Consider the following 72,089-nt stretch of genomic DNA (forward strand, 5'->3'; position numbering starts at 1 on the left):
AAACCAGAGGTGGGGGCACAACGCGAGGGAGCACTTAAAAAAAAATCTGTTTGCAGCTGAGTGCAATTAAAAACACTATTGCTTGGGGGCGGGGGTAGGGGTAGGTTTTCATGGCCCTCTCGTGCCACAGCAAAATCTTTCTCTTCGTGGAAATCTTGGTTTACTCACACTGCAGTCTGAACACATGCTGCAGGCGATGAGTAATGATGAAATATCTTAATGGAGGCTTTGCACAGTAGCGTAATCATTCCCGCCTGATACACACAGGTTACAAAGCGCTGCCCTGAAGAGATGGCCCAGCTCATCTGGATGCTGTCTCCAAAGTTTGAATAATTAGTGGCTTCCAGCTGCTTTCCCCTCCCCCACACTCTTTGCAGCCCATAATTAAAAAAAAAGAGCCACAGGGGGAGATGTGAGCAGAGTCACTTCGCATGACAGAGTTGGGGCTAGACATTTCTCTCTCGGGGCGAGGCTTCCATCGCAAGTCAAGGTGGAGAGAATCCATCCCCTGTGGGGTGCTGGCGCGCTGCCCCACCGGGCACAGCCCCCCGAATACCCAGCGCTTCGCCGGGGCTTCTTCACCCGGGAAGCCGAGCCGTAACGCTCCAGCCGGGAGCCGCTTCTACGTGCCAGCAGCAAAAAGTGACACCTCCTGCCCCCGACAAAGGTGGAACCCGCGGGGGGCACGGCCCACCCGGGCGGGCTCGGCCCTCTGCCCTGCGGCGCGACGCGGGAAGGGCCGCGGCGTGGGACGTGTGCGTTGTTTGCCCACGGGGGACGCCAGCGGTGCCCTGGGCCCTGCCCGCTCCGCCCTGAGTGCGCGGCTCTGCTGGGAAATGCTGGGATGCTCCTTGCAGCCCCCGGGCCCTTTCCCTCTGCGCACGGCGAGGACACGCGTGCCCGCGGCGCGCCCGCCCCTCCGCGCAAAGCCCCTTCCCCGCCGGACCCCGGCCCCCTCCAGCAGCCGTGGCGTGCTCTGTGCGGTGTAGGCTGCCGCCCGCAAGTCTGACATACAGTTTGCACTTCGGGGAAAGCATCTCGATTTCAGTTGCCTGTTTCTGTGCTGGACCGAGTTAAGACACATCCAACCGCGGCGGCGGTCGGGGACTTATCAAGGAAAGATTAGAGGGTCCACCGGTTTTCAGCCGCTTGCCTGGTTTAACTATGCACAGCTAAAAGCTGAACGCACTGCTTGAGCTCACCACTTGAAAGGTTTTTGAGCACTGGCCAGTTGAGACCCAGCGATTACTTAGATCATGGAGAAATAGAAGAAACCCACATCCTCCCTGGCGACATTCACAAAAAATGAGCAAGCGGCTGCTGAGCAGCAGGAATCCTCCGCTTCCTCCCGCGCCGCCGGGCTTCGGCCTCGCCGGTGCCCACTAGTGTCCGCAGCCCGTGTGGTCCCCGGGAGCCCTCACCACCCCCTGCCCGAGGCAGCCGTCCTTCTCCGCACACACCGCGGCCTTTCAAAACGAAATAAAAATGCTGATAGCATCAGATTCTCTCGGTGCCTCGTGAATATCACACTGTATCGTAAAATAACGCGGCAAACTTCAAGGGAGTCTCCAAAGCAAAGTAAGGCACTGACGAGAAAAAACCCCACTATTTCCCGATAATGTGCATTGCCCTTCTCTGATCTCTAACATATCCTCTGATTCTGCAAAGAGAGATGGCCGAGCGGCTCATCTGCCTCCTCCAAAGGGCCCGGCGAGGGGGCACATTTTAAGGCTAGGTGAGCGTATGCAAAAGCAAGGACTCGGCTGGCTTCTACCACGGTCAGTGCTGGGCAGAAACACCCTGGGGAATGTGGGGCTGCGTCTTTCCAGCGCCCCTTCCCTGCTCCTCCAGCCTCTGCGGCGGGGGCCGGGCGCGGCGGGGACTTGCGGGCCGCCTCTGCAGAGTCGCCTCCCGGGGCCGCAGCCTCCTGTTTTAAACCAAACAGGTTTTCCCGATCGGCCTGAGCCGCTCTTGTGGCTGTCACACACCGGGCAGGCCTGTCAGGTCCCAAGCTGGAGAGAGGTTTGTGTGGGGTCAGCGCTTCTGCCCACAGGAGGGCAGCGGGCAGGCAGCGCGGGCCGGGCCGGTGACCCGGGCGCCCGGGCTCGTTTGATCGGGTTTTGCTCGAAGGAAAATCAGAGCAAACACCAGCGGAGCTGACCTAAAGGTGCGGATCTTAGCCTCCCTGGAGCACAAGTTACCTCAGCGCACTGTCTCACAGTGGTTGAAGCTCCGTAAGGCAGGCGACCACGTCTTACACCGTCTGTTGCTATTTGTCCCTTCTTACACCGTCTGTTGCTATTTGCATAAAGACTGCAAAAAACATAAACTCTTGAATGAAGAGTTTATGAAGTGCAGTGGGAATTGTCCAGCCCAGTTTCCTGACACCTGCATCCCAAATCGGCAAGTATTTCCCAAGTAGTATTAGGAGATGCCATCGGCACACCCGTTCCTGGGCGGGCGGTGGGATGCAGAGCTTCCAGGGCGGCTGGGCAGCTACCAAACCCCCGCCTCCCTCAACAATGTTGTTCGTTCGGCCCGAGCTGAATTTTAAAAGAGAACAGAAACTCTTGAGTTCATCCTCTGTAATCCCTGTATCACAGAACACAGCGAGAATGGTTCGCTCTCATTATTGGTATAAGATTACTCTTTAATTGCAGCGAAAATCCATCCTTTCAAAAGTATTAAAGGCTTGACGTTTCTTTTCCTGATACAAGCCCTTATTCAGATTACATGGACACTAATCAAATAACCCGGGTTATTTCATTTGTCAACATGTTCATAAAAATTTTCTACCAGGCGTTAAAGGCATTTATATGGAGCGACATCTTTCAAAAGCAATGTCGCTAGTCCAGATTTAGGGTATATTTGATTATGACAAGACGTTTGATGGTTTTATTTTACATACCAGCTGTGCCACAAATTGTTTCATACCTCAAAGTCCTAATTTTTATCCTGCGACTATTTTCTATGAAGCAGTACTTTTCATTTTAAGCGGCTCTTGTCAATACCTGCAGCTCCTAGAGGAGCCTTCTATTCAAAAGTGTTGTCAGATGATCTAAAGGACAAGTGGGAAGGCGACTTTGGAGACTGTTTTGTTTTGTTTATTTCGGAATGCGCGTGTGTGTTTTTTCCCCCCCCGAACTTTAAAAGAAACTCCTCGGTTTATGGTACGGTTACAAGGGGGAATCCCGTCCACCTTCTGACTCCCCCGCGCTGCGGTCCGCAGCCGCTGCGGAACGGCTTCTGCCCGGCGAGGGCTCCGGGCCCCCGCGGGCGGGGTGGCGGCGGGTCCCGGGGGAGGGGGACGCCTGGCTGGCGGCGGGGGTCGGGGGCCGGAGCTGCGGTAGGCGTTTCCCGGGGTCTGCTCTGGGCGGGGAGCCGCGGCGGGGGAGGAGGGTGCCGGCGTGCTGGGGCGGTGCGGCGGCGGGGGCTGCGGCGCAGCTCTTGGGGGGCCGGGCGGCCCCGGCGGTGGGGTGAGGTGAGGTAAGGTAAGGTGAGGGCTCCGTGGGCACTTGTCCGTAGCGGGATCCTGGGAGAGGGAAGGGGCGCGGCGGCAGATCCCCCGTCCGCGGGGAGCGCAGCGGGAGCCCAGGTGAGCGGGGCCGGGACAGAGCGGCCGGGCGGGGGTCTCGGGGCGGCCCCTGCCCCTGCAGAGCGCGGCGAGGCGGCAGCAGCGCCGTCCGTCCCGGCCGCCCGGGCTGCGCTCCCGGAGCCGCGGAGCGCTGCGCTGCCGGGCCAGCGCGGGCCGGGCCGGGCCGGGGCCTGCGCCGAGGTCCCCGAGCCGCCCGGGCGCTGCCGCACGGCCGGGAGCTGCCGGGACCGGGGCCGGGCTGTCCCGGGGCCGGGCAGGGCCGGGGAGCAGGTGAGGGCACTGAAGTGTCCCTTGCTGACTCGTGCCTAACCCTGGCCTTGCCACCGCCCGCTTCAGTGCGGCAGCGAGGGGCCCCGAGCAGAGTGCCCCGAGCGGCGGGTGCCGAGCCAGGGCTGCCGGGGGCGATGCCGAGGCGGAGGGGGAGGCGGGTCCCTCTCGGCAGCCCCCCGGCAGTAGCCCTTCTCCTCCCTCCCGGCTCCTCTTCTCTCGCCGAGAACTCTCGAGCATCAGTTGTTCTTTTTATTGGTTACAGCTCTCCTCATCCTTCCAACTTCGACAGGTGATCAGAGCATCGTGGCTGTTTTAGGTACCTACTTAGGATCTAACTGCTTTTAAGAAATTGATGAACTTTGTTTGGAATAGCTCACATTGTTATTCTCTGTTTGTGTGTATTCCTTATATCATGGATATCCATGTATTAGAAATTTCTTACATAAGTTAGGAGCTGTTATTGCCATCAGTTTAAAATGTCACATTGATCTTTGAATGTGCAAATCTTTACATGAAAAGATTTCTATTGGAATTCAGTCCACTGAAAATGTTTGAAGCATTTTAATGACTTTGTTCTCAGATCTGACAGCTGCTAGTTGAAAGAAATGTCAGTAGAAACTTGATGGAAGATAAGATATTTAAATAGTTTTGTATTTTTAGTATAGTTGCTTTTAAATGAGAAGCAGTTGCACTCATGCATGAAATTCAGAATTTAATAATAAATTATGTCTCAGGAGTTTTCCCTTATTTTGGCTTTTAAAAATGCAAAATGTAGCACTTGACAGCTTTTGTTACCATTTCTTAAGTATAACTGGTACTAGAGAGAGGAATAGAGGAATTTCTTTGGGCAATAGGGTGATTAAATTTATGTCTTTTAATGTATAAAACTACACCAAAACATAAGCTGTTCTTTGAGAATGCAATTCTTTTTTTTTTGTTTGTTTGTTTTTTGTATTTAAGCTATACTGTTTTTCCAGTATTTCAAAGCAAAGTAGAGCTGCATTATGGAACTCTATAGAGATATAATTTTATAAAAACCCCCAGTTTTGTAGCCATAGAAATACTAATGTAAAGTCAAAGTATTTAGATGCTGTTAGCTGAACATAATATAACTAGATGAGAAAGTACAAAAATAAATTATGTGCAAGAATTACAGATTGTACCCAAGATCTTACAAAAGAAATTACTTGGCTAAATCCTAGTATTTACAGATGGATATTTCTGTAATGTTGTGATTCTGTTAATATAATTTTCACCTAGTGCAGTCTTATCTTACCTGCAGTTGCTATTGACAAACACCAGGTCAAAGAACAAAATATTTTCTTGGAAAGCAAATTACTTTAGGTAAGACCTCTTTTAATTTACAAAATCGCTTTCAATTAAAAGGTTTCTTGGCTTCATTGTAATGTAAAATAACTTATTTATGTTGCTTTCCACAATTTCACCTTGCATAGTGTCCTTCAGCTCTGTCACTTGCTCTTATTGGAGTTGACATCATGTAGTAAGTTTAGCACTAATGTAAATAAGATTAGTGTAAGTTAATGCCACTTAGTACTGTTGAAGAAATCTCCAGCATCAGCCATGTGAAAGTAACTGATCCTTGTTTAAAAATGTTTCATTTTAAATACAAATGATGAACATGCTAAATCACAAAAAAATAAACAGGTGTATGTGTGGCTGTATGTATAGTTGTGAATGCATGTATGTGGATATATGCTTTTCTGTCTTTATGTATATGCTTTTCTGTCGGAAAGAAACATTAGAGCAGATATTACTGTTTTTTTAAAGTTGCCAAAATCTATAGCAGGACTCTTAAATAGGAGCATACCTTAATATATCTTTAATTTTAACCAGATAATGTAATTTTTTAAAATTTCTGAAAAAGAGTAATCAATGTGAATTGTATGAAGAGAGAAGACAAATATTTGTGACTGTTTTCACAAGTTACACATTTTGTTTCTGTCTGTTTGTGTTTGGTTCAGTCTGTTTGTGCTTGATTCACACTGTGCTTGGGTCGTGTTTTTGGTTTGCTGTTGTTTCTCCATTTTCTGTGGTTGCATACAGGCAATGGTGGTTTTGTATGCATGGATGCCTTGGTGAAGGAGCAAATGCACAGATCTATGTGAGAACAAATGTGCTAGCACAAATTGCTGTGGTCAGGGCTGCTGTTTATGTGAATCAAGGATTTTGCTGAAAGTAGGTACACACATCTGTGTGACAAGTAACTTTCTTACACTCTGTGACAGATGAATAGTTGCCTTCTTTATTCCCTCTGTCATGGAATAACATTTGCTTTCTGTTCTGCATGTCCCCTGTAAAATTCAAACTTCCTGTGATGTTTTGGGGCATTATGTCAATTGCTGAATGGTGAACAATGCCAGAGCAGCAGGTGCAGAAACCAGACCAAGTCTCTGAGGTGACCACCAGCACAATGCAGGCCTGGAATATGAAATACTTTGAGCTCTGAACTGAAATGTATCCATACAGTGTATGGCATGTACAGCTGTATAAGCAGCTGAAATTACTTATTTGTAACATTTACAGTCTGATAATCCTCAACCCTGGCTAAAGAATTAAAACATGCTCCCTTTATCCTACAGAAGCCCAGTTTTTTCCTTTATCCCACAGAAACCCTGTTTTTTAGGTCTTAGGCCTTGAAACCACAAGAGTGGTGGATAACCATACTGCTTCGTAAAATAGAACATCTGTAAGCCAGTGAAGAGTCAGCCCTTCACACAAAAATAAAGTCTTTGAAAGGCAGTAGACTACGGAGCTGTAGTCATCCCCTCTTCATCCACAGGTGGATTGTCTGATTTATGAAAGACTTGTACAACCCAGTACCATCCAACAGGGTCCATTAGATTAGATGCAGTGCCAGACAGAAGCATTCATTCTGTCCTTGGGACCAGCCCAGCTGGAAAGGAATATTGACATTTTATGCATCATGAAGCCAAATTCCTAGACACAGTCTATTTGAACAGCTGGGATTGCAGAAAATAAATGTATTTCGTGCTTTCCAATGGATGCAGCATGGTATTACTGTTGCTCATTGTCCAGTTTGAGATATCAAGAGTTCTCCCAGTGCCTGTGCTGATTTCTTGTATTGGAGCACTGGAAGGGATGGAACAGAGACCTCAGTGGCCCTGTTGTTTGTGTCCTGCCAGACTGAAAACCTCCAGCTAAATCAAGGAAGGCTTCTTGTGCAACTGTGCAGATACTGTTGCATCATGCATGCCAACAAGAGAATATTAACCAGGCTTTCCAGCTGTGTGGGATAGCCCATTCCTTTCCTACCTACCACATTTTTTGCCATGGAAGAGAGTGGAGGTAGAAAGAGGGGTTCAATGTGGAAATTCTGAAAACCATAGGGAAGTTTGGTGCTGAGCTGCCATTTGAGAACCAGTGGGGTGAGAGTACGTGGCTCTGCTGGGACTTCTTCAAATCTCAGTTTTTTTCTCATCAAACTAGATGTGATGCTCAGTCTCAGGCATTTTGTTCCTGGACATCAGGTGAAGACTGGAAATTGCATCCTTGTGGTGGTCTTGGAGATGTGATTTAATCTTCACCTGCTTTGGAGAGGGAGGTCTGCGTGTCTGTGTGGCAGCTACCATGCGTCAGGAGAGAGGCCACTTCAACTTTCCCTAGTCTCAGAGAAAATAAGAAGAAACCTGAAAGCTTTCCTTTTAATTTCCACTTCCAAATGGTTCCTGTATGTCACAAGACTTGTTTAAAGCAAATGTGGAGCATGAGGTACTTGTTCATTTCCAAGCAGGGATTTTAGCTCTGTCTTCTTCATTATTCCCACTGAAGTTTGAGAGATTGTTCATAATAAAAAGATTTGGCAGTTTCATGATTCACTAGGCTGGGTATCCAGCCAAGATATAATGATGGTTCATCAAAAGCTGTCAGCTTACATTGCATGTACTGGGGATTTCAGATGATGGAAGACAATCTGAAGACCACAGAGCCTTAAAATAGTAAGAATTGGAGAACTGCTCCCTGAAGATGTCATGATGATACAATAAAAAAGTGGTAAGCACCCCATCAGCTTGGAGGTCTCTAATTCACAATAAAACCTCTATAAGGGCCCAGTTTCTGAAAGCTCAGAACAGACACTATGCTCCTCACCCCGAGTTGCCTCCTGATCATTCCAGAGGATGCTAGACAGTGAGTATCCTTACTTCTAGTCATTATTTTTAGGGACTTGTCAGGTCAGAGTTGTGCAGCTGCTTTACAGAAAAGTATGATGAAAGCTGGGGAAGCCTGGAATGCCGAGGGAAGACCATTTGCATGCATCAGGCTAGTTCAGTCCCAGTTTTACTTCACTCTTTAGATTCAGTTCATCTCTGCAGCCAGCAAAATCCTCCTTGATGCATAGTTGTATTTTCTTCTGCTTCTTCCCAGATGCCTAGCTCAGGTAAGCAAGTCAGGCAAGCATGAATCATGCCAGGAGAACCAGGGGATATGTCAGATGAGCAGTACATCAACTGAGAAGAACTGAGAAGAGAGGTACTCAAAATATGCCCCAGCTGTAGCACTGCAAAGTAGCTGTAGCAAAAAAAAAAAAGTAAAATATTCCAGTCTCCCCAGGTTTTATTGTCATTCTCTCATTTATTTTATCAGTGCTGATTGGGCTGTTCTTAATGCATGGATGGGATGTGGCTCTCTGGCAGGAAAGAGACCTCTTTGGATCAGCTGCCTTCTTGCTTCTCTGCAGAATCACTTCTGGGATCCAAATTTGTGACCAGTAAAAATGGGAAGATGAAAGAGCATAGTCAAAGCTCAGAAAATCAGGGTGTATTGTCTTATGCCCATCTCAAAGATGGACAGGTTGCTAAATGTGAGACTCAGAAATGAGTGACATATGAGTAGTTTCTCTTAAAACCCAAAGAAATTCTTTCCTTTCCAAGGTAACCCAAGACCTTTGCATACTCTGCTAGGGGTATAATGTCTGTCTGAGGGGTAGCAAACCCCCAGATGGCTTTGTTCATCCCAGACACGCTGTGAATGGCAGCACATAGCTTTATCTCCAAATGGTTTTGTACAGTTTTCTTCACGTGTGCGGGATTTTCAGCAGTGAAGGTGCAAAGAAACCACTTCATGCTCAAAAACACCTGACCTGCACCCAAGCTAAGCACATAAGCTGTCTTGCAGTAGCAGTAAGCTAAAAGAAATTACTTGTTTAGACTTTTCATGCTGTTAAAGGACTTCTCAGCTTGTAATTGAATTTAGGAAATGGGTTCTAGTTTTGGGATTTATTTCGTGGGTTCTGGATTTACTTATTTTTTAAAACAAGAATTCTCCTTTTTTTTCATTTTCTACCAGTTTCCTTCTGTTTTAGTTTTGAGTTTTCTCCTTTGCAGTTTGCAACTTAAATAAAGGGAGAAGAAAAACTGGCACAGAAGCAAACCAATTGTATAAAACCCAAGAGTAGATTTTCTCACTTTTCTATCTTGTATTCCCTTGAAATTTCTTTCATGTGTTAAGAATCCTCAGTTCCTTATAACAACAGAAAATAATAAATGCTGCAGACAGAACCACTCTGTCTGCATCAGCTCAATTCCTTTATTATCTGTAGTTTATTGTGCATGACACTGCACGTCTGATCGTGGATTCCTCAGACCGAAAGACCTGCTATTGAAATCAAAGGCAGTTTTGGCAGCGGCCACAGGACTGCACTGGCACAAAGTCACAGGTTATATGCTTCAGGGAAAATGCCATCACACTTTGGAGCAGAAAGGAGTAAGTTAAAAGGTGAAGGAAATGATGGCTCCAGTATTTAATATTTCTGGGTTGCTTTTTTTTTTTCTTTCAGTTTGGTTGACATGGGAAATGCAGAGCTATAGTGTTTACTGCTCTGAAGAAAGAGCAGTAACTCTTAACTCCTGCTCTGAAGAAAATCTGGAGCAGACATAAAAATGGTTGGAAAGACTGTGGGATGATGCTTTCCAGGATCAAATACTTTCAATTATTTTTATGAGTAACTTCTGTGTCATTTTTTTCCAACTAAGGTAATTGCTTTGAAAGTGATATAACTATATGCAAATTAATCTACAGTTAAAATGGAAGTAAAGGTGAAATAGAAGAAGCTATTGACATTTAAAAAAATAAAATTAATTTTAGAGAAACAGTTTTTATTATCTGCTTCTGGTTTTGATTATGAAGAGCTGAACTAGTTAAATAAGTTCTGGCTGAAAACGTTCCCCTCTTGCAAATGTGATTAATTTGTTTCCTTCACACTTGCATGGTTGTTCATAATATTAAGCAGGGCTACCAGTGCCTTTATGGCCACTAAGAAGCTCCAAATGGTGCCACAGTTCAGTGTGGTTACCGTGGCAAGGAGAATTGGGTCAAGTCCTCTGAAAACAGGATGCAGGGGAGTCCTTCCTCAAATTGGTCTTTCTGCATTTGGGAATTTCCAGACATTTCTTAGAAGAGCTTGCAGTGACATCTGAAGGCCATGCAGTAGGAAATCAGGGATCTGAAACTTCCTTTCTTTTCCCCTCTGGAAACATGTTTTTCTCATGAGATGCAGGAGCTATGTAAACATTTTTCAGGAAGGCAGAAGTTGTAAGCCTCATTAGTTAATGGGGTGCTATACAAATGCTAGGAAATGGGGAGAGACTGGGAGAAGGCCATCTGCAGAGTTCCAGCTTGGAAGAACACTCAGGAAACCAAAAGTTAACTAGCAATTTGTGTGCTGCTCTGGAGGCAAGCAGGCTGGGAGCATTTGCTGTGAGCACAATCTATTTCATGCGCTTTTTAATGGAACATCCACAATTGCATAATCCATAGGGAGTTGCCTGCCCATAGGTCCTTGTTCTTTGACAGATCTGTCACACTTCCCAGAGATCAAGATGCAAAATCCATCACTCAGGGACATGGTATATGTGTATCAGATACTCTCTGGGGGATGAAGAGTCCATTAAATAGCAAGTCCCTAAACTCATCCATATGACGAATTCACATCTGTGACAGATAGAATATGGAGACTACCCATCATCTAACAGGTGATCTGAGTCTAATGTGCTACTAAAGCACTATAAATATTCATTTTATTTCGGCCTCTCGGAGACGTCTGTGGGTCATCCCAGAGGGATAGGAACTGCTTATGCAGAACCTGAGTGAGAATAGAAAGATCATGTTGTATGAGGGGGATCATGTCTCTGAGAAGCAAGGGCACTTCCAGCATTGGCAGTTTGAGGCAAGCATATCATTGCCTGCACGATACAGAGCTGAAGACATGACCTTCACAATGAAGCTTATGGTAGACTTCTGAGAGTGAATGGAGTCTTATGTGCAACAGCTAGGGAACCTGTGAGAAATGGAGGCACAGCAGATTTATTGCTCCTTAAAGGAGGTAGCAAAAATGTGGAAATCAATGGTATTAAGACAAGAGTAATCAGTTAGGGGAAGTAATGGGGAATTCTCTGTTATGAGAATTTTCTCTCTTCACTCACAGGGAAGAATGTGAGCAATTCACCTACTTCAGCCTGTCAAATTAAAATGCCAGGCATTCTAGTATACCTTCTCCATTTCTCATTATGACTCCATTTGTAGGTTCTTAGTGCATTTCTTTTGACTTTGAAGACTGTTGGCAAAGATGTGAGATTTGCATTGAAACCAGATTTTATAATTAGATGAGAGCTCAGGTACTGGATGCATGGTTTGGTGTAGAATTCTCATTCAGGCTCAAGTGTGAAGTTCCTGAAAACTTAAAAGGAAGTTTTATCAAAAAAACTCTTAAGCATCATGTCTATGGCTGAAGTTTTGGCTTTAGATTATAACCAGATGAAAAACATGTAGAGGTGCAAGCTTACATCCAAATTGAGGGATATTTCAGATTTATATTCTGGCCTACATGTCCACGTTTTTTTTTTTTTTTTTTCTAGCTCATTTTCACTGTCTGTTTTGAGTGCTGTGGGTGGTGCTGCTGTATTTCAGCATTTCTGAGATCTCTGGTGGTGGTTTCAAGGTATGAGTTTGCGTGAACTGTTACACAGCCACCTTCTGCACTGGCAGGTGCCACAGTGTGGTCACACTCCTGCTGACCCTGTCTGAGAATCCAGCAGATGCCCTCTGGCAGCAGTTGGACCTGACCTTGCACACAGCCATTCCTCAGCTGTCTCTGGGTTTGCCATGAGTGGAGGCAGGACTGACAAAAGCAGAGCTGGCTAGGGCACTGGGCAACATCATGCCCAAACTTTGTTGAGATTTACTTCTGTAAAGTGTCAGTGAGTATTTGACTGGACTTACTGGGGGAAGAGCACTATGTGGATTTAGTCTTGGGATGATGCTAAACTTCCCTGAGCTTTGCTGAAAAGGCACCTCTGTGTGTGTTTTCCAGACACCACTATCCTCAAAGTAAAATCTGTGTTAGTAAACTTTCTTTAGCAGCACCACACAGCCTGATAAATTTCTTCAACAGCAACAGCCATTGAAAAGTCACTTTGAAAAGTAATTTTAAAAAGTCTGCAATGTAAAAATGAATTACCTAGGTTGTCTGTGGGTACCCTCTTTCATGCTACAGCTGCTGGGTTGCACAATCCAGCCATAATATTACAGTGATGCCTTTGTAGATACCTCCTCTTCACCTCTTACTCCTGTTGTCCATGGTACTTTTACCTCCCTTCAGCTCATCTGTTTCATTTCCTTTGCTCCACCAGAGAGCTGAGAAAGTAAATCAGTTTAATTTTTTTCTCTCAAGTCATGTCTCAAGCTTCAATCTTTACTTTTGAGGAAGTCAATATTTCAGTTCTCCGTGGTAAAGGTGGCAGGTACCAGAGAACCCCCTATCACTCCTCACCTGTGCAGGAGGCAGGACTTGTTCCAGTACTGCCCTGAATGAATCTGCACTTTGGAATGGAGACCCCTGAGCATGGACATGTTGGAAAACCCACAGGATGCAGCACATCCCTTTGCAGAGGTAGCAGCTCGTTTTGAAAACAGTACAGTCATGTTTGCTTGTTGTTATCCCTCAGCTGATGAACTTGGCTCAGTAACAGAAGCTGAAATCTTGTGGATGCAGAGGGAAGAGCTTTCTCATGCTATTTGGAGACTGTAGAAAAAGATTCACACTTTTTCTTCTAATGGTGTTGCAGAGTATCCCCACTCTCCACTCTAAGTACCAGCAGCACAGCTTCAGCCAACACTGTAGATTTAAATTACTCTCCCTACCTGACATAACCCTGACCAGACCCTGTCAAACCCAGTATCTGTGGAGGCACCTAACCTCCTGTTTGAGCAGAGGGTGGCAGGGAGAATGATCCTCTCCTGAGAGAAAGGATTCCTGCCTGACAGGGTGCTCAGAGGCTGCAGCGATTCAACACACCGACAGCACCAGGGGCTGGGGCATGTCCTGCTTCACTTTGTCGTGGGACACTGTGTTATGCTGAGATGTGACACTAGATGGTGCATTCGCCAAATGATTGGAAAAGAGGGCTCTTCCCTGTGTCGAAACCTTTTGGCGCAAGGCTGATGGTAACTGTCCCATCTGCTGTGTAATCACAGTGCATCCTTTTCACAACTTTTCACAAAAGTGACCCTTCTGTGCAAGAGTTGAGTTCTGTGCTTCCACAGCTGCCAGGGTGGCATTTTGAGACTTTGGCACTTATGCATGTAGGTTTGGGGGATTTTTTGTCTGATCACAGATTAAGTTAACAAGTCACTTAGAAACAAGCAAACTTTTTTGTCATACTGAGTTTTAGGGATGCTTGAGGTTGGATAGAGGAGGTATATTATCCCATTCTTTGCCTTGGTTGTGTGGTTTAGGCCTTCATCCTTCCGATGATTACTACATACTGAATGTATGACCATGTATTTTAATATTTTTAGGGTAGGGTCTTAGACCTTGCCTACAAGGAATAAATTATACTGAATTAACTACACTGGTTTAGAAATTGATTTAGTTAAATCAGTACAACTCTCCTGAGCACTTTATACCACTTCAATTTAAGTCATAAGTCAGTGAGCAACAAATCAATTCTGTTGGCAGAGAGTGAGAAAGATTAGACTAGATCTTCAGCCCTTCTATCTCAGTATTTATTAGGCTAAGGCCTCTTCAGGGCTTGTTGCTGTTCTCTTTAATTTTTTCTGCCTAATGGACCTGATCCAGCTCTTGATGGCGTAAATGAGGGGTTTTCCATGACCTCCAGCTGGGAGCTGGAAATGGCTATATCTTTATTAGAAACCTAGAGAGGCTTAGAATGACAAATAACTCAAGCCTGTCTCCTCACTGCATACTGAGTTCTCAGATTGTGGCTCATATTGCAGAAGTTGCCTCTGCAATGACAAATATATTATTCTACATTCAGGGCAGAAAAATTCATCCTCTAAAGACAGCAATCTCTACTAACATTGTGCTAGGAGTATCACTATGCAAAGAGTCATAATCTGATTTGATTTTCTCAACAACAGCTGATAACATATATTTAAGGCAGGCTGAAAATAATTCTTTTCAGGAATTGCCTCAAATGTTGTGCATTCTGGTTGGATAGACTCAGGACTCAGATTATTCCTGGTTTTGTAGCAGCTTAACCAGAATCTAGACTGATGTTGCACTTAAGTGAAAAAAACACAGCTTTTTCAAAATGCGCTTCAAAAAGTCTTGCTTTTTTTTTGTTGCTGTTCTCTTTCTCTACCTTTGTTCACACTTCTACAAACTACTACTAGTAAGAAGGATATCTGAGAATATGTTTAACAAGAATATGCTGAGTTCTACTCACTGCAAATTTTGCTTGTTGTTCCCCAAGCTTCTTACTCCTGTCTGTAGAGAGCAGCAGTTGAACTCTTGGACTGTCTGCCTTTTCCTGGAAGAGTAATTCACTTGTTTACAAACCTAAGATTTTGATTTAGTGCAAAGTAATCTTTCTCTTTCTGAACTGGATGTTAATAAAGCTGTAAACTCTGTAACAAGCAATGTTCTGGCATACTCTTACAATTCACCTACAGCTCCTGGAAGTCTTTGTATTTCAAGTAGTGATGCCACCTTCCACTTCTATCTCTATGCCAAATGTGATTTCTTGTGTTTTTTACAGGTTTATAATGGAACTTACATATTTGCCTAAATTCCTTTGGACAAGTGACAACAAGCTTCTGCATCACCATTTTCCAGACATACTGGCTACTGTTCATACCACACAAGACATCCCTGAAGAAGTTGTTTTTGGACCATGCATGCTCCAGAACACCCTGCTGGACACTGTGGCTTTCATTGCTCTCAAGTGTTCCGATAGACGGACCATCCACTATGTATTTAAGGTATGAGATAACAATGTTTAATGTTGCACCTATCAAAAAGAGTTACACCACCCCTGAGAAGGTAACTTTGCAACAGGTAGGTTCTTGTTTTGTTCAGCACAAGTAACAGCTCCTTCAAAGAGAAGTAGCCAGTGCCTTTCTAATTTATGAGCTGCAGACTGGAAGGACCTAAGGAAAATTGTTTCCTTTGCAGGAAAAATACAAAGTCCTATGCTGACGATTGATGGCCTGCTTCAGATCTGACGTGGAATACAAGGGAAGAGGGACAAATAGTTTAGTAACAGCTAGCTCAGGTTTTGTCAGGACAAAGGAGGTTTACCTGGAGGTATGACAGCCCTGTGAGAGCAGAGGGGGAACACTGTGGCATTGCACTGATTCATGCAGGTGGTACATTCATAGCATGCATTTACAGATCTGGGCAACTGCTAATCCGGTGTGCTCAGTTATCCTTTAAAGTGAAACCACAATGGCAGTCAGGCAACTAGTCCACACAATCTTTGGGCAGCCACAACTTAACTGCTATTAGGACATGGACCTCCTCAAGTTACCTTAGATAGGTATGTCTGTGTTACAGCTACACTTTTCAATCACTGTTCAACTCCAGGGTTGTGATGGAGTGTTAACTCTCTGGCTCTAATTCCCCAAATTTTTTTGTTCCATAGCCACTGTTTATCATGCTGTCCTCTTACCCTGGATTTCTGGGTCTTAGAGTGCTTTTCAGTCACCACTGGTCTAGATGAAGACAGAGAGGTGTTTTACAGTGTGAAGAAAGCAAATTTCCCACATTCTATGGCTTGGATGGATCTGGGAGAGATCCAGGTTTGCCTAAGATTTCTGTGCTTCAGAGGAGAGAAATCCCAGGGCATATGTGTAATATGGAAGTGTAGTGGTTTGGTTCTAAATATCCATTACCTACTTATTTTGCTTCTGTGAGATAAGAATTAGGAGAAAACAAAGCAGGCACAAAACTTAAAAGAATATAAAGAAGTTTATTAACAGAACTAAAAGAAAAAAAGTAAGAGTCAGACTAAACCTTCAGAACACTTCTCTTCCCCCCACCTTTCTCCCTTCTCCAACTGACAGTGTAAAAAGACAACCCTTGAGATTTTCAGTCAGTTTACCACCTCTATAATAATCTCAGTTCACTTAGGGAGAGGAGTCTCTCTTGCTCATGCTGTGGAGACATCTCCACAACAAACAGTTCTCTCATGGCTTCAGTGTCACAACGAGACAGCCGCCCGGCTTGGTTCTCTGCTCCCTCATCTTACAGCTTTCCCACAACTGTTTTCGAGGGTTCAATCTTGAGTTAATGGGCTACCATTTTAAGGTTGAGCTGTTCAGAAACAAACATTCTCTTCACCCATCTCTGGGAGCATCTTCATCTCTAGGAACAGAGGTCTTCTTCTTCCCTGGGAACAAGGGTCTTCATCACTTTCATCTCTCTCTGTTCAAGCTTCTCACCAGATCACAGCTACTTCAACATTTGCTTATTTCAGCACAGGTGCCTTTGCTCATGGTTGCGGTTTGAACGCTCCACCCCCCACGCTTTCATGAAATTACAGTGGGTACTCTGATGTATCACAGTCCATCACCACCATAGCTTTACAACAGAATTTCAGCTTCTAAGCTTGGAGCATCTCCTCCTCCTCCTCTCTTGGGGTTTCAGCTCTTCCTTCTTCACTGACTTTGGTGTCTTTATGGTGTTTTCTTCACGTGCCTTTCATTTTCCTTTAACTTGGGAGAGGATTGATGTCTGCAGGCTTCATCTGTTCTGGATCATCTCTTACAGCACTAAGAGAGTTGATGTCACCTGGGCCTTGCAGCTGGAATTCGCCTTTTGCTCTTGGTCACCTAATTTCTGCCGGGTGGCGGCTGGAGCTCGTTTCAGTGTAGTGTTTGATTTCAGCAGCCGCACTGGGTGAGGGCTGGCCTGGCCTGGCCGTGCCGCGGGGCCGCCTGCACGGAGCAGGGCCGTGGATGGAACAGGGCTCCGAGGCTCCAGGGTGGCTGTGTCCCGGCCGGCCCGGCCCGCACTGAGGGGCTGTGCCGGGTGTCCAGCGAGCAGAAGCGGCTGAGATCTCAGCCAAGCCGCACCGTGGCTGACCTGGCCGGACCACCCCGAGCAGGGCCCGGCCCGGCCCCACTGGGCCGCACAGGCCCCGGTTACCTGTTCAAAAGCCAGAAACAAGAGCTTTCCCAGGGTTTGTTCGTTCTTAAATGTGGATCACAGAGGCGTGTCAAGCTTCTTAAGTGGCTTTAAAAAGTTGCCAATATTCAAACTAGCCAGTTGTGGTTCTATTGGGTCTGGAGGAAGCTGTAAGCACCTGTTAGCAAGAGAATCACTTCCGTGACTGATGGAGCTCTCTTTAACTAAAAACCCAAACTATGCTAAACCATGACAGTTGTTGGGAGATAACCTGTTCTACACTTGTTTTAAACAAATTAAGAAAGAGAAGAAGAGGCTTTAAGGTTTATATGACTGATTTGAGTCTCTGGCACAAGTTTGCTTTCTTGGACAGTGTTGTTAGTACTCCAGGAGACTGACATACTCTTTGGAGAGAGACCTGTACTGAAATGAGGCTTTATTTTTGGAATATTTCTGTATTTCTCCTGAGAGTTTTGAATTACTGTAGAGATAGCCTCAAAGGTTTTCTACATTGGAAGAGCCCTCTAGAGGGATGGCTTTAGTGTTTTTCTACACTTGAGCTAAGTAATTGCTATGCAGCAATGAAATTGGATGCCTCAGTTGGCTCAGATCTCTGTCTTTTGGCAGTAAATACATGAAATTCTGTGCAAGTAGCTGTTCCAGATGCAATCGGTAGTCCCATATCCTGTTAACTACTCATAATTAAAAGTAAACCTTCCAGAAATCAGGAACTACCATTAAGCTTCTAACTCTGTGTAATAATTAAAAATGCAATAATTATATTATTTTGTAATCATGGCACTGAAGTGCAAAACAAGAAATGGGTTTTGCTATGCTGGCTATAGTACAAACAGAATACACACAGGAGTAGTTTAGCAAGGTGGATTCATTGCAACTGAGGTTTCTGTTCATCACAGCTCATCAGCACTCCTGCAAGACTTTGGGGAATATTATTTCTAACAAGGGTTTCATCATCTTGGGCTTTTTTGTTTAGACCAAAGGGGGACTCTGTCATTTTTTTTTTTCTTCTCATTTTCTTGGAGACCTTAAATTGAGCTCCTGGGGCCAATTTGTACCCTTGGGCAAAGAAGAACCCTTGGCAGCCATTGGCACAGGTTTTTTCCAGCTGAGCTCCTCTGCCCCTTACAGCTTCTTGGGAGTTTCAAGAAAGAGCCTTATTTTCTCTCTTCTCCTCCAGTATCCCCCAAGTGAGCCACGTGGCCTCCATAGCCCAGCTGTGACAGAGGGTGGGCTGTGAAGCCCTTACCTCATATATGGATGCAAAGGATCCATCTGAGGGATTGACATCTCCAGGAGAGGGTGGATTTTCTGGGTTTATAGTGTCTCTAAACACATGAAAAAACTAGAGCTGGTTCATGGTGCTAGTTGGCGCGCCTAGATCTTATCTTATGTCTGGTACTCCTGCTCACCTGCTTTAAGCTCACTGAGCTCTTTCCCTGGAGTCCTGGCTCCTGGAAGAGCTGTGCTCCCTTTGACTTTGCTTAGAGCACTGAGTGGCTGCTCTGTATTTCTGAAACACAGCAAGTAAAATATGACAGCCTCTGTCATAGCTGTTAGTTACAGCCACTGTGTGTGGGTGGCTGTTCTTGTGTCGCTGTCAGACACTTGTATTTCTCAATCATTGTTAATTACCATGGCATTTAGAGAGAACCAGTTACAGGGCATGCTAATTTATTTTCTCTCTTGCACTAATTAACTTCTAGGCTAATGGTCTCTTAAAGCTTCATTCTTGTATCCAAGCTACTAATGTGATCAAACTTTTCATGGTAGGTAATAGTCAGTTAAAACCAGAGAAATAATTAGCCAAAATATTGTTTCTGGTACCAAACACCAATGAATGGCTGCCCTGCAATTAGTGGAAAACAAAGAGCTATACATTGCTTGGGGTGAAATTTAGATCATACTTGTCATTAGACATTTCTCATTTTCAAACTTCTTCCTTTCTAAACAGTGACTTAGTGCTTCAAAAATTAGTTGAGGCTTTTTATGAGTATAAATGTTGCCCTTGATGGCCCTGTGTTTCAGCCTTCAAGCTATGAAAATCTTCCCCATCTTTCAAATATTGCAGAGGACACAGATCTGCTGTGGTAAACACCAAGGAAAAACCTATGAAGAAATAAATCATTCCCTATTCAGTGTAAGAAAGTAACTAAGATTGGAGTCACACACTGAACAAGAAAGACAAAAGCAAATGTTTTGTACTTATATTATTTCATGGTCAACCTGACTAAATGACTCAGAAGTCCTGTGGAGTAAAAATTATATGTGATTTAGGACAATGCTGTAATGTACACACAGAACAGAAATTTAATTTGAGCAATAGATTTAATATTATTTTTTAACTTCTTAGTGCCTGACCTTACAACCTGAGAAATGTCTTTTAACTCAATTTTTTTTTGGTATTTCTGAACGCACACAAATCAACCCCTTGCAACTCTCAGAAATTATTTAACAAAAAATATACCTTAAAATGAATTTAATTAATCTAGTGAAGGTAAAAAAAGGAATACATAATTTTATTTCTGAAAAAGGAAAGAAATCATATAAGTGCTTCTTAGTTGCATATATTAAAATCTGTATTTTATGTAATCTAGCCAAACAGATATGCAAATACCTACTTGGGGTATGGAATCAAATATCCATGATTTTTCTTAAACCTCCTGATCCATATCCTCTTACATCAGTGAAAAACTCCACATGCAGCTGTCCTGAGTGTATGTTCATTTTCACACTGCACTGGTCCAGGGGTCTGCACATCTCTCACCCCCCAAGTGACAGCACTCACACATCTCCTGACTCATATCCCATTTTCCCACGGGATTGAGACCCCTTCTTAGAGAGGATGACACCTCCTGTACCTCTGTGATCCACACCCGACACAGTCCCATGGGATGGTCTGCAAAGGACAGGGCTAGAGACTGACCAACATACCAGGCCTGGCGTTGCCATGGGAGGTTAGCCATGAGCATTGGTGTTTCCTCCTCCCTCCCATGCAGCTGTATTCCCAGAGCTCTCAGCCCTCACACCAGGGCAGCCTTCTCCTTATGATGCCTTTGGATTTGGTGACACTGGCAGATGTGTTGGGCTCACAGCTTTGTCATATGTGCTCAGTGTGAGGCAGAAAACAGGCTTTGTTCTTGGATTGGATGAAAATCTTGCTTTGGGCCTCAAGACCTGTAACTTGCCTTCTTTGTGTCCTGTCTCACAGGTAGATGTTACATCTGTGCACAGTCCCACAGGACTGCCTTGGATGAGACTTGTACAGGCAGCTGCCAATAGCAAGGAGCAGAACTTGGAAGCTTACTTAGAAAACAGTCAGTTGTACTATCGCTCCACCAGGAAAATCAATAAAAATGAGGAACTGCTTGTCTGGTATGATGAGGAGCTTTCCAGCCTCTTGGGTTTCAATGAGATAAAAGCTCAGAGTCCCCAGAATGGTAAGTACCAAATTGCTGGCTGCAGGGGTCACTGAGGACAGAAGTGAGTCCTCATCTTCCTTAGTATGTGCTTGTCTTGTAATACAAACCCTGTCTAAATCCTTAGCTGGTCAGCTAAGAGAAAAGACCTTTTGCTTTGGGGTTTGAGCTGGAGGCACAGAGTAAGAAGCAATTTGCAGTTCTTAATGCCATTCTCATTGCTACTTCCTAGCAGAGGATGGTGCACTAGGGATTCATGCTGAATTTTTGAGCTATGCAATGGAAATCTATGCATTTGGATAACTCAGAATCCTAAAAGTCTAAAGTATCAGTTGGAAATAGGCCTTTTTTAGCTCATTGAGAAATGAGGTATAGGCTAGTGTTCAGCTTTAATCTTGTAAATGAGCAGGATTTTAAAAATACATAAGCCTAACAGCACTGCATACAGTATAGTCTGCCTATTTAGTGTGGGACACAGTGGAAATGAGGAAAAGGGCAAGCTTTCATTTCTGAAATGTTGCTGGAAATTCATTGCTCCAAAAGAAATTGACCTGGAAGTTGTTACAAAACTTAAAATCCAGGTTACAGAGACACCAAGCAAGTCAGTCAGGTCCATGCCAAGTCTGACTCCAGCTGTCATTTGCTCCAAACCTCATCTAGTTAGACTGGAACAGAACCATTTCTACATTCCCTTTAGCTGATTCAAACAAAGCTTGTATAGATTGGTTGGTAAAGGTGTAGGTTGGTAAAGATATGAGTTAGCAAATTTATGTGGTAATGTGCTTGTCTGTAAGTTAGTATTAAATTAATACAGACACATTCATAGCAGGAACCAACTAAATAATTCCAGCTGGTTTCAGTGCATTCTGTTAGTTTCTGTGTAGACACACACTGCCAGGCCTTTGGATTTACCAGGAAAGGGTGTTGCTTGCACAAGAGACACTAATATCTACACTCAAGACTTTAATCTCACAGGTATAATGTTCCACCCATTTCAGCAGCCTTATTTTCTCATGAGAAGTTCAGCTTCTGTAGTTTGTAAAGTGATCTAAGCTGTGCTGAGTCCCAACTTAGGAATTTTTAGTTCTACCCAACCAGTTTATGAACTTTCCTATATATCCCAGGCCTCAGGTGCTGTCTGGCATCACTTGGCATTTTAAAACTGCTGTGTTGTGAAATAATATAGCATGGATATAGTTTACAAAGGTTAAGATGTACCATATCTGTGTTGATTGCTGAATTTGGTATCATCTGTTCATGGGCAATCAATCATCCCAATGAACCAGAGGTGCAGTAGGTCTGAAGGCCAAAAGGAAAGAGTATTCCTTATTCCTCCTGCCCATCACTGGCATTGTTTCACTTTGAACATCATTTTCTGTGCTGCAGACATCTGTGCCTTAAGGCATATAACAGCTTGCCAAATGAGCATGAGTAAGGGCTTCAGGCATTAAGGTCAGATGATTTTTGAATGGTATTAAACTTCCAGAGTATCCTAAAAATAGAAGCTCGTGTCAAAATCTTTGAATCCTGGTCTAAAACTCATTTTTGCTTGGATATATAGCATTTAACATTCATCCTGAATTAAAGCCAGTGACTTAGTTAAGAAATGTAGACCCAAATCTGGGTTTAGACTTCAAATCATTATAAAGTCTAAATGGTTTTACCTAGATCATGGTGTCCTGGCCGTTTTATGTACTTTTATGTAATATAATTACATTTTATGTAATAAAATCTAGAGTTGAGAGTCTAAATGAAATAATTTCTGGCAGTAGCACGGAAGCATGGAAGCAAATAAGAGTGAACCATTTTGCATAGCAGGTAGGGACCTGATTCTGCACTTGCATTAGTTTTACCATGTGTAACCTTGTGTGACACAAGAGGTGTTTCTGGTTTTTTGTGTCAATGACAGGATCAGGATCTGCATCCATCCATGATTCCACCTTTGCAAAACTCATCACTTGTCTGTTTCTGCAGAGTTGAGATGCCAAGAATGCGACCGAGTCTTTAAATGTGAACATTCCTATCTGTCCCATGTCCGCTTCCTCTGTGTCCCAGAGAAGAACGCTCTGCTGTGGAGAAACTTCCAGAATCCTAAAACTGAAAAGAGCAACCTAGCTGAGCAGACCACGAATTTCCACAGTCTGGCAAGGGACCTGGAAGTCAAAATGGCAGCTTGTAAAGATGATGCACATGGTCTTATTGGAGAAAGGAGAGCAAAATCTGAAGAGGCTGAGAACAACAGGAGCAGGAAAACAGTGTTGTTGGAGAAAACCAATAATTTGACTGAGGAACGTAACTGTGGGGGCAAGGAGGAGGTTGTGGGAGAGCATGCATTGGCTGGTTCTTTCTGGAAGCTTAGTTCAGGGAGGCAGTCAGCTAGGAAGGATGCTTTGGAGCAGAAGCAGAGTGCTTTCACTGAGGTCAGGAGGATGAAAGAGAAGCTGAGGAATGAGAGACTGCAGGAGCCAGAACAGGAGGATGGCACAGTCCCACTTGGTAAAGAGCAGGTATCAAAGGAGGTGTTGCTAAACTGCTCTGGCAGTGCATTCTCCTTTGTTTGGCCCACCAGAGCTCGAGGAGAACAGAAGAGTGCTTTCAGCAAACCCAATAAGTGTGTAATAGAAAGAGCTGCAGTAAATTCTTCTCATCCCATGAGTGAGTCAGCAAAGAGCCTGGGGGAGCTGTCTGGCTTCATTGCCACCACAGACATCATGTGCTGCAGCACTCTTCTCAATTCCAAGTTCTTTGTCAGTGATTTGTGTAATGCTCAGATGCTGCAGACAAGCATCACTCAGAGCAATGTTTTCCCATATACCTCAGAACCGTGGCCCAAGCAAGCAGGAGGACAGCTACAAAACACAACCACCACTTCCTCTTCCTCCTCCTCTTCCTCCTCCTCTTCCTCTTCCTTGACTCTTCTTCCCCCCACCTTCACATCTTTTGGAGTGGCTGCCCAGAACTGGTGTGCCAAATGCAACCTGTCCTTTCGCATGACATCTGATTTAGTCTTCCACATGCGGTCACATCACAAAAAAGAATACTCCTCAACTGAATCTCAGTGCAAGAGGAGACGAGAGGAGAAGCTGACGTGTCCCATTTGCCATGAGTACTTCCGAGAACGCCATCATTTATCCCGGCACATGACTTCTCATAATTAGAGTGCACACAGATGTCACCAAGGGACTGGGCAGGTTGGATCAAGAAGGGAATGATAGTTCACTTATATCCATTTCTTTTTGAGTTTACATTAATTTCTTTCAGGAAATCACTGTTTACAATAATTTATAATAGATGCTTTGCGAAAAAAATATAAAATGTTTACAAGAGTCTGAGTGAGTTTTAACTTTTGAAAACTCAACCTAGCCCTTGTCAACCTATTTTTGAGGAAATAAAATAGTGAAATGAATCCACATGCAGTGTTAATTTGCAGAGTAGGGAACAAAATTATAGTTATGCAAACAGAGTTTTCTTTGCTTATATTTGATTTGCTGGTGTCTGTGCAGTACAATGTAAATACAGAAATAACAACCACCTCATTGAATGAGGAACATTTAAGCACTAAAAAAAATCAGAGCTTTTATGCTAAAAGAAAATAAGTTACTATTTTTAGCAGCATTGGTGGACTCTTACTCCTTTATGCTAGCTGAATCAGCTCTTTTACCAAATTTTTGAGTTAAAAACTGACATCTTACCATCTCCTTGGCTTTGAAAGGGACCTGAATTTAAGAGTGTTTGAATATGATTGTCAACAACTGACCAGCAGACTGCCAAAGAGGATGGGACATGTAAAGCAGAATATCCAAATTCTGTTCTAGGCTCTGCTGCTTTTGAAATATCTTTTACACAGTGAAATCAACCTGGGTCTGTATCAAAATGTGACCTGTTGTCAACCTTATTGTGTAGACAGGAAGCAAATATTCTAACATCTGTGTGACTTCAGTAGGCATACAGATCTGATGGGAGTAGAGTTTAGCCTGCGGTTTTCAGGTTTTGGATATACCAAAGGAAGCAGTTAGGGTATCTGAATTACAATTAGCTACTGATAGATAGAATCTGCACTCTAATTCTGGATGATAGGCTCTGTTCTGGTAACTGCTAGAAGAGGAATGGCCTTCACAAAATTATACATGAATTGCACTGCATTACACCAGCCTGTCTATCCTCTGGTTTCTACATGGGCCAATTACAACTTTTTAAAAAAGAAAGTGGCATATTCTTTCTCTTGTCTGTCCATGAGACATTTTTCTCATCTACTTCATTTTGAGTTTTGCTGAGTCTCAGCAGCAGATAAATTTATACTGCTCTGGATGGTAGGAAACACTGTCTATTGGTACTGGAGCCCAACTAATTAGCCTTTCACTACTTTTAAAATCTATTTAGGGGCTAGATTTTGATGCTTTATGACAATGTGTTCTTCAAGCAATCATTTCTCCTGCTCTTGTGTAGGATTTTTTCAGGTTGTCTGATGTTTTTGTGGCACATCTGTGAACCTCACCTGCCTCATCAAAGGCTATTACTCCCTTTCAGACAGAGAATGATCAGAAACCATTCATTTCCCAGCTGAGACTAAAGGACATTTCAGTATATTCTCTGTGTTCCACCATACTGATGATACACTCCACTGGTTTTTGTATACTGGACAGAGTTTTGAGTTACTTTGATGATGCCTAGCTTGATAATGAAAATATCAGCAAGTAAACACATCTGAACAATAAAAGAGAGACTGACAGTCTTAGGCTGTCAGTTGAAACCAACATATTACACTAATTTTTCTCTCTTGGGAGATTTCTATAAGTGAGGAGATTGTATTCTTCCCAGTATATTGCTGTTGAACATTAACACATGGCTGTTCCCTATTAATATAAATCACTGGCTATGAACCCCAGCTTTATTTTTGAAACACAAAGTGATAAAACTGTTACATTATGTCTTTGAGTTTAGAAGACAGTTCTGGTTGGATTCTAACACAGCTTTCCAAGGTCAGTGGTGGAAGCTCTTTCACTCGAGCCATTAAAAACAAAAATGAACAAAGACTTCGAAACATGGAGCACAGGGAACAACCTTGCATTGAGTAGGGGATGATGTGGTTTCCTTGTAATCTTTCCATCTCTATTTTGTGTCCAATAACATTTACTATGTAAGGAATATATTTATGGCAAAGTGTAATGGGCCAAATTTCACTCCACCTGGGTGCCAGCCAGTTTACTGTGAAGTCAGTGTCCATAAAGTGTAATGAAGGACTCTGTGGTGTAACTGCATTCATATGTGGTCAGGGTTATATTTCCTATTAGCAGTTTAGGCCAGATTGTGATCTCATTTATTCCAGTGCAAATCCAAAATAATTCCATGTTGCTACTCCTGATTTACATTAATGACTTTAAGATCAGCCTGGCCAAGTATAAATAAGACTAAAGATTTTTTGGTACCATTACTGCAAAATGTTCTCTTCTGTACTTACTGAAAGATGCCATGTTTTCTTAACAGTTTTATGATTAGAAACCTAGCTTCAGATTTCTTCTGGAAAAAGACAGGACCAGCTGTATAATGCTCCCTAGTATTATTTTGGCACATCCTTTCAGCACTACCCTGCTCCAAATGCCTATTTTTCCAGCGTACTACACCTGGTATATAATTTAGATTGGAATGAAGCAGCACCAAATCTTACTGGTTACATTGTTTCAATGATTTTGTGTTGGACAAAGTGTAGAAAATCAACCACTGAGAAACAGATGCTAAGTCTCAAAACCTCTTCAAATGGTGTGTTAGACCTACCTCCTTAGAGTTCTCACCGGTAATCAAACTTCATCACTTTGCTTATGGTATAAGGCTAAGCAAGCAGCAAGGTTACAGGGAGAGATAGCCTCCCTTTATGTCATGGACTTGCTTTCTTTGGGAAAAAAGAAAAGGTAAGAACTCTTACCTAGTTTCCTTGTGGGCCTATCTCAGCCACAGCAATTCATATACTGTGATGCTGAGCAATGTAGGAATGCCTTCTGTGCACAGAAAGGCAAGAGGACCAGTTATGAAAAGTGGCAGAGCTGATTCAAAACGCAAAAATGAGGGGAGGTTTTTAATAAGCTTTATTTCTGGTACTTTCCTCACCTCCTCCAACTCAGAGGCAGTGCATTTTGGTCCTGGTATGTAAAGATTGAGGATTTCCCCCTTGTTGCAGGCGGTGTGGGCCATACTGCCCTTCTTTTTTTGGTAGGTGGCCATCAGTATAAAGATTAGATTAACAATTTGCTTCTTATTCTGAGGTAAAGGGTTTTGTGAACTAAGACTTATTTAGACACACAGCAGACCATTTACACACACAGCACAACAGTATGACATCTTGTTGCCTGCTGCATCTGTGCTGGTATCAGTGCAAAACCACACAGATGCCAACAGAACCAGAACTTGGTTCCTATGTGTAAAACCAGCTCTTGTGTAATGCTCCTTGTGCAGGCACAGTGAAAGTCTTTTATGTGTCTCAAGTTTAACTGAGTGTCTCATCTAAACTGGGTTACATAAACCAGGGGGCTTATCCAAAATTTTTAGATTTTATTTCTTTAAATGAAAATATTCGTATTAAAGCTGAGTGAACCAAATATTGAACAGGCAGAAGGAAGCCTAACGAGACAAAGAAAAACAAACTTCCTGTAATTGAGTCATGCTGGAAGCTTATTTCCCCTTATGTCTAGAAGTCTGAAAATTTAAATTGGTGCAGATGAAATCCTGCTGGAAGGAAAGCACTCACTAAGGCAGGGGGTTTGTGAAGAAATGAAGGACTGCATTCTGTACCTGTGAAATACTGTAACTTTACAGCAGGGATCTCTGTCTTTTCTACAAGTAGAAACGCTAGGGAGGGCAGGGAAATGATTTTGTTTTTAAAACAGGAGGAGAAAATTTGTAGTGAGCTAACTGGTTCTTTTCCTGTCTTTGCTAGCAACTAACTGTTCAGTTTGATCAAACAACAGTTTCTCATGACGTGTTTCTGGATCAGTGAAAAAGGACACAACACAATGCTGTCAAGCTTAGCTGTGCAGGCTGTGTTTCTGTAATGGATAATAAGTTTATCAATAGGAAATGCCAGATTAGGATATTTGTAGACTCACTGATCATTGATACCTGAACTTATTCTGATGAAGATGTGTTTCTCCATCGAAATGACACTCAGATGTGCTTTTGAGAAATATATATTTACTTGTTTTTTATGAGGTAATTTTTCACTAATCTAGGCAGCCTGTACAATTCCTTGGATCTACAGAGCACAGTTTGGAAATCACTGGACTAAGGTAGCACAAAAGAAATAAAAGCCGGCTGTCATTTCTTGGTTAGTTGTATGAATGCTAGAAGGAGAAAGATGATACTGCTAGGTAGTCTGATACAACAACTCCTTTCTTTAAATGCCTTTAAAAGAAGCATGATTAGGATTAAAATTCAGGAAGTTATTCTAGGTGGGATGATAAGGAAATTGTGCAATAAACTGTAGAATGTCCATGTCAGCTCTGGAACCAGATGAGAGAAGGGTGGCAGTTTCATCGTATTTCCTGTTTTGTTGTGGAAGGGCATTTCTCAAATTGCTTGTCCTTCCCTAAAAACCTTCTGTTTAACTTTCTCATTTAAACCACAAACCATGGATTTTCCTTAGCTAATTTTTGTTTGTGCTTTTGTGATATTCAGACCTTTCAATGCAGTGTAATTTTGTACACAATTACTGTCTGTAGTTTTGTGAGGTCTAAACTCATTGAGATGGGCATAACTATGACAGAGCAGTTTGTGAAGACAGGAAAAATTGCTTTTAACACACTCGCCTTTGTTAAGCCTGGCAGTTTCCATATTAATTAGCCAGTACTATGAAATAGTAAATAATATTTTGCCAAATAATAAAATTTCTCAAGGTTGCACAATAGTTTTCCAATGAAGTCAATCACTGTAGTAAATTAACAGCACTATTGATTTAAAATGGTCTCACCTGCAATTGCGTCTTCATTGTTTGTTTTTCCAACTGGATTCCAATTTCTAGACATCTTTATTATACATATGTATTTCCCATATTACTATGGGAAAAATTTATTTGCTATTTGTGCCCATATGGTGTAGCTTTTTTGTCCTTGAATGGATGGCTAAATTTTCTAAATATTGGGCTTAACAATTAACATTGTTTGTACATGACAGCACAACTGATTGTTTTTAGGAAAACGAAGCAGTTTATCTGGATTGAGATATTAAAGAGGCTTAAAAGACATTACAAGAAATACATTAGTGTTGTTTACTCATTCATTGACAACTCCATTTTTTTCCATAATAAGAATATTTAATATTCTTCATACATATATCACTTTACACAAAATTCTGTATGGGTTTTAATTCATTAAAATATTTTCCGCAACACTGAGAAGTTTAACAATAAGCTAGTGCATAAAAATCAGAACATGAAAATGACTCAAAAGAGTCCAGGTTAGAGATCACACTGAGTGTAGTTGATAAGACAAATAAGTAACAAAAAAGATGGAAAATCTATTTAGTTCTTAAAATTTTCTTCCTGTACAAGCTTGAAGTCAAGTGTTTAACACAATAAAAGAAAAATGGCAGGAACTTACAAATGAGCAAATGAACACCGATGTGTAACTACTCTCGATTCTAACTGAATTTTGGGAGACCATTTCCTTAATTTAATTACCTTACAGCTGGCATTCTGTAGAGATGAGAAAATCTGAGATCTAGATTAGAGTTACACATATTTTTAAATCATTTGGAAGATTGATGTTTAACTAAGAATTGTAGGAAATATAAGGAATGTTGTGCATTAAGCTCATGTCAATTATCTCTGTTAGTTGTCCTGGAATACACTATTACATAATATGTAGCTTGATAGCAGGGTGAAAAGGATATTTTTCAGGTTTTTTTGTGTTTTATTTTTTTTTTCTTCTGTCTTTGGGGCAGGACACAGCAATCTAATATTAGCCTTAAGTAAAAACATACTACTCTTTTCCTTGAGTCAGTTGATCTGGGCACTGGGTAAAAGAGTCAATGTACTGCCTTTGTCTTGCTCATCCTCCCCTCTGACAGACACTGAGAGAAGCAGGCATGTTCCTTTGAAATACCAGGAGTCTGGGCAACCCTGACAGACTGGGAATTTTTGGTTATTTTTGGTACATCTAAATGATGAGATGGAGAAGAGACTTAATTTAGCTCTTGTAGTTTGGAAAATAGACTCTTCCAACTCCTGTTAGTTTTTAAAGATGTTTAAATAGGAATGTACACAATTTCCAAAGAAGAAGATGTGCCTTTTCTGTGTTTGAGCTTGTTCACACGCTTTCAATACTGACAACTGGGATTTTCTATGGGACCACAGGAAATCTGTGATTGGTAGCTAAAGCTTAAAAAACTGACACACTGAACATTTATGTTTGATTACAGGAGAGGAATCCTGAAATCCCAGTGAATTATTGAAGTATTTCAACCATGCACAGAAAGAGCTCGGTTCCAAAGAATGGGGAAAAATAGCAGCATGTTGAAAACAAGTCACTGAGCTATGTACAGGGACCCAATCACTGACCAGAGAGACTGAAATGAACCTCCCACTTGTTTCTAGGGCTTACATTTGGGTAGCTAGCTTTCTGTTCATAAGAACTAGGGACATATTCCTCCACTGGACTATCTAGAGCTGTGTAGGTGAGCATTGAGCATCTCCTTTGCTTTGACGAGTGCTGCTTCAGCTGGTGTTTCTATGTGAGGAGGCACTCCTTTCCCTTCCCAAGAAGTGCTGTCTGCAGAGATGACTGATCTGGAGGTGGGGATGAAGATGTAGAAGTTGGTTTCATCTACCTGATACATCTGTGGGGAATGGCAGCCACCACTGGTCTGCTCCCCAATGATGAGAGCTCTGCCCAGTCTCTTCATTATGGATACAAACTCTTCAGCAGCCCCAGCTGTCACAGCACTGGTAAGGATTACCAGCCCCTTCTGAGAGCCGTACCTCTCCCCTGTAAGGTGGGAAAAAACCCATCAGAAATGAATCAATTTTCAGACATTTGTTTGTATAATAGAGCAAAGAGAAGCCAAGATAGAGGCTTCACTCCCTACCTGCTATTAACAACCCAAGAAGTTTGGAAATCTGCTTTGTATCTATGATAGTATTAAAATACTTTTAACACGAGCCCAGACTCTATGCTGTAAAAAAAGGCTGTCTCCCTATGTGGTGCTCTTGTGCCATCAGTTTCTGGTTATGAGCTCCATCCGGAGAGAAGCCAGCTCATGATTACTATTGTTAGCTCTTTTGTGGCTTTGACTTTTACAGGAGCTCCAGATCTCATCAGAATAGTGGAATAGACAGGTGGGAAAAATGACATCTTCCACTGTTGCAGCAGGAGTAGTCAAAGCTCATCCAGAAGCATTTTCAGTTTCACCCTCATCCCTGCTCTAGGAACATGGCTGTCACAGAGCTTGGCCTTCAACTATGCAGGCATCATTTTATGAAATTAGAATTATAGTGGTTTTCCACAGCTTTTTATAGTCTGTAAGTGGAAGCTATACATGGCCTTTGTCCCAAACCCTTCAACACCCCTTTTTTATTAGGATCTGAGCCAAATTATCTCATTTTCTCACATAAAACAGCTGACAGGAATAGGAAGGATTTTGAACCTTATTTTCAATATCTATGAACATGTTAGATACTTTTTGAGAGGTTAGTTTCTTTGAAAAAGTGACCAGTAGGTAATAGCTAGGACTTGATAACTTGAAAACTAAACTGCTCTAAAAATGTCATTCTATAAGTAAGTAATAATATGACTTAAAATCCTCATGCTAAATTCTAAGAGAGGGGCCAATAGCATGGTAATTAATTTTCACACCATTTTTGGTCTTCTCATTTCACTATAAACATAATAACCATTAGAAGACTCTTTTCACAATAGATATATATAATACAGGACCCGATCCAGCTCCTTTGAAGTCAATATGAGTCTGCCCATTCTCTTTGATGGGAACTGGAATGTGTCCATAGAAATCATATCCTTTAGCACAACCGACCTCTGACTGCCTGGGAAAATAGATGGACCCTGCAGACTGTGACAAAGTTTAACCATTTCAGCATGATCCAGGCCAACAACTCCAGACACCATTAACTTTTTTGCTACTGTCTTAGCTTAAGACGGGAAAATAATTCAACTCATGTTTAAGGGCTCTTAGAACTCTAACTGCAGTTTGTGAGCACTGAAGAGCTCTGTTTCTGCATGTTGCAGCATCCTTTCAACTTCCACAAACAGTGGGGCAGGCTATGTGTGGGGTGTGTGTCACATTGCCAAATGCTTTAAACTCACCCAGATATGCAAAAATTAATGTTTTTCTTTCTCGTCTCTGGACAAACTGGGGTGTTAAGGTGTTTTCATCTACTGATGTAGAGGATTACACAGGTAGGTATTAGGGAACAACATATAAAACTGTATGGGAGTATTGGAAGAGACATTACTAGAACTCTAGGCAACACTGGATTAATTTTTAATTTTGGCAACTTTTAAAAACAACAAGTTACAGCTGGTGTACACAGTATTTGGCTCAACTTCTGGGGACCAATTTACAAACCTCTGTGCCTAACATACCCCATTCTTAGGAGTGATAAACTGTTATTTGTAGATGGCATTGAGGGACGTGGCTGAAATGCACATTTTTTGTTTCTACATTCTCTACACAGATTGAGCTGATCATGGCAGGTGCTTTCACCAAATGAGTTACAGTATTTAATGGCTTGTTTAAAATGCACAAGGAGAGACATTTGAAATGGAAAGCTACTCTGGAAAGAAACTGCCATTTACCTTTGAGCTGTGGCTGGGTCCATATCTCCTTTACTGAGTCACTGGGTCTGTTATAAACTTTGTCCAGGAGAATTGGGTGTCCTTCATCAAAGAAATATGAGCATAGGATTGCTATGGGTGTAGTGGAGCCTCCAATATTGTACCTTTTCAAGAATTAAAAATATTAAGGAAACAAGTGAAAATTTGTGTCAGGCAGTAAATCTTCCTTCCCAAGTATTGTTTCATAACATCAGTCCCGAAAAGGCTTATGGCTACATTTTGATACATTTACATTCATTCTCCCCTATCAGCATTTGCACTTCTATCAGATCAACAAAATCCTGTCTAAGAGTGTTGGAGTTTTATTGCCCACAACTGACTTCAAAAGCAAATACAAAACATAAAAGTCTTATTTTTTTCTTGATGTTACGTAGAAAAAATCAGAAAGTAAGCAAAGACTCTAAATCTGCAGAGAAACATCATACTCTTGTTATTTTACTCTGAGTAACCCATTCTGTTCCTGGTGTCGGCAGCAAGGAGTGAATACATAAACCCTAATACACAAAGTAGATTCCAATTAAAGCAACATATGTTTGTAGAACTGTTGTGTTCCTATTTTTTGCTACACAAAATGGGAAAACTTAGAAATTTAGATAAGTCCATCTTTTTTGTGTCTAAAGATTGCGTTAGTTGCTTCATTTAGCACAGTCGTAGTTGAAAACTTTGGTCATTGTTTAATTCCATAGCAGTCTCTGAAGATTAATTTTACTGAAGAGCTTGTCACTGGAGAACCCCTGCTATGAATACACAAAATTAACTGCCAAAATATTTTTTCCTGTCACTTTTCACTAATACTAGAGCACATACAACTCTAGAAATGTTTGTACTTTGCTTACTGATAGAGTGTGGATATAGTACTTTCCTCTAGGTGATGTTAGGAGTACCTAGCACAGACATTCCAGCAAAAACCTGCTAGAAAATGAGTTTATTCAGTTCAATCTATAGCTAAGATTTTGCACCTCTGGAAAAGGATCTGACAATCCCAGAGGCCTCTGTTCCGAAGAGTGAAGCTACATCTTTATTCTTCAGCATTTGGGAGCTGCATGATTGACATTGTGATTGGCTAGAAGTTAAATAACCATCTTCAGTGTGTCCCTGATAGTGCTGTGCTGCCAGGGGTGCTGCTGCTGCACAGCCCATGCGACAGCTCAGCCCAGCAGAGCCCAGTTTCCTTCAGGTGCCATCACGGCTGAAGTTGATGGCAGGCAGGGCAATGCTGGAATGCTCTTCCTGGGACTCTCTTGCAGACACTGAAACTGCAGTAACTTTAGTCAGTAATAATGTCTGAGCAGTTGCCAGAGTTTGAACTTAAATTTTGGATGCTAGTACTCCTTCTTACAGATGCCTTGTGTGACCTTAGGGAGGCCTTTTAGTTCATCAGTGTCTCTTGTCAATGCTGTGAGAGTTAAAAATATGAAGTTCATGAGTGGCACAGCTGTTCCGGGAAGGGGAACTATTAAAGTGAGAGACATTATGCATTATGGTTAATCCCATGCAAAATTGAAATTATCCAAATATGAAGTTCATGAGTGGTACAGCTGTTTCAGGGAGGAAAACTTGTAAAATGAGAAACATTATTCATTACAGTTAATCCCATGCAAAATTTAAATCATTAGCCTTAAAATTATAAGATTGGCTTACAGAGAATTTCAAAAGGCTTGTTTGGGGTTCTCTTTTGTATGTCTTCAGAGACTGGGTCTTTTATGTGCACTCAAAGGACTGAAAATACGTTAAATATAAAAAAAATAAACCAAACCAAAACAACACAAGAAAGGAGCTATAATGAGACCATTTGGTACCTGAGACGTGATTTCATCTTTGCTGCTTCAGTGCCCCCAGCCCTAAAATTTTTAGCTTGGGAGAAAACTGGGGCAAGAAAGAGTAAAGTCCCAGTCCTATCTCAAGTCTATTGGAAGATGGTGGTGCTTTTGCTGAATTCAAATCCAGTCATGGGTGTGTTATGTTCGTCGCTGCCTTGCCTCCTCTGTTCTCACATAGTAAGATCTCTGTCTCTGCTCTCATCACTGTGGTCATCTTTTCCTCCCTATGATGCAAATCCCACAAGATTAAGAAGATAACCAAATATTAAGAGCCCCATGATAACAATAGACACAAGTGGTTCTAGCATTAAAACCAAGTCCTTACAAAGTCCTTATTTTCTTTGGTTTATATTTGTAATCTTCTGGGCTCACACACATTAACTCTGGACCACAACAAGGGCATTACTTCCCTAAATACTGTGTAGGAAATGTGAATGTTTTATATTAATCTGCTTTGATTGCTGGTGAAAAATGAATGACATCTTATTGCTCATAAGAATTGGAGCACTATTGACACACTGGAGTGTCCAACAGAATTCTAAGAAGAGGGCAGGTGTACAATGCTGCAGCTTGGTGCAGCAGGGCCCAGGAGTGCTACAGTACCTCTAGGCACCTCTGTGCTCTGTGCACAAGGCCCGTTCTGTACAGACCCGATTGCCCAGAATTATTTAGCACTGCAGATATGGCAAATTAAATGTTGTAACACAGCCTTGCACATAGTCTGTCTTTTTGACTGTTGAATCACTTGGCCACTACATGAAGTAAATATTTATTTTATAAATATATATATATGGTACATGGAGAGTTAGATTAGAAAGAAGTTAGAGAAATAAAACAAATGTAACATCCAGAACTGCATTCTGCAAACTATTCCCTAAATTTGCCTATTTAGTTCTAAACATCTCAAGTGATGATACAATTTATTTTGAAATATACTTCCAGACTGTTATTATTTTCCTTGGCTGTTTTTCTTTTCTCATTTAATCCCAGCAATGTTAGCCTGTAAACAGGATAGTAAGCCATGTAAAGCTAATTCACTGTTACAAATAAAATGCTGTTTTGAAAGAGCTTTGGTTATTTGCCATTCAAAGGTTTACCTCAGGTCTATGATTAATGCATCTGTGTGAACAATTTTCTTCCAAACAAGCTCTATGATTAGGTCGGACACCTGGGTTAGAAGTTCACTGTCTCCAAACATATCAAATCTCAGATAGCCGATGTTGTTTTCAGATACATTTGTGTGGAATGAAAACTTAATCAAATCTTCAAATACTTCTGGCGGAGGGATCTGAAAGAGTTTGGAAAAACAAAACAAATCATTTGCTGGCACTGGTAGCTCGACACAAAATTATGTGGGTCATGTTAATCCAGGGGGGACACGTGTGAGGAATGTGACCGAGTTTGAAAAACATAATAAATTTTACAACATTTTTGCATGTTAAACATAGGTTAGCATTGCCTGATGCATTTTTGCACAGTATAAGGTGCATCAATAACATGCCCAGAATCTGGATCAGGCGCCTATTTGCCAGAGCTCGTTTTATTTTTCAAACATACAAGAATTTCCTTAGAGCAAAGAGGCTAAAAGAACAATCCCAACCTGCAGCATAGATCCCAGGCCTGCCATCCAAGCTCACATGTTGCCTTTGTGAGTTCTTTCTAGAAACGGCACCTGGGACTTTCATAATCTCTTTACTGGCCTCATCTGACAAACAGCTGCTGGCCGCAGGTGCGAGTGGCCCCAGCCCCTCTTAATGACCCAGTCCCTGTGACAGTGAGGAACCCGATGTGTCTGGGCATGTGCTAGGATACTCATGAAGTAGACATGCTAAATCTCTTATATGGTGGCCATGTGCCTGGAGTCTCACGTGTTAGGTTGCGATTTATTTAATTTTGCTTAGCTTATGTTATTAAACAGTGGACTGTTTTAGTAGCAATGTGTAGCCAAATAATAAAGTTATCCTAGTAACCCCTGTATGCATTGAGACATAGCCAGTTCCTATTGCCAACCTTCTGTTTTGCATGCAGTATCTGAAAATGGAATAGTCTCCTTCAGCTTGAGATAAGAATTTAGAATACATACAACTTATATGACCTTCAGCCATTTGGTATTTTCTCCTCTGTTGCTGTGAAAATGGTATTATACCTTTTTAATCAGTTGCCCTCTGCCATAGCTCATCCCCAGACAATCCATTCTTTCACACTTGAAAGAACAAGGAGTCAGCAACGAACCATGTGCTAGCAGGTGCTCTTCAAGTTGACAACATGCCACAGAACTGGGGAGGCACTTGGGCCTTCTGCAACTACAGAGAAGTCAAGTAATCTCCTGACCTCTATATAGTGCTCTGGCCTGGAGTTTTGCTCCTGCTGAAAGCAGGTCTGCCACAGCAGAAAGAGTTTTTTCCGAGGTGTGTGAATGCAGCTGTGCTTGATGTTACTGAGGGGAAAATTACCCACCATATGACACTTCATCATTCAGTTCCTGATGTATGCCAAAATTACCAAAATTTCAATCATTAATTTAAAAGCCCTGTTGGCCAGTAGTTGTTGACTTGATGATAAGAGCAAATTCTTTTCTGTACCCTTCTTTATCACTTTACCTTGTGAAAATAACAATTGTATCTGGACTGTAAACACATCAGTCCAGCAGAACTGAGTTTGTCATTTCCATTCCACTTCCCAGTGACAGCAGTGTTACTTGATCTGTCCACTATACTTTGATTAACAAATCACAGTTTTGAAAAATATATTCAGCATGCATTGATTGTTCTGACAGAACTTATATCTACTTCAGAGGTACTGGTCCTCTCAGGAGGAAAATAAAAACATCACCCATTACTAACATCTGCAAGTAAAACTGATGTGTTACTCTCAGCTGCTTACTAATGATATTTTAATTGTACACACTAATGTCTTATCTCTGTCTCCAATGCTAATTGCTAAATGCATACCTGGAAACATGTTGATTAAGAATAGTATCTGCCTGATGAATTTCTTCTCTACTTACTCTTTTACTGTGATGCATCTTATTTTTGTTCCCTGAGGACTGCAGCACTGCTAACTGTTGAAAATTCATTACAAATTTCAAGGTGGGCAGGTTTCTCTTAAAGCCCCAGGTCTCAAGGGCTGAAATAAATGTGCAAGGATCTAAATGAAAGCCGTTCTTGGCTGCAGGAAAAGTTATGAAAATGTATCTATTCTAAAAGCTCCAAGACTGGATATCACATGAAGAGCACTCAGACTGTAATTTTGGGGTGCCAGGGAAAGCATCTGAATTTTTCAGCAGAAGAGGTGAGGAGCCTGTGACTGGTATGAGAGAGTTACTGCCCTGCAAAACTTCAGATTCATGACACTGGCACATGGGCCACATGCTGCAGGTAAGTAAGGCGGTAAGTCAAGCTTCAGGGAGCAACCAGGTGCTCTTTTTGGAAGGCAGGGCTCTGCTGGCCAAGGACAAGCTGGGACAGGATGCAGCTGAAAGTAAGATCCTGCTGCTCAGTCAGACAATGTTTACATACAAATGACTTGTTGTTAAATATAAGCCCTCAGGTGCACACTATAAACAATGAGGCTAGGCTAAAGGACCTCCAAGCTAGCACCACTTTAAGCCAAGGAAAAGTGTTTTTTCATTAACTATATTGTGTCTACAGTCCTGTTCTGCAGACTCCTTCCACAGGTGAGCGGCCTAAATATAACATATGATGTGACACAAAATAGGACTGTGGAATGCTGCCCTGGGACTTGTGCATAGAGTTAGATCCCTGATTCTGTTACCGACACAAACCCCAACCATCAGCAAACCGCTTTTCCAAATGTGCCTCTCTTCCCTCTTTTCTCTCCTTTCATCTCTCCCTTAAGTTGTTTTTAGATAGAAGCTGTTTTTTCAAAGCTATTTTCGTGCTGACTGTTTTAAGGTAACTCTGATTTTCATTAAGGTTGCTAGTGCTGCCAACTGCTGGCTGTGAAAATATTATCAGGCAATACCCTTGTGCCGCTGCAAACCCTGAGATAAGTTTAAGAACCATGAGATCTTGGGGGCTGAATGGCAGGGTTGCACTTTTCTTAGAACATTTGGGTTCCTTGTGTACGCTCACAGGTTGGAATGGAACTGTCCATCCTAGCAGGGCCCCCAGCTCAAGGACTGAGCAGGATCAGCTATAGCCCTGACAGCTCATTCTCATTTGCTCTTAACAACACACATTTCACTGGGTGATTTCCAAGCAATCCACCGTAGTACGTCACCAGCCTTTCTATAAGAAAGATGTTTCTAAGATCTAGTGTAAACAGTATAAGTTGACTACTTTGTACTCTTTAAGTGCATTACTTCTTGACCTATTTACTGTGGACAAGGGAACAGATTATTCTTTTCATAACTGAAACAGTCTCTTACGTATCTGCGTTTTCATGTCTCCTCTCAGTTTTCCTCTCTGGAATAAACAACTCAAATATTTTAAATTTTTTCAATATTAGTTTTATTCAGTCTTCCCTTTACTCCTGTTCCTCTTTTCTGCTGCCTCTGTACTTGAGCCACATCTTTCCAGAAAACCATTGCCCAGGTCTGTGCATATTATACTCTAGATGAATTTTCTTTAGACTAAATGTAGCAGAAGATTTCATGTCTTACTAATTATACTCATCCTTATCCATTCCAGTTTGATGATGATGAGTATTTACTGCAACATCTTGACCCTATTAATTTGTGCTCAGGTTATGAACTCTGAAGAACCCATTTACATTTTTACAGGACTTCCCCTAAACAAGCTACTTTCCTCCCAGAGTTGTGCAGTGAATTACTATCACCCTAGAAACAAGCAAGCAAAGATTGCAAAAGGTGAAGAGCCAATGAGAGTAAAACACGAGATACTTTTCTCTTGCATAAACTTGCATAGTTCCACTGACTTTACTGTGGTTATGTCAATATAAATCAACATCATATGGACCTATAACAATTGTTTGTCCACCTTTTAGCAATAGATGCAGCAATTTGATTATTTATTTTGACGCTTGGAGGCTGAGCATTTTGATTTCACTCATTAATGAAAGGATATAAGCAAACTGTACTTCTTTCTGGTGAAACATCTCTAACTATTGCCTCCTTCAGCAAGTACAACACTCTTCTATACATACATATTATTCATCTGGAAAAAGGAGGACTTGAATTGCAGGAACAATTTTTATAAAGGATTAATTTTTGCCTTTTATTCTGATCATCATTTTCAGCTGCTTATGTAAACTATCATGACAAAAATTCTCTTAGGTGTAAAGACTGCATTAAAAGTAGTTGGTGATTAAGAAGAGGCCAAAAGAATCACTTAGGGAGACCCCTCATCACTTGAAATGGGCTTTACAATTATGCCAAAATCAGGCAGCTGTTCTTCCATAGGTAGAAACTCAGTCACAAACACAAATGTTTCAGTATGCAAAGGAAGGTTTAACTGGAGAGGGAGACAGAAGAATAAGAAGCAGGGATTATTGAACTGCAGGTCAGCAAGTTCACAGAGCTCTGCCTTATAAGCAAAATGTTATTTTCTGGATCACAAAAAATATATAAAAAATTTGCTTCTGGGAAGTCTGACTTTGGAAAGTAGAATTTATGCAGCTGACAACTCTGACTAGAAGTGACCTTGCTGCTGCTCAGAGGAGACATATTCACTACTCTCTACTATGCTTCAGCAGCTATTCTAGTGCAGCAGATGCAAAGGTCTGCACGCATTTCACTTGTCTGTCTCCTATGTCCCATCCCATCCTTCCTGTAGTTATTCATCATCACTTTCAGTTAATTGTGTTGGATCTGCTTCACTGTCAAGGTCATTAACAGCAAAATCCTGCTGTCAAGGGAGAGGGTGGCTTGGAACGTAGGTAGCACAAGAGAAAAACTAGCTCTTAGGTTTTTAAGGAATAAATGTGATATAGATCAAGAGAGACACTATGTCCATGTATTGGGCTGCCAAATTTTTAATTTTTAAAAAAATTTACAAATGCAGCTAGTGCCATCATATATGCTTCACTGTAATCTAAAAGTATTTGCTCTCTGGGGTATACCTGAAATGTTCCACAGAAAGCATCCCTCTTATGGCTGCAAAAGCAAAACAGGAGATGAAGGTACTCTTGCTGCCCAGGGCTCTGTGGAATGGGCGAATTTTCTTTTACCTCCATCTCAAGGGAAATCCTTTACTTAAGTGACTTCAGCATCTTTGTTAACAACTTAGTGCTTTCTTGTCTGTTTGATTTCCAATTTCTTCCAGCAATATGAGGGAATGCTTATGCCTCTGGAAACCATTTTAGTCTCCTAAGAGACGTGATTCTCTGCTCTTTACACATTATTTCACCTTGGAGACATCTTACATTTGTCCTGATTGTCATCCAGACTGATGTGATTTCTTTCTTATGGATGTATCCCTGACCTCTTCCAATCATTTTGCTTGACAAAGAACTATGGTAAAACAGAGGCATTGAATAGTATAATGGCATTTCTTCACTAGCTGTATCAGGATCAGAATTTTATGTCATGTGACAAATAAGATACTTGTCCACTACATCCTGTTCTGAATATTCAAGGTCTGAATAAACTAAGTAATATCTGAACAAGTAAAACACCACCAACAGTATTCAATAACAGCCTTCAGTGAATACAGTGACCAATTTGCAAGATTTTTCCATTCTGTAGAATGGGGAGAAATTATGATGTGTCACTACTGATATGTTGATAATAATTGAGCAGGGAACTCTGTCAAAAGCATTGAAATATTTGAGAGTGAAGTTTTCTACACTCAACCAAGTTAGGAAGGAGAGTGCTGGAATAGAAAACTCCTTTAATTAATTATTTCCATTTAATCTTAAAAGCAAGAATGGGGCCAGCATCTCTTGGTTAGCAAACTTGGAAAAAAAATCTGCCCCTGGCAATGCTTAGACTTTGTCCTTGACCTTAGTATTTGTGGTAATACCACAAAGGTCATGGCCACTTTAAATCATGCATGCCAAAAATTTCAGAGTGTGGAAGTCCACGGATTTCCTCCCCCAGGAAACATTTAACAGTTACCTGACACTTGGTCTACTCTGGTTCATTGCAAAGGCAAATGCATTCTCTTCAAAAAGTAATTTTATGATTCCCTGGAGAAAATACGTCTCTGATAGCCATGCTAGTGCAGTAGCCAGAAAGCAGCTAACTCCATCCAAGGAGGGGATCAGGTTATCCTAACCCTCTATTTAATTTGAAGACGGAATTTTAACAAGTGCTCCTGGGAGCTCCCTCCAGCACAACAATGAACAAGAAAGATTGGCAAGGCAGACCAGTGTATAAACACTCAGGCTCAGAACAAAGCACAGACTGTTATGCAAACCACACAGCAAGGGCAAAAGTAGATTATTAAAAATCAATTTCTCCCTGGGGTCACCTAACTTCCACCCAGATACTTCTTCCAAAGAATTTCTAGGGCACTGGGAAACTGTCTGATGCTGAGCATGAGACACAATTAGAACAACTTTCAACTGCCACTACCGAAGGAGTTGCTTATTATTCTGGTGTAATAGATGTCAGTTACTACAATTTTATATACAGAAGTCCATCAAAGAGTACATGGTTGCATGTTTAGTGAGTTATATGCATTTACTCTAGTCCAACTAAACTTCCCTCAAATTACGACCTGGGTTTGAAACCAGAGGGTTTCTGCATTAATTACAACTGGAAAAGCTGCAGCATTGGAAGAGGAGGGATCACAGAGACAATGAGGTATCTTTCCCCTAACCCTGAAGAGCTGCATTTTTGCTTGTGGCATATGGCAACTGAAATTTACAGCCTGAAGGTTGTTCCCAAGATGCATGCATCTAGAACTCCCATCTAATTCTACAAGCTACTACCCTAAATGCCAGAGACAGCTCAGCCTACAAAACCTGCTCAGGCACTGGCTTTTCCTCTGGGTACTGGTAAATTCAGGTGGGTTTATGGTATGGGCTAGAAAAAAGATAAGGTATCTGACTCAATGCTCCCATTCCAGCTGGCATCTCTATAACTGAGTATGAGAGAACTGTACCTGTTTTGGCATGATCCCTGGGATGCTGTCCTTGGCATGTTCAGGGATGTAGAGTAATTTCAGGTGTTCATCATCAGAAAGAGATTGTAAGATGGCAGTCACCTTCCCAGCGAGTTCTTCCTCTGTATGGATCCTTTTATAATTGTCCTTGTTGATATTCTTGGTGAGGTTGGATGCTATAACAGTCCCAATGTCCACAAAGGCATAATTATCTGCCACAAGCTTGCCTACAGTTTGCAATATCTGTGGCACCTGGGCACGCAGGTTGGCAATGTGTTGAGCTACAGACATGGCTTCACTGGCCTGGATGGTGATGTGTGGCTCCACCCCAGACACACTCCATACTTTTCCAGTGACTGGGCTGAGCACCACTTGGCTGGGGATGGAGGCATATAGGGAGCTGTTACCAACACGATAAATGCCCACTGAGAGGGATCCACCAACTGTGGGCTCACCAATAACTGTGGCCCGGTGTAGATCCTTCATAGAGCGAGTGAAAGCCTCAGCTGCTGAGCCACTCATATGGCTTGTTAGGATATAGATGTCCTTGAGGGAGCCGTATCTCTTGCCAGAGAGCTGGGGGAGAGTCCACACCTCTGTGCTGCGGGAGGTACTACGATCGAAGACAGTGTAGAGGTGTTTCCGAGGCTCAGGCTCAAAGAAGTAGGAACAAAGTATTGGGATGGCAGTGGAGTAGCCACCTGTGTTGTACCTCATGTCAATAATCATGGCATCCGTGTCCACCAGCTTGTTCCATACCATCTGCAACAGCTGTGGCCCAATGGCCTTCACTGTTTCTGCCTCAGCCATCATATCAAAGCGAAGGTAACCTAGGTTCCCTGGCAATACCTCAATTTTGAAGAGTGCCTCAATGATGTAACTCAGCTCTTCAGGGCTGGGAATCACATTGGGAAGCTGCTCTTCTGGTGTTGGTTCCACATGGCTGTGGAAGACATGAAGCCGATGGTCTCCAGAGGCCTCCTGCAAGTCACTGGTAAGCTGGGAAGCCAAAGTCTCTGAGTCTATAGCTGATCGATAACCTCCCTGGGCCCGTTTGGTGCTGAGCATAGCACTGGCCTTACCAGCCACTTCTGGGATGGCATAGTGAGCCTCTAGGAGTTGCCCAGTACCCTCTAGAAGTACTCCCATGTTCTTGTGGAAGGCTAGCACTTCTTCGGCCTTTTCCAGTGCATCCTCAGCCAACACTATGGCATCAGGAACAACTCCTCCACCCATCCAGCTCTCCCCATGGTTGTCAATGAAGGTGATAACAGGAACTGTGATAGTCAGGCCACGGGTTATTCCCGGCGCAGGCTGCAGCAGAGGGAAGGTACGGGTGTGCGAGAGGCTTCCCGCTGTGATCTCACCAATCAGCGTGGCACGGCCTAGGGACTGCATGAGGTAAGCAAACTCCTCAGCAGCTGTAGCAGTGTGGTGGCTGGTGAGCAGGTAGACGCCACGCTTAGCCCCATAGGACTTGCCCAGCAATTCTGCCTGGCTGTTGTGCTCCTGCGTATGGTTGGTGCATCTGTCATAAATTGTGAAGAGATGGACAGGATCAGCAGCAGGGTCTTGGAAATAGGAGAGTAGCACAGGCACAGCAGAGGAGGAAGGGCCTCCAGGGTTGTAACGTAGGTCCATGATCAAGTTCTCTGTATTTTGAAGGGGCTCCCACACTTTGCGTACAATGTAAGGCCCCAGCTTAGCAAGCACAGAGGCATCTGCAAACTCATCGAAGCGCATGTAGCCAACATTGCCTGGCAACACTGACACCTTGAAGACAGTATCCACCAAGGCACTCAGCAGCTGCTCATTGTCAGGTAAGTCAGCTGCCATTCCAATTGGCTTCTCGGCTGGGAGATCTGCAGCTTCACCTGGCATCATGACTTGGACCATCAGACGGGGGTCTTCAGATAAGGTCTGCAACTCAGTATTGAGTTTGGTGGCCAAGTCCTCGGATGACTGCACAGAAGAGAAGTCAGAGGTGGCAAGGTGCCGCAGTAGCGCAGGCACTCTCTCCACTAGGCTGTAATAGTCCTTTAATATGTTTTTGAGGTGGCTAATGGTGCCAGGCACTGCTCTGCGCACTGCCAGGATGTCCAAGGATTTCTGCAAGGCTTGCTCTGCCTCAGTAGCCACACATGGCATCACCCCACTCACTTCCCAGCTCTGTCCACCCCCACTCAAGGGGCTCACAGATCGTGACACAGGAACCATCATATAGAAATTGGAAGGACCAATACGCAGCTTCTGGATGTCCAGTGAGCCCCCGGCTGTCTTCTCTCCAACAGTGATAGCTCTGTTCATGTGCTTGAGGATGTAAGCTACATCTTCAGCCACTCCTGTGGTGTGGCGGCTGATCAGAACAATGACATCCTTTTCTTTGCTGTACCTCTCTCCCAACACCTTTGGAAGTGTCCATATCTCTGTGGTGGTGTTGGAGGGACGATTGTACACAGTCTCAACATGCAGCATCTTGTCTTCTTCATGCAAGTATGAGATGATGAAGGGGAGGCCAGAAATCTGCCCCCCAGTGCTGTGACGAAGATCTATCACCAGGGCAGATGTCTCCATCAGTGTCTTCCAGACCTTGTCCACCAGAAAAGCTCCAACTTTCTGCACAACGTCCTCTCCTATGATATAATCAATCCTCAGGTAGCCAACATTGCCCTCCAGCTTGCCATACATGACCACATGCTCAATAAGACTCAGGAGTTGCTCACGGGTAGGGGAAACCTCAGCTTCTTGTTTGGGAGCTGCATGTGGTAATGGCTCATAGGAAATCACCAGTCTTGGGTCATTCAGAGCACCCTGCACTCCAGCTGTCAAGACACTTGCCAGCATTTTTGGATCTGAGATGTCCAGGATCTCCCCGCTCTTGATTGCTTGTTCAATGGCTTCTTGCATTCCCACTAGGTTTTCAGGATAACAGTAATTGTCCAGAAGGACTTTAGCCATGTCCAGCACTAGAGCTGGCTGAAAGATTTCCTCAGCAGGTATGCTGCACATGATCAGTGCTGAAAACAGCAAGAAATGTGTCCTGATCATTTTGTCTTTGTATGGAATAGAAAAGAAGTCAGAAGCTCTTATCGATCAAGATGAACATAGCTCTCCAATGACTCTGAATCACAGTGAAATCCCTGTGTTGAATCCAGGTGCACTGAACAGATCTTTTATCTGCATTAAACCTTTAATCTCATTAAAATGGAGTGCATCATTCAAAGTGCACCAATAGATAAAGTTCAGCTCCTTACTACTTCACAGGCCTCTTATGAAACAGTAATAGACTTCAATCACCAAGGAAGATCTTTCTAGCAGTTAATTGTTTCCAAAAGGTAATGCATTGCCTGTTACAAACTGGTCCTGGCTTATCCTGAAAGTAGATTGCTTAAATGCAACTCTTATTTTAACCACTGTTATAACAGCAATCATCCTCCCTTTTACCATTATTTATGAAGAGCTTATACCAGGAGATTCTTCAGTGACTTAGCTGTATCAATATTTAATATTCTTTCAAAAGTTGTTGACAATACATTGTCTTTGGTGTTTTTCAGTCTGAGCTGCAAAGGACTCTTCCTACATTCTATGACTAAGAGCTCCAAACAAGGAACTCCAGACATTTAGCACAGCTCATAAAATCCAAGGTAATGACAGCCTGTTAATTTCTGTGCTGAGAATTGCCAGCATTTTAAACAGGACTTTGAAACACATTTGCCTCAGCATAATACAGCTAAATCTGAGGTGACTTTAATCTTCACAATTTGCACTCAGTTAGGATTTACTTGTAATACCGTTGGGTAACATATGGTCATGTCTGATGACAGCTCCCAGCCAATAGACTTTAGGCTCAACATACCAAAATAGAATGTGGGGGGGGGTTGTTTTCTTCTGCTCACAATGTATTTGAGACTCTATTGTATTAAGAGTTTGAAAGAGGATCAGAATATGTGGAATGCAGGCTGTACCCACTCCGAGCTCCAGTATGACATGCCAAAGATATACAGGAACAGATTCTTGGCTTCAAGTTTGAAATTAGTTGCTACCCCAGCCATTCTGTTTGCCAGAGGTAGCTACAAGAATAGACTCTGAAACTTGGGTAGAGCACGTTTTTGTACTGCTGTCAAAATGTTGCTACATATGAATACATGTGGAGGGAAGAGTTTAAAGGTGGTCTAAGCCTGTCTGTTGGTGTAATGTGTGTCTTGAATGAAGCCTGACACTCAAGACTTTCAACTTACTGTGCAAAGGGTGCTACAGATGTTATATACAAGGTGTTAACAGTCACCTCATCTTACTCAGAATGTAACAGACATAGATGAATTTCCTTGAAGATAATAGTCAGAAAGGACACAAGAACAGACAGCACCTGAGTACTTTTGATCAGAGTATGTATCAGATATCAGCTGTGCCCCCCATACCTAAATGAGGTCTATCTATCACTGTTAAACTCTTTACAGGACAATATTTTTTGTAGCATTTAAGGAAGTATTTCCACGGAGTAACAATATTCTTCTCCAGTGAGGCCTTATCTAGAGGTTAAAAATCACAAAATGGCACTTTCCTGATGGTAGTTGTTATATAATAATAAGATTCGGAAAAAAACTTTTCTCTGTTTTCCTGACATTTATTTTGCAGTTTATCACAGTCTATAAAGATTTTCGTATCAGAAGTGCTGGAAACTGTAGCTGAGGTTCTTATGAAGCAAAGACATTGGGAAATATATACGGGACTGTGATTAGATAAGGCAACGCTCCACAGCTCAATTTATTTCTCAAGTTATGCACATTCATTCTCATGTACTTTATCACTACCACATAAAACCAAAACCAGCTTCACAATGTAAAAGTAAAATAAATGATTTTTTCCAACATGCATGACTTTAAATGCTAGGACAGTGGAAAAAACCTATTTTTCCACACTGGATTTGTTCAGTCATCTGTTTTTCTTGAAATTCAATATGGATATTCAGTATGGATTTTCTGAATTCAATATGACATGTAACTTTCACTGCTACCTTGGTAATTCTTTGTAGATGGTCTTACAAGGTAAGAATCCCTTATATGTGGTGTGAATTCTTTAAGATTTGGAGAATGACTATTTGCTTACTCATTTTGAGGCACTTATAGCTTAAATTTTTATCACACATGTTGTTTAATGCAAGTCTTTTCACTGAACTCTGAATAACCAGATCCAAAATGTAACTCTACTATCTATTCTAGCTTATAATATAACTCAAGTCAAATTCTTATTTTGATTTTAGTTTTGAGCAAAACTAAATAGCTAAGGCATAGTTTTAGCTTTTATAACTCATAAAAGTTTATGATCCTTTAAAATCTGTCCACAAGTATTTCATTTTCTGACTTCCTGTGGGTATGAACTTCCCACACACTCTGGAAAGAGGTATTTTTTTATCTGTCCCAGACTAGTCTGCATGCAAAGTCTGCATTACTCAGATCACATGCTAAAAATCTTCCATAGGAACAAGATTAAATGTTTTGCTGTATATTATTTGCTTTCTGTATTCTGCTCCAATATTCCCCAGTTCCCATCTGCAGCTGATCCCACCATTCCCTCATCAGACTCATGTAGATATTTGGTCACTGACAAACCGCAGTAGCGGGAGGCTCATCTGAAGGTGGCAGCAAGAGCACCTTTTTCACTGGCAGACATGCCAACAGGATAAAGGCGAAAGCTGGCAATAAACTATTTTTGGTTTTAGCAAAGCCTTCTAACACAGCCATATTTGAAATTAAATATGTGAATTAGAATTAATTTAAAGGTGATATGTGGCTTCTAAATACTGAGAGGCAGAGTTTATTAGTTCAAGCACAGGACTATGCTAATGAAATATTTAATGCTTCCAGGACTTCAGTAAGTATTTCTAGACAAACCTTCACTGCCTTTTATAGATGTACAAGTCTGGGTCAGTACTACTTCATAGCTGTCTGTGACAGAGATGACTGGATTGCATAGGTATGGTATAAGACTGTCTTTTCTGTTCTGTTCTTGTACTGTTTGGTACAAAGGAAACCTTGTTCTGAGTAGGCTTTCTAGGCTCCTTAGAAATAAAAAGAATTAATAATATCACCCTTGCATTCCTTTCTAATTCCCATGCCAAAAGAAGTAATGTTAGATTTTTGTCCCAACGTTTTTCAGTTCTTATACTGTACAAACCTGGAGAGATTAAAATTAAAGTTGGAAGTTTTCTTTCACATTCCTTTAATATTGAAATCTTTCTACTTTATGAAAATGGAAATAGTAGTCTGAGTTGTTTAATGATTAAATTTTTAATAAGAAAAACTTAAATCCAAAATGTGTTAGGTTTTGATTTTCTGTTAAGATTCCCTTGCCTTGCCTTGCCTTCCCTTCCCCCTTGTTTTACAGTGACCAAGAAAAATAAAAGAATGAGAAGATGATTTATATTTTTAATGTAAGATTGAGTGAGGGTAGAAAAAGTGTATTCCCATTTTGAAATCTCTCCAATTTCAGCCAGGAGCAGGTGGAGTGTCATCACAGTTTATGGAGCACAGCTGTGACAAACTCACATTGACCAGCTCTGCTGAACAGATGAACTGCTATATTCTAGATAAGTAGAAGATTCAGCAGGTCATCAAGAAAATGCATTTCAAATAGGCATCCTGACTTAGTTCAGAAATATACTTTTGAATGTGCAGTCCCTGAAGAACTGGTATATTATGGGTTTGCATTATATTGTCTGCATTCTCTACGTCCTACATTTTGGATAGATTTGCAAGTTTGTTCAGCATGGTACAGCAAGCAGAGTTAGCCAATCATAAAGACTGAATATTAAATATTCTATCAAGCCCTCCTATCCTGTGGTTATTATTGAAACAGTGAGAGCTCCAGCCACCCACAGCAGGCTTTGTTTAGTGGCCGTCACGAATGGCTGCCATCGAACCGATCCGATTCCTACCGATGGTTCTGCTGAGGGCCTGATGCCTCATCCTGGCACTGCTGCCCACCAGGCTGGTGTATGGCCCCTTTAGCTGTGCAGCTGTAAAGGACTGGGTTTCTCCCTGGTTGCAGGATCAGAAGCTTTGGTTGCCAGCCCAGTAGCAAGGGCCAGGCTGCCAGGATGCTGCTCCCTCAGCTCCTTTGGTGTGCTGGACCAGCGTCAAGGCTTTTGTGAGGGCTAATGGTGGGTGCACCAGGCTCCGGCCAAACCAAACACCTCAGCAAGGGGATGAACACAGGAGTCCCCTTTGCCAGGGCTACACTGAAGCCATTCTCCTGTCAGGCTGAATTATGACTGATGGTCCAGCAGAAGCTTTAAGGAAGATGACAGAGAATAAACAGGTGCAGCTTAGGAAGGACAGCATGTTTCTGAGGGTGCCAGGAGGCAGAAGCCAGGGAAGACAAGGCAGTGGGCCAGCTTGGAGGCACGGAGAGGGTGAAAGAGGGTGTGGGCAGCCCAGAACGAAATGGCAGGAGACACCTTTATGCTGAGAGGCTCTAAGGTACTGTGGGAGGGAGAGTGGGAAAATATGTGGGAACGGCAGTGCCGCATGGAACCCAGGGGACGCAGCAGCGCCGCAAACCGGAGGGGGCCCGGGGGGAGCACGGACCCCCAGACAGCCCGGCCCGGGGGCCCGCACGGCCCGGCCGTGGCACCGGGGCAGCGCTTGGAGAAAGCACGAAAGGCTGAGGGCAGGTCAAGGATGGCTCTGAGGCTGCCAGTGGGCTCCAGTGAGAGCCAGGGCGGCGCGGAGCAGGTTTGCGCCTCAGGCAGGCACAGCGTCCCACCTGGCAGACGGAGAGCAGAGCCCCGAGCCCCCGGAGGGACCTGACCTGTTTCTGACTGCTGAACACCGGAGAAGGGACGTGGTAGTCACAGGCAATGGCCCGTTAGCTGTTCAGAGCAGCCAGAGGGGATGCGGAGCAGGTACGGTCTGAGGACAGGGTCTTCTTGCCTCACAGACATTGTTCACTTTCTGCGTTGGCTTTGCCAGCTTGGTATGTGTTTCTACCTGCACCTTGCAACTCTTTGCAGTAACAAAAGGATTCACCGCTGCCTGTGAGGAGTTACAGCAAGGTACTGATATTTCCTGGAGTCCAGAGTGTGTGGCTGTGTGGACCTTCACGGTGTGTGGCCACACACCTGTGTGCATTACCTGTGTGGTAAAGGCCAGGCTCTGAGGAGGCTGGAATCAGCTGTGGTGGGAGCAGCATTACCCATGTAGGGCACAGCTGTGTCTGAAATGAAGATGTTTCCTTGAGAGGCCATCTAAAACCTTTTATTCCGAACATCAGTAATTGTTAATTTAGCTTAACGTTTCTATATTGACAGGATCTTTACAGTATAAAGGCATGTGAGCAGATACCAGCCAAACACCTCCAGATTCCCATAAGGCTATTGCCTCTTCACCTGTAGAAAAGTGAAAATGGAGAAATTTTTATTTTTAGTGACTGCTGGTGCTGTGTTGTTAAGTTGCATCAGCTGCTCCTCTGTAATGGGACATGGCGTGGAGGAGTAGGTGAGAGCAGAGGACACTGTGTCTGCTGTGTACACAGACAAGGTGGGAAGTTGTGTAAAAATAACACCAGCTATATATTCCAACCAGCTTTCACCAGCTTACCATGTTTATCTGTTCAGACTGAAATGCTATAGGTTAGCCTTAAAACTGGCTGTGGAGTCAGCTGGTGAGTCTGATGTTACAGGACTGTTACACAGATAGGTAACAGGCCTGAAAAGGAGGACATACATCGAACTTCTGTTTATGTTAAACAAGTAAGTTTTAATTTTAAGTGTGTGTCTGCTGAACACTGCACAAGCCCCAACCTGCTCCTCAGTAACAGCAAGCTGCTGGTCAACATTCATAACCCAGTGATGGGAGGGGGGGATCTCAGTGTCCAGTGGGGCCCAGCTTGAAGCAGGGGCAAGATGCTTACCTGTTCTTCACAGCCTGTGTACTCTCTAGAACCATCATGACCACCTGGCTGACTTGTTGCATCCCAAAGCAGTTGAAACATGAGCAAGCTCAAACAATTACTTAAAATGAAATGTGCAAAGCTACATAAATCAAACTGCTAAATATAAAGCCAAACATCAATTTGACACACTCTTCAACCATGCTGAAGGTAGCAGCAGCTGTAGTCACTACTAGGTTCTCATTTCTTCTTGACCCTGTTCATCACCCTGTGGAAAGATTCATGTTTCATTTTACTACCATGCCAACCAAAATGTTAAGCCAATGGGAACATGATCCTTGAAGCTGGCTGGAAGCTCAGTTGATCTTTTTCATTGAAATACAAAAGCGACTTATAGTCCAGTTTTGGGATGGGATCTGTAGGTCTTCTCTGGAATTCTGATGGCATATCTAGGAGCTGAGGTTTTGAGCCAAAAATGGTTTTGGGTATTTTTTTTCCCATCCAAATAAGGGAAATATAGATCAAAGTTTGACTTCAGAATGTAACACCCCCACCCCCCTGATTCTTGAGAATTTCTCTCTGTGAAGATGTGGGAACAGGTTTTTCTCCTTCTCCATTTTTCATTTAATTATGGACAAAGTCCTGAATTCAGTGAAGCCAAAATATAACTGGGACCTTATGTTCCAGATGGGATCACTGGAGGGGACTTTGCTACAATTACATTGACACGAGGGTGAATAAGTCTTCTAATGTGATCACACCAAGTGCACGTTTGGTCATTTCTGATACTTGATTAAGAGAAGTTTTGCAAAATGTCAGGAGCTTAGGAGACAGGAACAAAATAGGGAGAGAATACAGGGGGCTCTGGCAGGAGGAAGATGTAATGATAACTGTAAGGTGACAGAAGCTAGTGGGGAGTGGTAAAATGATTACCGCCGTGGCAAGCTTGAGAGGTTAATGGCATGCAGCTAGGGAAGTATGGAGTTTGCATGGACCCAGATCTCAGATCTGATCCAACTGCAGACCAGTTCTAAAGAAAAAGGCTATAAATCAGTTCAAGAATTCTAGTGAATCGTGCTTTGTGCTCATGGTTTGTGATCTAACCAGCAGTTCTTGATGGAATTACAACTGCTCTGCTCACACTCACCTGCTCTTTGCTCTGTATTAGGTTAACAATAGTAAATAAACTGTGTATTGGATTTCAAGCTGACCTGCTCATGCCGAATGAATTCGTCTTGCCCACAGGCTGTCCTAATTCAAAACATATGTATCGATTTAAATTCTGTTCCTTCCATACATTAAGGTACTGTTTAGGTTTTTGCCTCATCGTTGTTCTTCAACACTTTGAATTGATGTGTAGTTTGTTGTGGATTTGGTTCAAAAGAGTTCTTAGGTAGATGTGTGTGTGTGTGTGTGGGAGGTGGTGAAGGAGTAGAAGTGAGATGTACTGCAGTGACGTTGTACAGCACTTACACCTGTCACCTGCAACCAATGGAAGGCAGTTTGTCCTTTTACAGGCAAAACCTTCATTAGCATCAAAGGAAGTTTACTTTAATTTCAGGAAAGATGGGGTCCTTGTTTAGTGAAAATACAACTGAAGTCAGAAGAATGACAGCATGATAGTATATTTCTCATACAGCAGAATAGAACACAGATAGAAGTTTTCCATTTTTCCCAGGCTTCTAAGGGGTGAGAGAATTTCGTATGTAAAACAGTTTCTCCTAAGAAGAAATAATAAAAAAAAAAAAAAACAGAACCTCATAGCAGACCTTGAACAACAAATGTATGCTTCTAAATAAGCAGCCTGGGTTTTTCAGTGCTGAGCTCTTTCAACCCCCACTGCTCTTAGGATACAGCTTCTAAGGCTGGACATCATTTGACTGCATGTTCTTGCAAAGAAATACTAAGAATATGCAGTAGGTCAAAGTGGCTCCTTATCTTTGTGCGGCGATAAGAGCTGCTGTTCCTCCTAGGAAACAGTGTCTTAGAAGCGGAAGGCTGCACTTCTTATCATTCAAGTATGTGCCATAAAGGGGTAAAAATAGGGACGTTGAGGATAAGAAAGCTGAAACTAAGGCACCTGCTACCCACAGAAGGAAACTTGGGAATGAAATAAGTGAGAGTCTCTTCTGTTTTGAATACTGCAAATCTTCACTTACAGGAACAAATCATTTCCCTGTAAAAGCCTCTGAGATTACTGATATGAGAAAAGGCTTCCTGAATTTAGATTCCTGACTTTATCATGCAGACAACATTCCATTTACTGAGTTTTACAGAAGTTGAAAATGTCAGAGTTGACTGGGAGAATTAGATTTCAAGAGCTGTTAAACATTTGCAGGACATCCTAAACCCCCATTGAAAATCCTCTAGTTTGTGACCTAAATAGAATTGATTAAACAGAAAGTTTGAAATAAGGCATTGACATTGTATCGCTGCCACCAAATAATGCTTATTCATTCAATCTCACAATATTTTAATCCAGTATTCTTTTTGCCATGATATATAATGCAGGCTATTTACAGTGATTGCCATTCTTTAAATGCCAGTTTTCCTTTAAAACAAGCAGCGACAACAACAACCAGCCCCATACCCTGCTCCAAACCTTGTTTGCAGTGGTCTTCATTTGCATCACTATTGTACAGATTTACACAGGACAGGAAAAGGGGATGTTCCTATTCTTAGAGATTCTCCCTTATATACTACCTGCAGCCACATTCTGCCACTTTCATCCCTTCATAATTATATATCAAAGTGGGCACACCAGCATCATCCTTATAAAGAATGGAGATTGAATCCAGTTTGGTTGGAACACAACAGGCCTTGGAGGCTTTTTTGGGGTTTTGGAGATGCACCAGAGTTTGGACAATAGCATGTTTTGTTGGGGTGACGTTATCTGTCAGAGGGAAGAAGCAACCTCCTTTACACTCAAAAGCTTCATAATCTTTTGGTGCAATGATCCAGGAATCCCAGCCAATCTCTTCAAAGTTCACATGGAGGGAAGTTCTCCTGCAGTGGTTGGCTCCAATGCTTCTCTTGCTTCTGGAGGAATGCAGGTGGGATCCAGGGACGGCCTTTTCCTCTCCCTGCTGTTCCTCTTCAGATGAAGTGTTGTTCTTTACTAATTTCTTGAGCACACTTTCTTGTTCATGAACAATCATCTCCCGGAGCTCCACTTTGGTCTCTTTTGTCCCATTGCTGCGGTCATTGGAGAACACTATTAACAGGGGCAGATTTTTAGTGTCAGGAGTAACACTGATATCCAGCTTCCCACAAGTAAAACCACTCAGAGCTTTACTCTTTATAACAATCTCTAGCTTATTTTTAGTCTCCAGCTTGTCTGCCCTGACCCATCTTTTCACAGCACTGGACACTTCGAACATCTTCCAACCACATTCCTGGATATTGTGGGAGACAAGGAAAGATTTGGTACTTTCTGGGTTTTCCCAGTGGCCGTCATCTAGAACATCATAAATTATTACCATGTTGCCTTCCAGCCTAGAGAGAGACCCAACTTCCCTGTGACAGGAGATATAAATTCTCAGTTCCGCTCTGGTGATTTCCTCATATTGTGGAATAGAGATGTTGAAGAACAAAATGTGTTTCTGAAATGGGTTTTCTTCTGGTGAATCTAAAGAAACAACATCTGCAATAGGAAATTAAAATGTGATTACAGTGCTTCTGACTGTCCAAGTAACTTGATTTGTTACTCAGGATATATTTTGGGCATAAAATAAGAGCATGGTGACAAAGCATTAAAAAAAAAAGAAATCCTGTCTTCTGGCCAAGTTTCAAGGGCAGAGAGTGAAAAGAGGAAATGGAAGTCCCTAGTGTTGATTGTATTTTACCATGATTGCATAGCCAGGTGAGTGTGTGGAGGGAAGCCTAAAGAGGCTGCCTAGAACAAACTGTGGATGATGCTGGGCTGTATTAAGTGCATAAGTAAGGCATGTGCAGAGTTTTCAGATTTAGCAATTTGCTAAAGATATTTTTATACAAGGAATTTCTAAAAAGACCAATGATTTCCTACTCTTATAATCATGCATGGGATGAACAGCTCTAATATACATATTTAAGTGTCTTTAAGAACTGTCTGTGCTGAGGCCTTTGTTGTTGTCTTCAGATAAATTTGAAAACCACTTGGACTGGGAGTTCAGGGAAATAGAAAAGTTTTTGAAAGTCCTGAATTGAAGCCTCAGGGTATATCTAAACTGGGACTTGGTGATAAACAGCCTTTCATGCGTAGGTTCCAGACTGTCCCAGCCTGGATTCCCTGAGTTTGTGTGGATTTGTTCATGTTGTCTACAAATCTGTGTGCAGTACCAGCAACTCTGCTTTGGGAGGAGCAGATATTTGGCTGGAAGATCAGATTTGTAGTGTTTAAAAGTCATCCCTGATGTCTATTTAATGCTTAATGTAAACTAACTGCTTTATCGTGACTGGATTTTAGGGCAATTTTAATTTGCTGTTGCTGCCATTTCTTCAGAGCATTTACCCTCTAAAGTAGTCAGAGGGGAGAGTGAGATATGGAAACTAAAATATAGGTCATATTGTTGAGATTTCTTTCTATTTCAGGACTAGGGACATTAATTTGGGAATTTGGAGTTCTCTGTAGTGCTGTTACCTGTGTATGTCTATTATTCATAGAAAAGGAAACTTCATACTCTGTTTCATTTTTATAACAAGGATTGCACTTCTAACTTTTTTACTGCCTGATGGAGCTTTTAAAAGTCTACTTAATGTTACATAGACAGCGATCTTGAATTTTTTCAGTCGATATAAGCATGACTACCCATTTTCATATAAATCTTTGTCTAATCCAGAATTTTGGAGGAGCAGTGCTGTTCCTTGCTTGGATCCAGAGACACATTTCTCAGTTGGTTGCTGTAGTTTTTAAATACGTACAGAGCCCACCAGAAAGAAAAGCTGTCTAGCATCAGTCTCAATTATGGGTGATCAAAAGTTTGCATTCTAACATAGAAACTCAGTTCCAAATGTCTAGGATTGAGAAACATGCTCCATGTAAACTGTTATTTGGTGCATCATCTTAGTTCAAGCATTTGAGAAGAGAATATTGTACAGTGAAAATATCAAAGAAGAAAACTAAAGGTAACTGCATTTTTTAAAGACTGAAAGAAACTATAGAGTAAGAATAAAATCAAAAATTTTAATGTTGCATTTGTGGAAGTTAGGAACTCAGTTTCTTCTGAATTTCAAAAGAATCTGAGTATTTACTATCCATGTACTTCTTTAAAAATTCGAGTCCACATATTTAGGACTTCTCCTACCTTCAGTACTGAAGCTCCTTACAATATTGGATGCAGGGCTGGAGGACTTGTCTGCAGCATATCTGTTGTATAAATCAATCATGAACTGTGGTGGTTCTTCTTTAGTCTTCACTTGTGAGGGGACTCTTGACAAATTCAAACTCCTTAGTAAATCCATCTTCATATTCTCCAGGAAAGATTTAAAGTTGAAATGGGTCTCATCTTCCCTAGGATCATGAAAGCGTGCATCAGACTTTCCCATAGCTGATAGCCTGTCCCAGTCTTCCAAAGGCTTGCCTCTTGTCAAACAAGCAATGATGTTGAAAACAGACAGTGCAGCTAATACTCCAAAACAATGCATTTCTTCTATATTTACTTTCTGGTGGAGAGACAAGAGCACAAGGGTATTTTAGCTGATTACAGTCTTGTTTCAATACAGACAGAGGAAAGAAGATGTAAGGCAAACAACTGGAATGCCCTTTGCAAATCACTTTCTTGTGTTCTTTTTGCAGTCTGTTTCAAACCCCAGCCTCTTGTCAGTTGTCAAGCAGATTGGTTGTACACTTGTCCTTATCAGAGCCATTGATGCCATGCTTCAGCTTCTGTTATCTAGCAAAGCTCTTAGTTAATGAAGATTCTGTAAACATCTGACAAACACATGTGGCTGGTGGGAAGGACATTGTATATTGTAAAGAATCCACATTTCACTTTAGGGTCATCCTTGCTTAATTACATTCTTCTATCATTTCCTTGCCAACACAGAGAGAAGCTTTCTTAGGGACGCAGAAGTTTACACTGTTTCCAGCAAGACTAGAAAATACAGATCTAGAACAAATTCACTCTATTAGCTATTAGCAAATAACATCTCACAAATCTTTTATACAGTCCCTTCACATGCAATCAGAAAATGCCCAATAGTTTGATGGAGACCTGTGATTCTGCAAGACATGATCTCATGACATTACAAACAACCTTAAAACTTCTTTCTGTTTATCAGCCAAGGGCTATTGTTTGTACACAGTGAAATATCTGTTTTGTGTCAAGTTTGCTTCATGTTGTTTGCAGGCTCGTCCATTTTCTGTTTGATTCCTTTGGTGTATGGGAATTTAGCCTTGTTTTTATAGTATCTTATGTAATATATTTCATAAATTCATGATGGTCAAGGCAGTCCAAGAACAACCAGTCATTTTTTTCAGCAACCTCAAAATGAAGACAGAACTAGGCCTTCTAAGGCCACATGGAAAGTAAAAAGTCCTTTTGAAGATACAGAAGATTATCTCTGAAGATATTGTATCCATGAGAAGAACAGGCCAAGGCAAATGAATTTCTCATGATGCAGAAGAAAAAACAGGTTTATTTATCTTAATTAATGTATTATGATTTAATCTAATGATACATAATTGCTTTTTCTGTACTATTAATGCATTGTTTTTTTCTATGAACAATTAAATTCATACAGTAGATGTGCCAGAAAATCTGAAGAGTATTATGAGCTTTTACATTAACAAAACTCTCACTGCAAACATATGGTCTAGATTTTGCCTTTTTTGGCCATTGCTCTTGTTTTTTAGCAGTAGATACAGAGCATTTAAAGTGATCTGAGACTTCTGAAATGCTTGCTTATGTGTCTGTTCAAGATATAACGGGGATCCAAGATCCTGGTTAATTATGTTCCTATGACATAAAGTCAAAAGGATTATTTGGCATTGATCCTGGTCTCCTGCATAGTAAGACTTACATTTTACTCAGGGGCTCTGTGTTTCCTACCTGCATGTAGAGTCCAGTTGCTTGTGTTTGGCTAAACATAACTTCTTAAGTGTCTCCAAACTTTATCTGAACTTGTCAAAGAAACAAAAATTTCTTCAATTTTTGTAGAACTTACTCTAAAAGATTGTCACCTACAGTTAAAAAAACCCTTTGTGCTACATTTATTATTTCATTGTGCCTGACTTTACCTTCTGGACAGGAATTCTTGAACTTTCTGGCTAGTTTAAGGAGTTCCATAGTACTGACATTTTCTCCCTATCAAAGTGGTCGTACAGTGTAATCAAGTTACTTCTCAGTTTGCTTTCTGATAAACAGATTGTTCTTTTTAGTAACAAAAGACATTTTCTCTACCTGTTCTATTTTTTTCTTTTTTGTGTCTCTTTCGGAATTTGAATGTCTTCTTGAAAAGATGAACCTGAGGGCTATATATAGTTTTCTAGTGGCAGTCAACCAGTGCCACATGCAGAAATAAAATACCCTTTCCTTATGTGGTTCACTGCTCCAGTGTGTATCTTCCCAAAGCTTTCATTGGTTGCTATTACATAGCATCATGCTGGATGCTCATACTTCATCACAAATCCATGATAGCCACAACATTTTTGTTAAGAGTTATGACTTTTAAGGGTGCAGTCTTATACTCAGTAGGAGCAGCCTCCATTCCTTGTGTCTAAATACCTGAACTTCTGTATCTGTCTACTTTAAAATTAATTTTAATTACATAAAGTGCAGCTACATCAAGCAATCTATATAAATACCTCTCTCCTCCTGGAAATGCTGTGGAGGTTGCTATATACAGACTCCTAGTTCATACATAAAGGTGTCAAATACTGTCAGCCCAAGTGTCAACTTTGCAGAAACTTTACAATGAACAGTTTAACTCAGTGGAAATTTCTTTTGAAAGCTGTTCTTTGAGGTTTGGCAGTGAGACAATTTTTAATTAATGTGACACACAAATACATTAATATTGTCCAGTGGTTTATTTTAATTATGCAGCCTTGTGCAAGTGAATTGAATCGTCCACAAAAACCTAGGTAGATTGTAGCTGTTGCTGTTACCTCTGGCAATTAAACAGTGGCCTGAAAGAATTAAATTGGATTTGTTTTAGAAAAAAGAGGTTTTAACACTTTGCTGGCTGGTATCAGCTGTTTTCATGTTTTATCTGTCTTTACTCATACCATATTCTTTTAGGATTAGTTAGTGGAATTATCTTTACCCGTGTTTATCAGTAGTAACTTTCTCTAGGAACTCAAACATTGAGCAGAATGGTTAATAGGATGTTCAAAGAAATACAAAGATCTGTTGGAATCAAGATAGTGAGGGTATCAGTGTCCTCTGGCAGCAGCTGACTGCATTTGTGCCATTTCAAATGCAATTTTTTTTTTTTCTAGAGGAAGATTAGACATCCAAATTGCAAAGATCCAGAAAGGAGTAACTTAAACCACTAAAAGTGGTTGAAAGCCTTTTTTTTTTGCATTAAAAAATTGACCAGTACAGCTAAACTCCAAATGAAGTAAGCTTTACTAATAAGAGATGTGTATGACTTGTGTAGTAAGGGTATGTTTTGAGAGAAATGACACTTACAGGTATAATAGATATAATTTTGCCAACAGAACTTTAAATGCAGTCTTAACCTCTTAGAGTTTTGTAGGTGTCCTTACGAGTGTAGCAGTAGCATTTTTTTCTTATGGCCTATAGACCTTAGATTACAGTATGGTATCTCTTCCCTAATAGCTTGCATCAGCACATCTCAGGAGGAATGGTTTTATCCAAGGACTAATTCAAGATATAGCAAATATTCCTTAAGGAGAACAAAATGCTATAGATGAGAATATAAATACACTAAGTTAATATGTCAGGCTGTTCAGAGCTAGTGATAATTAGGAGCAAGACTAGACCTACAGAAAAAGGCAGATTTTCATAGAGAGCAGAAATAACACGGATTTAAGATACGTAGAAAAATGTTATTCTTATGGCTGTTCTGTAGGAATGATGACTTTCTGACAACTTCTAAATTTTTCTTTATACATTAGCATTACTCTGTCAATTGTAGTCGAGCTTCTAATGATTTATAAAAACATAAGATTGTAAATTTTTTAAGGGAGAGCTCTAACAACAACACTATACAAAGGTCTTCCCCAATAGTTCTAGTGTAAATTACTGTAGTAATTTACAAGGTATAAAAGTACTTTGGAAGAAGAAATGCAAACTGGATCTTTTGTCAGGCATAACTGGCAGTCACTACAGGGCACCATAGAACTACTTCTTAGAGCTTTTTAGGAGGAATTAGCAAGAACTGCTGGGAGAGTAACCTTGCAAAGGCTCCCATGGATGCTGAATCTTGCTTTTATGTGCGGTAGCAGGAAGAACCACATCTACACACCTATGTTGTCTGGGAATCTGCACCACCTGAGAATAGAAATTGGTGGCAGAAGATACCAGCACCTTAGTAGGATAGGAGCCTTCCAGTTACTCGCTGATCAGAAGGAAATGTGTGTAGTATCCTTCCCTTAAACAAAGCAACTCTTAATAGGATAAGGTAGTGCATAAGGTTAGACTGTTTTCTTGAGGAGGAAGCACTCTATCTCTTATACTCTGTGCTACCTTACAGATTTCAGATGTTTCTTCCACTCCTGTTCTCTTTATGCTATTGCGCAGCAGCTGGGTGAAAATGAAGTATGTGGCAAGTGTGTCCTGGAACACAGGGACGCTAAGGATTGACAGACACCATGACGGGAACACCAGCTCTTAAAGACTGCTGCAGTTACAAGGCTACCATAATTGTATCAACAGGGGATTGTGTAGGAGTTAGAGGGATGCAGAGACTTTATTTCTATAAAGACTTCCAATGGAACCACTGCCAAATGTTTCCCATTTTGATGTTCATTGTTTGAAAAGAAAGTTAATGAAAGTTCTGGAAAGAGTTCAGAAGAGAGCTGTGAGAAATTGTTTTAAGGCTTAGAATAAGAAATCAATCTATTTAAATCTTAGCCAAAATGTAACTTGACCCTACTCTCTATACTAAAAATACACAGTGAAAGTATTTTGGATAATAGATAAAAGGGATGTAATGAAATAGGTTACAGTAAGATCCATTGAACTGAAGCTAAAGCTCATCAAATTCAGTCTAGGATTAAGCCACTGCATATGAACAAAGAGCACTAACTTTCGGAACAACTACTTGTAGTCCAGTAGAGATATTCTACCACATGAAATCTTTAAAGCCAAATTTATGCATGTTTTTCAAAGATATTCCCAAGCTCAAAACAGAAGTTCCATAATGCATGGTGCAGAAGCTGCTGAGCAAGGTTCTTTGATCTGTGCTGTGCAGGAGGTCGGTCTAGATGATCATAGTATTTTCTTCTGTCTTTAATCTATTGAAGCACATTATGACAAGCTTAACATGTATTTACACATTTCCATCTAATTAACAGAATGTAGGAGAATGCATTTATAGAAAGACAATTCAAATATTTTTTGATACTACTGTACCTTTAATTTATTAGCTTTTGTTAAAAGCATGTAACAATCTAGAGGATATAAAGCATAATTTACAAAAATATAAATCTTGGTTATTTTATTTTTAGTATTTCAACATATTACTATATTGTATGTGTTACTCAGAGAATATGTTTAACAACCTGAAATTATCCAGCAAACCAAAAATGTGGGATATTACATGTTTTTTGTAGAACAAATTATATATTAAGGAAGGGTAACCAAAAATGACTATATTAAGATATTGATTATATGAAAATTTATGCAGTGAACTATACTTGCATCCTGAAGAAAATATACATTTTAAGCCCTTTATTACAGCATTTTTCAGTATAAATATGCATATTAAGAATATGAGTGTTTTAGGCAAAAATTTTTGATTTGTGTACAAAAGTGATATTCTAAAATAAGCCTGCCTTTGCAAGTTCACTTCCCATCTTCTTGGTTAACTGAAGAGGTAAAATAGTCAGAAAATAACAAATAACAACATATTTTAGTCCTTTGATTATGGAAAACTTCACACTTAAGTTTCTCACTAAACATCAGGTATCTTGGCTAGGTGGGTTAGGAAGGTATCTGTAGAAGTACTGAACTCCTGGAAGATGAATATGAAAGACAAATGATGACAGTACGACCTATCCTTCGAGGCAAGCACATGTGTTGTTTTAGTCTCTCCGTATGCTTTCTGTAGAGAAATTGTAGAATTGCATTGGTTCATCAACACAAGTGGATTAATTTCTCCTTTACAACTTCCCAGAGCAGTCGGGCAGGATTTGTGGGCCTTGTTAAAGGTGTACTTGTATGAACTTATCGGCAGGCACAAGTTTCAACTGACATATTGGGATATACTTTTAAAACAACATTTTTGTTCTCATCTAAGAAAAGGACACTGAGTGAGCTCATTTTGTCAGGAACACAGCAGGGTTCTGGGATGCCAGGAATGATTCCTACTGCTTTTACGATGCTCTGAATAGTAGCATGATTTGATGGCCGCACAATCTGGAACAGAGAAGGAAATAGTTATAGATTCATTTATGAGCACTCATGTTCCTAAGTGGACTTGGAAAATGATAACAATTACAGAGTTTTTTGTTTCTCAGTAAAGCAAATATGTCATTGATTGAGTCATAGGGTTATGCAGCACAGTCAGTCCCTCACACTTCCAGCTTTCCTGAGTTGGATGTATCCAACAGATATTTTGTGTTCCTTAGGCTGCCTTCATAAATACCAGAGGAGGGCACTGGTGGCACAGCCAGCAGCCAGAGGCCTGAAGAAAAAATGTCCCTGAATGTATCTGCTATATGCTGGAGGGAGGCATGGAGAAGAAGCCTAAGCTAGTTCTCAGCTGCTAGATGTTATATGTTTTTTTAACCTCGTCTGACTTAGAAAATTTGCTACTGTAAGTATTTCCAAAATAACTATCCCAATGTTCCAACATTCCAGAAATTCCTGAATTTCTCCTCGTGTACGCTAGCCTGGAATTAGTTACTTTTTCCTAGAGTAGTCGCTCTCTTTTGAAAGAGCAGAGTACTCCAGAAGTAGCATCCACAGGAGAGAGTTAGTATAGAATAATCAAGCACCCTGACAGAGCCCTTCTGATCATAATTGCATGACAAATAGTTCATATATGTGGTCTTTGCTTCCCTCTGCCTTCATCCCCAGGATTTTTTTTCTCCCCATGGGCTAGCCTCAAGAGGCTGGGAAAAGTATGAAATGAGGATTTACATCAGCTTTACATCTATAACCTGTTCAGGGCACTGAGCCACAATTTAATTTCTACTATTGATTTTTGGACATAGTTAACAACACAAGGAAAAGCATTTGAGAAGAGGAGGCAGCCATTAGGCATTATGGTGGTGAGAATAAGGAAGCAATAGCATGGTAGTCAGCCCACCACTGAGGCTGAAGCTTCAGTGACTCCTGTTCAGTTGTCATGCTTGAATACTGTCCCAGCAAATGAGTACAATAACAGTAGGAAACTTGCATTAATCCTATCAAGCTTTTTGCTACAGTTTCCTTTGTTTTCTCATATCTGCACATATCTGGTATAGGTGGCACATGGAATCTTTCATCACTATTGGTGCACAGCTATTTATCAGGTGGAAAATGACATCTGTGGGACAACAAATAGGGACTTTGCACACTACTGCATGAAAATAGATACTTTAGGTGAGAAGAATTATTATCTCCTATATCTTCTCTGTTTTTCAAATATATATGTATGTGCAAAAATTGGTTTTTCATTTCAACATGAAAAGTTATGTAGTCCATGGATAGAACAAAGGAGCTGTTTTTAGCATAATTCAGTTTTGAAACATTTGTATTAAGTGTAACATATCAGCAAATCAGATCAAACCTTAATTACCATTAAGGCTTTCAGATATTCCTTAACTAAGTAACTGTGAAATCTCTCCTTGACCCTTCAAGATAGTATCCCTATAGCAAAGTCCCAACAAATGACCAGTCCTGCACAGTGCGTTTCTGTAATTAGCATATGTTAGCATAATTAGCAATGGCTTGCTCTCTCTTGCCCCCCTTTATCTTTAGATTTCAAAACTGTCCACACACAAGAAGCAGTGAGGTAGTCTCACAGCTGCTCTGTGAAGTAGAAATCAGTTTCTACCCACATTGGTCATGTCAGCATATATGGACAGCAAGAGAGAGACAGGAGTTTTTGTGTGTTTAAGCAACTGCAGAGTTTAGAAATTCAAAGAATTAAGAGCTTCTAGAATCAAGTTCTTAATTTAGCCTTTATGAAAACCTCCTGAACTGTTCTTAGTACCTGTGTTATTTCATGTCGTTATTTGACAGAGTCACAGATCACAATGTGCTACTGAAACAGCATTTATTGCCCCCATGCAGTGGATAGCCATCATTGCCCTCAAGGCCAGTTACTGACTTACAGGATTCTTGGCTATGAACCTGCAGAAGATCCTACAAGGATCTTTTTGAGCTGTGCAGCCTCTAATATCTGCAAGGAACAAATAGATGTGAACAAAGTCTATCTAGACTGAGCAGCTGTTTCCCAAGGCAACAACACAAATTATGTTTCTAATGCCCGAAAGTGGGTACACCATGCACAAAAATGCTTAGAAGGGAAAATGCTTATGGTAGAGCAGTACTCTCTATGCAATCTGGCTGCCTGAGCCCTATATCCACAGCAGGGCCAGACAACACACCAATCCTACGCCCTGCCAGGCTCTGAATTTTTCCAGCCCATCTGGAAACATGGCATCAGTGTTCAGGGATTGTGGGCTAGGCTTCACATTTGACTTTGTCCCAATGTGCTAAAGCAGAAAGCTTGAAATAATTAGTTGAATGCCCAGTAATGATGGCACTGAGGAAGTGCTAATGTTTTAAATTCTGGCTGCTAAGTTATATACAGCAGACCAGGTTCTACCACGTGCAGGACTGGAATTTATTTGGCAAATGCAGCACTGCAGCCAGCCATATAACCTAGTCTTCCTCCTCACAGTTCAGGGAATAAGAAATTCAGCAGTAAGATAGGTGGACTTGCTATGAGAAGATTTGTACCCAAGCTGTTGATTATTTATCTAAATCAAGACTTGCAGGTATTAAAGTAGATGTGCAGAATGATGTACTAACACTGAAGAAAAAAAATAAACCTACGATGTGATGATACCCAACATGCCAGGCATGTAATTCTATCTCCACAGTTCTAAAAGAGTACTTTGGAAATAAGGTGTCTCTTGTCCATCATAGGCTGACTGTGTAGACCAAGTCCTTATGAGTCTTTAATCTGGCCTTTGATACTTTCCTGGCTTAGAGCATATATGAAAGAACAAATTTCTCCCTCAATAATATTGAGCAATTCTTACACTCTGAACTGAATCTTCATTCATGCTGGTGTCCTCTCTCTCTTCCTTTTGAAACAGTCATTAAAAAAAGTTACACCTGTAAATCTGCTTCTTTTTTTCCCTTCTTAAAAATACGGAGCTAACAAGGACTAGACCTCTTCCAAAGCAAACCCAATCAATGAATGTGTATTAAACCCAAAATTCCCAAGTCTATGTATCTGTGATTTAGTTTCTCTGTTTGTTTTTTTTTTTCAGTTGGGGTTTTTTTTTTCCTTATTTTGGTTTTTGGGTATCAAGACACTAGTGAAAGGGAATCTTTATTATTTAACAAGTATTTGCTTATATTTCTAGATAAGATGTTAAGTAAGTAAGCAATATAAGCTTATTTAATTATTCAAGCTAGAAACAGATCCTCTCTCTTCTGGCCCTGCCAGCTTTTGTGTAATGCTGTTTTGCTCACAAGAAGCCAGATGCCTTAAATACATCTTTTTTGGAGGGTGTGGTTGTTGTTTGGTTGGGATTTTTTTTTGAGTTTACATCATTGTGTATGAATGGTGCATTAGACTGTGAGTCTATGGCAAAAGACCCATATTCCCAGGCTGTCTTTTGTTTTGGGTAAGGTAAATGCTGATTATGGTGCATGATCAATTTGTATTACAAAAACAAAGTTGTATGTGAGTCTGTGCAAGCTTTAATTTTGCCAGACCATGTATCAATTTATGTATGCATGGTTCAGCACTGACCACCTACACAAGAACATGTGGTCAGATTTGTACACCCTACCATGAAGTTCCACTGTTCCTGGACTTAAAACTAGCCTACATATCTACTCTTCCTGAAATTATACTACTTGTTTCAACACAAACATACATCAATTTCTCTGGATGTAAAGTAGGGCACATTCCTGTTTCAGAGCCTTGCAATCCTCTGCTGTAAAACACTAGCCTTTATTTATGTGCCAAATGACCCATGCAAAAATGTCACTTGAACAAATAATCAAGCAATTTGTAGGTAGAACTGCAAAATAATTACAGTTTCTAAATATGCAGGTTATGCAGTACTTCAGATCCTCCCCTCTGCCATTACTTGAAAACCTTATAAAATTCTGATAATTCTTGTCCAACATAGGATTGCCAACATTTCTACTTCTTGCCACAGAGCAGAGTGGGAGTGAAACAAATGTTTGCCTCTCCACTAGCAAACTTCACACTGCTTCTACAGAAGGAATTTGGTACGCTTGCTTTAGGGTGCTAGAGGCAGTTTTGTGGCATTTCTAGCAACATAAGGTAAATTAACTTCTTTGTTGCAGCAGGATTATCTAACATATTTAGAATTTTGATACACAAATATCATCTTAATCAGTATTATTGTTTTCATAAAGAACAAGCAGTTTTCTAAAGTTAAAAATACCTGAGTGTAACTACTCTTCATTTTTCTTCTAAGGTATTACAAGTGGAATCCAGAAATACGCTAATAGAGTAGCTTGTTTTAATATTAGCATATAATACTTCATACTTCTGCTACTACAATAGAGTGTTTTGATGATTTAGTGTGTATAACCGTATTTTCATAAGCTACAGAAGTCTTTATGCTATGGTGTCAAGATATAAGATGAGAAATTATCAGATAAACCTGAGATATTTTTCTTATTCTTCAGATAGCATTTAAAAAAACTTGGAATCTTTTTGCACTCTGATGACTAAGTTGATGGAAACAAAATTGCTTAAATTCTTTAGGTTGAACAAGGCAACAAAACGCAATGAAAAAGGTAACAAACTAAAGGAAAATCTAACTAAAGAAGTAGTTGGATAAGCAGAACAGTAGGCTTACTGTTTGCAAGCTGACAAGAATAAAAAGTCATACTACCTTGGGCATTGGAAATTCACATGCACCTGCACAGTAGTAGGCATCAAATGATTTGGGAGATATGATCCATTCATTCCAGCCAATATCAGCAAAGTCAACTTTCATGTATCTTCTTGAACAAATCCTTGGCTCATTCCATTGTTTTCGCCTTGCTTTCTTCATTGTTTTCTCATCAAAATTTAGCACCTGAGACGTTTTAAGTGTTTCTGTATTTTCTTGCCCTTTTCTCCTCCGATCTTTGCGTGAGGCTTTTGGTTTCAAGGATCTGTAGGCATTCTCCCATATGTCGTGTTTGTTGTATTTATTGTTGTTATAATCTACTTCTGGCAACTCGTTGTTCTGAATAGAGCTAGCGAGGTACGTATCCCTCCTAACTCGAGTATCAGTAGAAGCATTAGGGGATAGATTTGGGTCCCCGTCATTGGGAGGGAATGGATCATAACGCTGTAGGGTGCCTGCCACACTGTTAGGTTCAGAGATTGCAAGATCATTGGCATAAACTAGTATATAAGGTAAATGGCTGGCAACCTGTTCAGGGAAGCCCTGGTGTTTCTCCCCAGAATCAAGCTCAGCACAGAGAATGAGCTCTCCAGCTCGTTTCGATTCTTTTACGATGTGTGAAATGTCCTTTGCATGCCAAGCCCCTCGCCTTTGAAGAAGCACAGTGATGTTCCCTTTCACTAGTCCATAAGCAGAATTCTGGTGAATGCTTTGGAAAACCAGGTTGAGCCGTAGGGCTGGAGGCAGGTGAAGGAGGCGACAGGATGAGTTCTTGGATCGTTTACAAAACACTTCCCGGTGCCGAGGGCGTTTGTCAGCATAGAAGTGAAAAGTGGCAGCAAGGATCATTTCTGAATCCTGCATGGATGTCAGATTAAAGCAGTACAAGGGCTTCTGGGCCAAGAATTCTGCAAGACAGCAAGGAAAACATGGATGTATATCTGAGACCAAAAATGGTAGTCAACTCTTATTTCAATTTAAGTGAATTAACAAATTTTATGTTTCAGTTACATCAAATAATTTAGTATAGTGAGCTTATCACTTCAGCTTAAAACATGGTGAATAAGGGGAGGAAAAAAATGTAACTCATTAATAGCAGTATTACAATAACATTGAGAGTGTCCAACACACTGGGCATCTTTTGTACATACGAGGGATAAAATTTTTTCCAGAGATTTTTAGTTCCAGACTGCCTTTCATTCTAAGCAGGAAAGAAAAGCAATCCTTGATTATATTTCATTTATAACAAATTCAGGCTCAGAGACGCTGTCAAATTTAGCTGTGGTAGAGCTCAGAGAAATACCTTGCTGAAACCAGTACTAGCAGAAACCAGGTTTGCACTTAATATTCAAGATTGTCTAATCTAAAGCTGACTGCAGATTCCTTAAAAATGTCTGGGTGCTAACTCTGTGGGCAACAGCTCATCATCTGCAAATAGTGCACAAGAGACATTTCACAAGGGGGCTCGCAGTAAGCAGTGTGACATATTTTGGGGGTCATTACTCTTGTGAGCAATCCTTCTTTCCACTACACATCATGTAGGAGCTTTGTTTAAAGCACTGTGAAACCCACTTGGTCTCTAATGCTTGTGTTTAAATCTGTGTGAAGTTAGTGACAAATGCTATTGAATAGGAGCTGACTCTTGAAATTCAAACTCCATTTGAAACAGCTTCTTTTTAGCTAGTTAAACAGCTTGTGCTCAGCTTACATCTTTACCCTCCTTTCGAGGAAGACAAACAATTTTACACTAATAACTGCTTACTTCATGTTTATTTAGACAGTAGAACCTCTCTTAGTTAAAATCTAATCCCACCCCAGCATAAAAAGACAATGCCTTAATAGCCTATCATTGTGAAAGGTTGCCTTTTTTTTTTTTTTTACTAGCTCAACAGTATATGGGACTGTGGTGGCAGAACCAAGAAGAGATTCCTGTTCTCCCAAGCTCACACCAGTACTTAGAACGCATCAAAGGATTACAGTGGGTAAATCTGTATCTTTAATTAACCCAAGTGGACCAACCCTCTGGCAGTCCTGTTTGACATACCTGAAAATTCTCTGGCAGAAGGAAGAAAAAAACCACTCCAAACCAAACAAAACCCAAAAAATGCAACAGCCAGGCTTCCCAGAAACACTTAGGGTTTTTTTTCAGTGCACTATGGATGACGAGCCACAGAAATTTTGGCAATAACAGAAAGGCAGTACTGTTAACTGCCACCTGTTGGAACATTCTTCCTTTAAAGCACAGTTTCATTTGAAAGAGGGAAAGGAATAGTGCTACATCTTACTAAATTGGTGGTTGCTATCTCCCAGTTCACGCTGGATAGAACCGTGATTTGGACTGAAAGAACAGCAGATTAGCTGATTAATGATCATTAATCCCAAACCCACACAGGCAGTCTGAGAATACAAATGCTTGAGTATGCAATTTCCATCTACACCACCTGTATTTTGTTCCTGATATAGTGAAGTGGAATAGCTTGTACTGATGTGATAGGAACCTGTTTGTTTCTGTCAGTTCAGGACAGGATTCTGATTAGTAAACTTTTAATCAACACTAGTCATAGGTATAGGTGCTCATACTATGAAAAAACTTAAGGGTTTAGATTTTATTCAAGTCTTTGAAGCACAGAAATTTCACAAGGCTATGGCCAAGGAAGAGATTAATTACAATACTTCCTTTAGAACACCAGGCTTTGTTAATGTATGTTCATTTCAGAAGGCATGTTTCTTAAAAGAAGTCTATCTACTGGTTCTCTCCACCTGAGCTGTGTACAGTTATTTTTTAATATTTCTTTTAGTAGTAGAATGCTCTGAGCACCATCAGCTTTGTAGTTACTGCTATGAAGCATGAGCATTGTTGGGATAAAGACATTTCAAACACCAGTGTTTCAGGGTTTCAGAAGGGAAGGTAACTGTAATGATAGATCAGAGAAAGGGAAGCTGAATTAATCTAAAATAATTCTGTATTCTAGGATGAAACAAACCCTTCAAAAGTCAAAATTCTGTGTAGAACAGAATAAGAATCTATGAATCTGCAGCTACTGACAAGCCAGAGGCTTGGAAGTACAGACTTGTTAGGAATTCAGAAGATTTGAATTTTGGATGGAGCACAGTCATATTTCCATATTGCATAAGTTCGCTCAGGCTTTTACCAACCTGTCAACCATGCATTGTCAGTCTTGATTTGGTTTTCTTGCACATATGCATTATGATACAATCTTAATTAAATGGCTGCTATTTTCTACTATTCATTAAGGTCTTTGCTTTGTTTAGCACAGAGGATGCATCATTGATGTTCAGGGAACGAGTCTGAGCTGCAAGAGTAAATTTATGGGGAAATTTCATGGCTTAGACAGTAAATTGCTGCCATGAAGATTAATTCCCCTCAATCTGAGCAATTTAGGTGAAGTTGGACAATAGCTTAATATTTCACATTTGGTCACAAACCATTTATGACCTGACTAACTTCAGACACTTAGTGCTGTTTTCTAAAGCTACAAAGTTCACTGTAAACTGGAAAGCACCTAAAGAAATAAGAAACCTGAGAAATCAGTTCTTAGACTTTCTCTCATCTTCTTACCAAAAAAATAATGAGCTCTTGTGAACACATGTAGAGGTGAGCTGAGAGGAGGTGATCAGATGTTTGTGAAGTACTCTTTCTGAAGGGGCAAGTACTGCTAGAGGCACAAAAAAAAGAGTTGTATTTGGCTACATGCAAATAGCACATGCACGTATATTTCAAGTGCCTCACACTGAATATGGAAAAACATTACACATTCCATAGCTCAGTCAACCCCACCTACCGCAACCTACCCTTTAAGGAACAGGTAGAATGGCAATACAGCTGGGTAGTTGAGGAGAACTCAATAATGCATATGACAAAGGACAAAGGTCTGGACCAACATTTTGTACCTCTGGAGCCCTCATCTTGACAACTGTAAGTAACCCTGATGCTTGAGTGTCACCTAACAAACAGTTTTAAACAGCACCACAGGAACAGACAGTTACAGATTTTCTGAAAGGTATGTGATAAAAAAACAGAAGTAAGTCCATTGCTTGGGATAAAGAAAATTATTGTGTGTGTAGTCTGTTTTGCATATTTAAATAGGACTACAATTATTATCCATATTTTATAAAGATGAATGTTCCACGTCTTGTTAGAAAAACATGCCAATTTTTTCTTTCAGAAGGAAATATTAGAATTTCTCAGGAAGATAAACATGGTGGCAGATAAGGTTCTTCTCTCTTCCCTCATCTTGCATCATTCTATGGTACATTTTAGAGTGTTTATCACTAGCTTGATGAATGCAGTTCAAAGGAACAGTACAGAGGAGCTTCTGCTTTCATGCCATGTTATTTGGGAAAGATGGGGTCCAGTAGAGAAAGTACATAGACAAGACACAGGAGACAGGAGTTTTGGACATAGATATGCCTTATTTCCATTGCAGGGAAAGCCGAGTTACTTTCAGGCCTCTCTGCCTTGGTTTCATGATCAGACAAAAGAGCGAAATAATATCTATTTGTATTTGGTCAGCACAGTCTACCTGTGGGTAAAAAATGCTGCTATTTTAGTGTTTTGAAACAGAATTACAACTT

At 41.2% G+C, this 72,089-nt stretch overlaps 4 protein-coding genes across 4 annotated transcripts in view; 1 reads left to right on the plus strand and 3 right to left on the minus strand.

The window, feature by feature from the left end:
* Positions 1-13,985: 13,985 nt before the first annotated feature.
* Positions 13,986-23,865, plus strand: ZNF488 (zinc finger protein 488; the record flags this gene model as incomplete). Its single annotated transcript, XM_082285822.1, has 4 exons — positions 13,986-13,990; positions 14,902-15,124; positions 20,500-20,728; positions 22,682-23,865. 4 exons carry the CDS (start codon positions 13,986-13,988, stop codon positions 23,863-23,865), a joined length of 1,641 nt encoding a protein of 546 aa, XP_082141948.1.
* Positions 23,866-30,349: 6,484 nt separating this feature from the next.
* On the minus strand, positions 30,350-45,442 carry RBP3 (retinol binding protein 3; the record flags this gene model as incomplete). Its single annotated transcript, XM_082286633.1, has 4 exons — positions 30,350-30,678; positions 32,506-32,648; positions 35,462-35,652; positions 42,395-45,442. The coding sequence occupies 4 exons, from the start codon at positions 45,440-45,442 to the stop codon at positions 30,350-30,352; spliced, it is 3,711 nt and encodes a 1,236-aa protein (XP_082142759.1).
* Positions 45,443-53,982: 8,540 nt separating this feature from the next.
* GDF2 (growth differentiation factor 2) lies at positions 53,983-56,908 on the minus strand (the record flags this gene model as incomplete). Its single annotated transcript, XM_082285694.1, has 2 exons — positions 53,983-54,926; positions 56,569-56,908. 2 exons carry the CDS (start codon positions 56,906-56,908, stop codon positions 53,983-53,985), a joined length of 1,284 nt encoding a protein of 427 aa, XP_082141820.1.
* Positions 56,909-62,616: 5,708 nt separating this feature from the next.
* Positions 62,617-72,089, minus strand: part of GDF10 (growth differentiation factor 10) — a gene marked incomplete at both ends in the record, with an annotated part of 11,125 nt that continues 1,652 nt past the window's right edge. Inside the window, 2 exons of the mRNA XM_082285653.1 lie at positions 62,617-62,808; positions 67,494-68,401. Coding sequence (XP_082141779.1) covers positions 62,617-62,808; positions 67,494-68,401 — 1,100 coding nt within the window. The remainder of the gene's footprint in view (positions 62,809-67,493; positions 68,402-72,089) is intronic.

This window comes from Coloeus monedula (genome assembly GCF_965178545.1).
Source record: "Coloeus monedula genome assembly, chromosome: 8".
In the NCBI taxonomy this organism is placed as follows: Eukaryota; Metazoa; Chordata; class Aves; order Passeriformes; family Corvidae; genus Coloeus; species Coloeus monedula.